General features: G+C 34.3%; 1 protein-coding gene and 1 long non-coding RNA gene across 3 annotated transcripts; both read left to right on the top strand.

Annotated features, from left to right (window-relative positions):
- The first annotated feature begins 40,437 nt into the window (after window positions 1-40,437).
- LOC109121990 (disease resistance protein RGA2-like) lies at window positions 40,438-42,209 on the top strand. Its single transcript, XM_019217961.2, has 2 exons — window positions 40,438-41,923; window positions 42,011-42,209. The coding sequence occupies exon 1, from the start codon at window positions 40,440-40,442 to the stop codon at window positions 41,916-41,918; it is 1,479 nt and encodes a 492-aa protein (XP_019073506.2). The 5' UTR covers window positions 40,438-40,439; the 3' UTR covers window positions 41,919-41,923; window positions 42,011-42,209.
- Window positions 42,210-60,144: 17,935 nt separating this feature from the next.
- Window positions 60,145-66,315, top strand: LOC100853334 (uncharacterized). Of its 2 annotated transcripts, none has more exons than XR_009467959.1 (3): window positions 60,145-60,271; window positions 60,930-64,779; window positions 66,073-66,315. It is a non-coding gene; the product is annotated as an uncharacterized LOC100853334 (long non-coding RNA). The 2 variants fall into 2 exon arrangements; XR_784947.3 differs by having other exon boundaries at window positions 60,146-60,271; window positions 61,481-64,779.
- The last annotated feature ends 5,774 nt before the right edge of the window (window positions 66,316-72,089 follow it).

The following is a 72,089-nucleotide window of genomic DNA, read 5'->3' as shown; positions in this document are numbered from 1 at the left end:
ATCCAACGCTTCAAACCGTATATGATTTGGAGCTAAAATGAGGAAGATATGGCCTTCGGAAGACAACTGCATCATGCCAAATGATCAATTTCGCAAGGTGAATTTTACCTTGCGAAAATTTCGCAAGGAGATTTTCCTCATGGTGCGAAATTTGGCCATTTCGCACCATGAAGAAATACCTTGCAAAAATTTCGCAAGGAGGATTTAGGCACCTTGCGAAATTCCTTTGAATCCTTTGTTTCTCCACGCACGCACCACCGACTTCCCAAATATTTTTAGCTTGATATTTTCTCGTGTAAATTCCTTTTGTAACCTTGTATTCAGCCGACATAAAGCTTTATCTTGTAATTTTGCTATATATAGAGGTGCACAACACCTCCAAAACAGGGAAGGGGAATTGGGGGATCGATCCTCTGTACATTAACTTAGAAATATATAAAGCTCTGTTTTTCTTTCTTCTCTTGTTCTTCCCCATTTCTATTTTCTTAGTAGCCAAACAGCCTCTGAGGGCTTTTCCTCAGAGGATGATTGGCTAAAACTTTTAGTTTCTCAAAGTATGGATGTTATGTGATGGCTTGGATGCAATCCCATGGAAATTTCTCACCTGGAAGGTAAGGTAGTCATTTTTCATTAATGGTTTATTAATGCGAAGTTTGGTTTTTATTTCCTTTGGACAACTTCCAACGGCCAATACTTGATAAGCTTTTGGATTTCTATCCATTAGTTATCTCCTACGAGCTATTGGAAGGTGAGGTTTTCAATTCCAAGTTTTGCATTAATCCGTTAGAACCAATTTCAATGGCCATTGAAAGGTGAGTTTATCACCTGGAATGACTTTGAGTTGCCAATATTTGGTAAGCTTTTGGCTTTAGACCATTAGTTATCTCTTACGAGCCATTCAAAGGAAGTCTAAGGTGAATAACCATTGATGAAATTCACTACCATCTGTTTTGCCATTTTAAAGGATTAAAACTTGATTTGCTAAATCCATACCGGTTCGGGAAGCAAGCATCACCATAGTTGCAACCCCAACGCGAGGAGCCTATCCTGAGATTTCCAATTTGCATAAGAGCCAGAGCATAGCTATCCTATCTTTGAGAAACTTGTTTTTACACCCTTTCATTTTAGTCTTTAATGTTAGCTTAGATTAGTTTAAATCTTTCTTAAACATTTACATCTTCTTTTAAAGCTAACATCCATAAGAAAATCACCTATTTTCCTAATTTGAATATCACTAGTGTTTGCGAAAACCCTTCCCAGTGAACGATCCTAGAACCACTATGCTATAGTAGCTTGGCTACTTTAGTAATAGTATTTAAGGTATAAATTTTGTTGATACGCCTTTAAAGCTAAGCTACCATGAGTCGCATCAGACACAAATCAGCTGAGACACCAATTGGGCATGAATCACAAGGTGTAGGGACCCCTCCCCCTGATGACACGGAGCGCGCAAGGCTATCTGAATCAACTCCATCCGGATTCCCCAAGAGGACATGTGGCGCTCCCCTATCCGGACTCCCTCAGGGAGAAGCACACGGCACTCGTGAACATCACACCCGGACGATAGCATATCCTATCCGGATATGTTGTCTGGATCATTGACTTAAAGTGAGCAAGTCTTGCTACGTCATTCCGCCGCCCTTCGATGGTGTGTCCGGACATCTTTTGCTCCTTGCATTCCGAATTTGCTTATGGCAAAGGACTTCAAAGCTTCGGTTCTTCATGTTTCTGAGCTTTCCATTGCTTTGCCATGGATTCCAAAGAACTCTCCTCAATCACGGATTGCTTTGGTGATCAAAAAGCTATCAAAACACCAAAACTTAACACAATTTGATTAGAATTGATTGCAAGGGTCCTTAATATGTTAATTGGGTTAAAAGGTGATAACTACTACTCAAAAGTGTTTAAAAGAGTTAATTACAAGCTATGAAATAGCACTTTTTGAGTAGTAATCAATTAGTTCTTTGAATCTTGGTTGAAAACCTTCATCCTTTCGGCAAGGCTGAAGTGATCCACTAGAACAATCGAGGGTTGTTGCATTGAAATATGAATAAAGTTGTAGGTACTAGAGAGTAAGTCTTTAGTGTAAAGTGGCCAAGTAAATTTGTGTAACTTGATTTTGTATAATGGATTTAGATTAGTAAGTCTTAGACCTCATGTGTTTTTTTTTTCCACAGTTAGTGTGGGTTTTTGACATAAAAATCTTGTCTCATTGTTTATATCTTTTATGTTTGATATTCTATTTGAATTACCTAAGATTGATAGAAGAGATCATCCCTAACATCTTGTAGGGTAAAAGAATTGGCTATAACTTATAAATATTTATTGAAAATTTTTAAATCACCCATTCACCCCTCTTGGGTTCCCTATTAGACTTTATGTTTTTTCATGATATATGGAAGCTAACTAATCTATCAGTTCAAAAGAAGCCTATAGGTGTTAAATGGGTTTATAGGACAAAATATAAACTTGATGGTAAAGTTGATCAGTGTAAGGCAAGATTGGTTGCAAAAGGCTATAAATAGAAGTCAGGTATTGATTATTTTGAAGTTTTTGCACCAATTGCTAGACTAGACACCATTCGCATGATAATTGCACTTACAACTCAAAAAAAGGTGGAAAATTCACAAAATGGACGTGAAGTTAGCTTTTCTTAATGGTGTACTTGAAGAAAAGGTTTTTGTTGAACAACCACTAGGGTATATTAAGGAAGGACAAGAGAAACAAGTTTATAAACTCAATAAGGCATTATATGGGTTAAAGTAGGCACCACATGCTTGGTACATGCAGATTGATACCTATTTATTTCGACATGAATTTCAAGAGAGTCTTTTAAGCATACACTTTATATCAAATCAAATTCTAATGGTGATGTAATTGTTATATGCCTCTATGTAGATGATTTAATTTTTACAAGAAACTATTAACAGATGTTTAAAGATTTTAGGGAGGCAATGAAACAACAGTTTGAGATGATAGATTTGGGATTAATGTCCTATTTTCTTGGAATTGAAATCTAACAAATAGATAATGGTATCTTTATCTCACAAAAGTATGCTATAGGCATTCTAAAGCAATTTAAGATGGAATCATCATCAACAATCCATACTCATACTATAAAGCTACTAGAAATGAAAAATGAAAGTACTAGAGAATGAGTAAATCTCACATATTTCAAGGGCATGGTAGGAAGTCTTTGTTATTTAACTTCTACTAAATCAGATATTGTTTATGGAGTGGGAATTATCAATCCATTTATGGAAAAACCATATCAGTCACACTTGCAAGTGACAAAGAGATTTTTGAGGTATGTAAGTGGCACTCGTGATGATGGAATTTTCTACTCCTATTAAAAAAACTTCAGTTTAGTGAGCTACATAGATAGCGACTAGGGAATTGATATAGATACTAGAAAGAGTACCGTTAGGTATTTTTTAAATCTTGGAACAAGAGCATTCTCTTGGTCATCAAAGAATAAACAAGTTGTAGCATTATCAACTATAGAAGTTGAATACATGGCCATTACTTCCGCAACATGTCAAGCAATTTGGCTTTACAAAGGGGTCCTACAAAGATTTTGTGTAATAATAAGTCTGCTATTGCATTGATAAAGAATATGATGTTTTATGGTAGAAGCAAATACATAAGCATCAAATTTCATTATATTAGGGAACTTGTGAAAAATCAAAGAGATCGAACTTAGGTTTTATAGATCAAAGATCAATTTGCAAATATTTTTACAAAGCCACTAAAGACGGATGTGTTCAAGAAGTTGAAGATGATGCTTGATGTGATTGACTTTACAACTAATATTAAGGGAGGTTGTTGAAATTATAATCCAATCTAAAGTCAAATTAGAAGAATTTTAGGAATTATTATTTATTTAAGTTTCTTATGTTAATTTGGACTTTTGATTTAATAGGAATTGGAGTCCTAGTACAAATATAATTAGTTTATTATAAATAGGTTTGTTATTATGTTGAAAAGAATAATGCAATAAAGTATTATTTTAGCAAAAAAATTATCAATACCCAACAATTTTTTTGTTGTTCATGTCTCTACCAACTTTGTTATTTTGTTTCTAGGGTTTCTTATTTTTATTTTTGTTTTGATATGGTTAATTAATTATATACCATTTTTAAAAACTATGATAAAAAATATTATTTGTGCTTTTTGTACAAGATCAAAACTACTCCTTTCGCCTTGAATTTTAAGATGTGATTTGGTATTTGTTATAGGGAGAATCATGTAATGATGCATTATCTAAAATAAATAAATAACATTTATGAGAAGTTTGATTTTTGAGTTTCAAAGTGCATACAATTTGGGGAAAATAATCCTCAAAACACGCACTCTAATAGTTAAAATCATCAACATGCCAAAACTTTCCTCTAACCCTCCTCTCACCCTCTTGTCAACTACCACAAATTTTTCTTTTTGATTTCTTTGTTTTACTTTGACATGACAAGTCAACAGCTCATCATGGTTAATTTTTGTTTTTTTTTTAAACAAAAAAAATTTGACATGTGGCAACCAACCATGCCACATGATTTTTCTTTTTTCTTTTCTTTTTTCTCCTCCATAATACCTTCACCTTTTTGCTTTTTTGAATGTGTTGACTTCATGAATTTTTTTTAGTTTCAATTTTTTTCACAATTTCACCTTTTCATATTTATTGATTTTAATTATGTATGAACATTTTAAACATAAAATAATAATATATAATAATTAATTAATGAGAACAAATTTAATATACAAATAAATATATAATGAACAAGTTTAGAGATTTACGACATAAGATTTTCTATATTCCTATTAAAGAAATATTTATTTACTTTATAAATCTTATTACATTGTCATATTATTTTATTGTTTGTATTTTAAAAAAATTTAAATTTTTGTGTGAAAATCAGAGTTGATGATTATGGTTTTAGTTTTACTTATGGATCTAACTTAACTACAATTTTAACTTTTTTCTTGGTTAAAATATTTAAAATTTTTAATTAAAGAAGATAAAAACTTAGTTCTAGTTAAAACATTTTGCGCTAAAATTTTTAATTTTTTATCTACATAAAATAAAAAATGAAATATATTTTTCATAAAAAATGTATTTAATCATTTATGTTAACTTTTTCTTAATTTTATTAAAAAATATATTTTTGCATATTGAAGTTACGCATTGATCAACTAAAACCCTTAAAAAAAGGTACCATTCTTTTATGAAAAAGTAACACCGAAGTGTGTTGAAAATACCACTAGGGTGGGAAGGATGTACGACTAATAATGAAGTTATGTACTGATCAACACAACCCTAAAAAAAAAGGGTACCACTCTTTTATGAAAAAAGTATGAGTGATATATCCTTCCTACCACAGTGATACTTTTAACATATTTCAATGTTACTTTTTTCATAAATGAACGTTACTTATTTTTCAAGTGTTCTGTCGATTAATAACTTTAGTATGCAATTTTTTTTAAACAAAATTTAGAGAAAATTAATGTAAAAATTAAATAATTTTTTTTATGAAAAAAGTATTTTTTATTTTTTATTTTATATAAATAAGAAATTTAAAAATTTTAACAAAGCAAAATATTATAATCACAACCAAGGTTTTATCTTCTTTAATTAAAATTATTAAATATTTTAATTAAGAAAAAAGTTAACACCACAATAAAGTTATATTCATAAATAAAAAGCTAAATTTGTTTATTGTGCATTTATTTTTATATTAATTTTTTGCTCATTAATTATTATTAATCAAGTTAAAATCATACCCAAATAAATACAAGAGAGGCAATTTGTAAGCCTATTGACTAATTATATGACATAATTAAGTTGGAAATGCTTTGAAGTGTTGCTTTCCTGATTTTCACACACTTGATGTTGGTTCCAATCTACCATCCCTATAAGAATCATTGAGACAAAGGAATAAGGCTTGTTCAAAGAGGCTTGTATACAAAAACATCTTGAAAAAATATGTAGAGTAGGAGATTCAATTCGCTAAAATTAAGAAATCCAAATCTCTCAAGCATCAAAGGCAACCACTGGTTTTGGTTCCATTGGACCTATTTCAAAGGCAAGTAGTGTATTTAGGTGTTTTTTAGCTTTAGAGGTCCCATTGGAGAACCTCGAGGGATTGAAATCTTTGCCATATTCTCTCTAGTATTAATTTCTCCATCCAATATTTCACCATTGGAATCGATATGCATGTACCTTTTGGGATTATCAAATTCAGTCTTTTTGCTTGTTTGAAGGCAATTATTTGTAAGCCTATTGACTAATTATATGACAGAATTAAGTTGGAAATGCTTTGAAGTGTTGCTTTCCTGATTTTCACACACTTGATGTTGGTTCTCTTTTATGTGATATAAGTGAAAAATATCAAGGTGGGATTACGGCATTGAAATTTTCGTGGTCTCTCATTGGGATAGACTAAAAGTTGAATCAATCATTATGTTTATGAATTGTCGCCATTCATTCTTTTCCGTTTTCTGCTATTTTATTTGTTGCCATGCATTGCTCTTTGTTTACAAAAGCTGGTTTCATTCTTTTTCATTTTCGATTTTTGTTTTTACTCATATGCAAATACATTTTCTGGATAGACACAATGTCTCTTCAGTTCTTTATTTTCCTTTTTTTGGTCACGTCTTAGTTCTCATTTAATTTGTTCCTTTTTACCTTTCCTTTTTCATGCTTGGTTTATGCACAGAGAACCTAAAAACAAACACTAAGTACTCTATCTTTGTGAGGTTATATTGCAGATTATGCAACCATATTTTGGTGTTTCTTCCTTAAACCAAGTTTGCTTTTATTTTGTGCAAAAATTTTAGACACAGACACTATAAGAGACATAGGATATTTGGGGACATAGTTTTAGCAAAATCTACAACTAAAGACAATATATCGATCACATATAAAGGTGGAATATTTTTGCTTAAAAGTTCTGTGGGTATGACTCCAATAATCTTAAGATGCTATCTTCGAAAATTTTTATGCATGGGAACAATTACTAAATCTTTTCGCTAAGTTGTAGCTCCATTACAATAATAAAAATCTCATTTTATTATTTACTTGTCATTACTTTGTCAAGACCACAAATACCTGGAATACAATTGTCTACCTGAAATGTGCATAAAATGCCATCTATCTAGAATGCCAACAAAACAATCCTTTTAGCAACAAAGAAAGTGTCTATAGAACAATTTTCAGTGATAAAAAAACTAGTGGGTAGGAGATTTTTGTGGGTGTGGTTTCAAAGTGTGGATAGTGAGATGTTAAGAGATGAAAGTCGTGATCTAATAATTATTTTTTAACAAAAAAAAAAAAAAACTATTTTTATCCCTGCTTGAACTTTCTAGTCTTTTCTTTTTGTTGAAAGAAAATAAAAATCCATTACATGTAAATATAATAATGGTTAACTATTATAAATGAAGTAATGAATGCCACCACATTTATTGTATTAAATATTAATTAATATTATTTATAACTTCTATTAATATTGAATATTAATGGAAGCCATTTAGAATGCCTATAAAATGACTTCTCATCCCCTGTAATATGCATCCTGAGCAAAAGAAAGAAATTCTCTCCCTTATTCTCTCTTCCTTTCATTCTCTCAGTTCTCTCAATTTTCTTCTTTTATTCCTTCCTCCCCATTATATATTATTATCAAAATAATATAATTGTTTTTATTTTTATTTGCATTGCATTTATCCTCGTTTTACAACATTAACAATATTTTATTTAAAATGAAATTAAAACTAAGCAAAGTTTATTTTTAAAAATATAAAAGTATGGTGTTTTCACTACACATACACATTTAGTACTTAATTAGGTACCAACAAAGTATGTTGGATCAATTTTGATTAAATTTGCTATTGATTATATTAATATTTCTAATTGTAAATTATTCTTAAGAAGTTATAAATTTATTAAAAAAAAATCTAAAGCATTAAATGTCACATGATTTGGTCTATATTTACCTAGTCATAAAATTAGGAAAAATATAATTATTTACAAAAGAGAAATAGTAAAATTATGATTTATTGTAAACTAATTTTGATCATTGTTTTTTAGTATTAATTAATCTATTTTGAATTCCAAATTATTTTCAAAATTTACTGGACTTGTTAACAAATCCAACACATTAAGTTCTCTTAATTTGGAGTTTGCTTGCAAAGCAAGAAAATTCACAAAATTGTAGTTATTTATATAGAAGAAACAATTCTAAACAAATTTCAGTCCATGAATTCTTTTTAGTAATTTGGTTATTATTTTTTTTTTTTAGTTTTAGGCTATTTTTTTAAATTTATAAACTTGTTAATAATTAAATTCAACTCACTAAGTCTTGCTCGATTTCGAGACTCTTTGTCTAGTAAGAAAATTCAGAAAAATTTACTTCTATGCAAAAGATAAACAACAAATAAACTCTAAACCAATTTTTATCTATAACTAAAAAATTATCACATATTAATGAATCTAAGTGATTCTAAATCAATTTTTATCCATGACTTTTTAGAATCATATTAATGAATAATGCATGAAGCTTACTTAATTTGGACTTGTTTAATGAAAAAAAAAAATTATAGTTATGTTTAAAAAAGAAACTAGCTAGCAAAGTCATTCAAGATGAGTTTTGACCCATTAATTTTTAATATTAATGTGATCAGTTTTGAATTCTTTGACTTTTTAATATTACATTAGGTTTTGAGTTTTAAATTACTTTTAAAAATAATGAATCTTATGTATCAAGTGTCTCTTGCTTTCAAATCTATTTAACATAATGATAATGAAAAAAGTAAGAGAATTTAAAGGAAAATCAAGAAAATATGTGTGATTCAAAAAGAGATTATATTTGAGGATTTTAAGTAGGTAGTAGAGAGAAAACAAAAGAAGAAAAAGATCATGTTCTACTTTATTTGCTTTTGATGATTTTCTAATTATTTATTTTTTTTCATGTTTTTATTTACTTTTTTAAATATATGCAAACAACTTTGAAAGTAAATAGATCTTGTTATAAACCTACATAGAGGGAGAAGAATAGGTAGTTATTTTCTTTTAGCTTAACTTTTCATTTTTTAAAAATTAGAGAAGAAGAAGAGCATAATCAAACAAGGAGATATCAATTTACATGAAAAACAACCAATAAAATCTCTTAGAAACTTTGCGATATGGGATCCAAAGATTGCAAAGCATTAATCTACTATTGAAAGAAAAGTGTATAAATTTACCTAGTGAATGTTGTCCCCCAAGTCTTACTCCTCAATACCTATACTAGTTTTCATATCTATGATACAATACCACACAGTGCACTTAGTGGAAACCTCAACACCTTGAGAAGATATGGATCTTTCTTATGAACCCAAAAGAGGAAAAAAAAAAAAAGACTTGTCAAGAGTGTTGAGATACGAGAAAGGCTAAAAACTCTTTTGACAAAAAATTCAAGAATATTATTTATAAGGATGAAAACCTAGTAGGCAAAAAACTAAAATTTCCAAATACTGATTTTTTGAAAATGGAAAGAAATTAAAGAATCTTGATGTAAAATTTTAGAAAATCTGCATTGAATACTTGTAAGTGTTTGTTAAGAGCACTTCCAATGCTTAAGTTATTTTTGTAAGTGCTTGAGTGTAGCACTCGAGCACTTAAGTTTAGAGCTTAAGTGCCAGGTTCAACTCTTAAGTGCTTGATCCAATTTTATTTTATTTTTATTTTAAAAATAAAACTTAATTAAAATATCCTAAAGTCTTTATACTCAATTAAAATACTGTAAATTCCACATTGTGTCACAAATTAGAATTATCAATCATGCACAAACCTTTTTATACTTATCTATGCTATTCTTGGTTGATTATGCAACAATCTTGAGTCTTTAGTGTAGAGTAAGACATAGTAAATCAGAAAAGGCCTAAGAATGGATAGTACAAAATTGACAACTTAAACTAAGCAACCTAATGCATTAACAATCTCCCCATTTGGCAATTTCATGACCAGATACAAATTAAAAAAATCCCTTAATACTTTCCAACTAAATTTACAAATATTTTAATACCACTCATCTAAACCAAACATCCAAAAATTGATGTTCAATAACCACAATGCATCCAACAAATAAACTTTGTGATATGCACATATGAACTAAAAACAAATACTTGGTTAAATTAGTGTGTAGGAAAAATAATATAAGAGTATAAGCAATGGATCACAATACAACTAAGATGCATATTGAATATAGATATCCAAAAGATATATTTCCTAATCTTTGTCACAAAAATGGGAAAGCAATAAATAACTCAATGAACACAAGAGGAGCAAAAGAAGGCATGGATAGATATATAGATAAAACTCGATTTTGGATACCAGTAATGAAAATACAAGTACTTCTTAACTAAAAAACATTAAAAAAAAACAAAGAAAAGAACTACATGAACAACAATCTAACTATCACTATGTTGGCAATAATGGTGCACAGTGTGAGCTCAAGCTTGGCTTAAAGAAAATGCACACAAAGATAGATGCAAGGTGACCATCCATATGTTGGGACTAATCATACAGCTTAGTAATGCATGCATCAAAGTGAGTTTGAAGGTGATCAATTTTGCATCCACCTAATCTAGGCAAGCATCAACCCTAAGAGGTAGTTGATCAATAAAGGATAGGATTCACTTAAGTGCTAAGTGCTTGGAACTTCAAATTACTTTGTTCCCTAATCCTGGATCATATAGGGTGCATGCTATCTATCTTCGGCTTTTTTAGACTAATGTTGTGGAAATATGGTATCAAGACCAAAAATAAAACCTAGATCTAGAGATATAATGAACATACCTGCAATTTAGATGTTCCTAGATCAATTCTAAGCTGGTGAATATGTCGAAAATGTCATAAAACTCATCTACCTATTGTCCTTCCACACAAACTCTCCTCATAATGGTTTAGACACAAGAAAAGTGTAGGCTTTTTCTTTTTCCTTGGGTAGCAAGGGTTTCTTTATGGAGGCTCTCTAAAAGATGAAAAATAAAAGTTTAAAACCTTAACCTTAACCGTATATTTATAGGGCTCCTTGTAGGCTTAAGTGACTTGAGCTTAAATTGGGCTTAGGTCACCTAATCCAACCCACCTGGGTCCTAATTGATTAATTAACCTAATAAATCTCCAATTAATTAATTAGCCCCATCCAAAAAGTTAATTCATAAGATCTAGTGCAACCTTACATTTTATCAAAACACTCGTATGCACACTTATAAACTAAAAGCCCAAATCCCACACATAAAATGTGTCTCCATGAATTAGGAGCTTAAACGGGGACCAGTGGGACCAATTGGAAAATATTGGCTCCCTCTGAATCTGATTTTATAGTTGATTTAGTATTCCATTAAAGGTATAATTAACTGCACTCCAATATCCTATTAAATTACAACGAGTTGAAGCTTAGGCTCGTGACATACTATCCACTACATGTAAATCCCTCATGAACTCGTATCTGTAATCCAACAAGGTAGCACTATCAACCTATTAATATTACCTCTTGCAAGGAACTGATTCGTGCCCAATTGGTGTCTCAGCTGATTTGTGTCTAGCTGGTGCTCCTTGATTGAGGGAGTAATCAACAAAATTTATAACCTACTACACCATATACTAGGGTAGCAAAGAAAAAGCTACTATAGTATAGCGGCTCTAGGATCGTTCACTGGGAAGGGTTTCCAAATTACAAATGATACCAATTCAAAGTGAATTGGTACTTTTTCATTTCAAGTTTAGCTCAAGAAATAAAACAAAAACTTTGATTGGTAAAGATTTAGATTTAAAGTAACTACAAAACAAGTGATGGAAATTACTTAGGAAGAAAAACATTCCTTGGAGGGTCAGGTTCACTGGGGAGGTTCCTCATGCAAAAGACATAGCTCAGGTCAGTTGGTTCATTTCCTCGCGTGAGAGAATCAACATATAGTCAATTCTCTGACCGATGTTGTACAGATACATCCTTTAATTAGATTTCAGCTTTAATTCTCTCACTGATGCAACTTGCAACGGTTCGAGCCTCTCACTAAGCCTTAACCATTCAAGGTGATCTTTAACCTTGGACTTCCCTTCTCAAGCTCGCAAGAGATAACTAATGGATGTCTCCTTGGAGTCCAAAAGCTTACCAAGTGTTGGCAATTCCAGAAAATCCTACCTTAAAGTCACCTCCCAGAGGCTCGCAAGGGGTAAACTAGTGCATCTCCATGGTTGGAGATCACTTGCCTTACCAAGTGTTGGCCCAGGTGACTCTAAGGTGTTTTAAGTTAACTAAAAACATATAAATCACTAAAGGATTTCACTTCCTCTTCATTCATGGCTGAAACCACAAAGCTCTGCATTCTTGCACTTGGAACCTTTCCCGGCAACCTTAGCTCCAAGGAACTAAAAGTTTAGTTACTCATTCTCTGGGGAAACTTCCTCAGAGAGTGCATAACTTAGAAAAAAATGAAAAATACAAAGTGAGAAGGTAAAGCAAAACAGAGGTCCTGAACTTTACTTGCTTTCAAACTTTTACAAAAAGGGTTCCTCCCTGAGAACAGGCTCTCGAGGGGTATTTATATGAACATAATACAAAACTAATTATTACATGGATATTTACTCTTTTTCCTAACTTAAAAGCTAAGGAATCTTGTAATTGGTGGCTTACAAGGAGAATTTTGGGATTTAGACAACAAAAATCTGATAAAAAATATCTCCCAATGTCGGTAGCAAATATCGGGACGCACTAAGGATCATTTCGCAAGAGAAAATGATGTCTGCGAGATTTCGCAGACACTCAAAAAGGGTTGCGAAATCACTTCGCAGCAAAAGGCTAATCTCGCAGCGCTGCGAAGTTGGCTTTTAGTTTGCGGCTCTCAGCTTCCAACTTGTCGCATATATCAGGCAACTTCAGGAGGAAATCCTCAACACTATACAAAAAGGCTGCGAAATCATTTCGCAACAAAAGGGTGATTTCGCAACACTTTGCGAAATGCTTCTTTCAGCTTAGAGTGATTGACTTGTAATGGCTGTAACTTCTTCGTTTCAACTCCGAATTGTGCACCGTTTGAAGCATTGGATTGTTGACTTCCTGATCTTTAAAATGATATATAGCATGTAGAAAATGGACTTCGGAAAGTGCTCCAAAAGTGGCTGATATGACTGTCATCAAGAATATGCTTTATGGCAGATTCTCTTTGCTTCTTCTCCTTGCATTCCAGATTTACTTATGGAAAAGGACTTCCAAGCTTTGGTTCTTCATGTTTCTGAGCTTCCAATTGCTTTGCCCAAGATTCCTCATAACTCTCCTCAATCTCGGATTGCTTTGGTGATCAAAAAGGCTATCAAAATACCAAAACTTAACACATATTGATTAGAAGTGCTTGCAAAGGTCCTTAATATGTTAATTGGGTTAAAAGGCAATAACTACTACTCAAAAGTGTTTAAAAGAGTTAATTACAAGCTATGAAATAGCACATTTTAAGTAGTAATCAAACTCATGACTTGAATCCTCTATATAACTCCTAATGCACTAAAGTAATGTACAATGCAAGTGATATGAGCTTGTATACTCATATAACCAATTCAATGGTGACCCTCATCCAAATTCCACTAAATTCTAGACTTGTTCTCCTTATATTTTCAAGAAAAGCTTCATATGAGCCTTACAATGTGAATGATGGGAAAAACCCAGATCTTTCCTTTTCCCAAGCCCGAATCAGGTAAGAAACATGCATAATCCTATGCCTTTTCTAAATCCTATGCACAATAGAACATAACATTTTTAAACTTTAAAGAGATACTAACGAAAACCATACCTCAGATTTGGATGTTCTCGAAACAAATCCACGTGGTGAAGATGAAGAACGAAATCGCAGAAGTCTCATAAACCCGAAGTCTTCCGCCTCATGACTTGAACCTTGATCTTGACGCACTTTCGATGGGGATGGAAGGGAGGGTGGAGGTAATGACTCTTTTTCTCTTTGGATGATGGAAGAAAAAAGTTATGGAAACCCTAACCCCTAGGGGGTATTTATAGGGTTCCTAAGTAGGTTTAAGTGACTTGAGCCCATATGGGCTTAGGTCACTTAATGTAGCCCAAAATGGGTCTTAATTGATTAATTAACCCAATAAGACATACTAATTAATCAATTAGCCCAATCTAAAAACCTTGTTCACTTACCCTTATGTAACCTTACATAATTACCAAAATGTCCTTATGCACAAAAGTGAACCTAGAGCCAATCCAACCCTCATAATTTATGCCAATAAGGTATATGAGCTTAGAGCAACGACTATTGGGACCTGTAGGAGTACTAGCTTTCTCATAATCTAATTCTGAAGTTGATTCAATATCCGACTATAAAAAATCAACTAACTCCCATATCCTATGTAAATAACAATGAAACACCAATTGCTTGGGTTTGTGACCTGCTATCTATTATGTTCAATCTCCCCATGAACTGATGTCTGTAGTCTAACAAGGCGAAAGCTATCAGCTTTTCAAGACTACCTCTACCATCCTTGAATTACAGAGCCTCCTATTGTGTATTCAACTAATATGTCTTAGCTCTCAAAGAGCCTATGTCAAGTTCCACTTAAGGAACTACTATGGCCATAGTTTCCATGAACACATCTCCTTAGGATCACCCAAGGGGACACACTATCTCAATCCCATGAGATATCATGGCGCCTCTATTGAGAATACATATTTCTACTGGGTTCCATCAATAGTGACCCGATCCATAGGGAATATATAATTAGCTTATGATCTCACCCGTAGGTCAAAGCCACTACTAACTTTAGCACAAACTCAATATTCTCTCAAGGTTGAGAAACAACATAATGAAGCACCTTGGTGAGGTTATGACTACTTGATAGCCTTAAGTCATGACTCATCATAGGTCTTGTCCATTGTGTAACCACACACACTAATGCACTCACCATGGGAAACTTATCTCAATAGCCAAGACCAGTCATCCCTTTAATTAGGAGGTGGTGCACTACAACCTCTAAGGGGTTGCCTAAACCCATGAACCAGTTGTGAACAAGTCATCTATTTTCAGGGAACCCATGACTTAGATCTTCGGTGTAATGATTACTACTCAAAAAGTGCTATTTGATAGCCTATAATTAATCCTTTTAAACACTTTTGAGTAGTAGTTTTGGCCTTTTAACTCAATTGGCATGTTAAGGATCCTTTAAAGCAATTTTAATCACTTTGTGTAAGTTTTGGTGTTTTTGTTAGTATTTTGATCACCAAAGTAAGTCAAGACTGAGGAGAGCTATGAGGAATCTTGGGCAAAGCTTAGAAGTCATTTGCCAAGAGTGAATCCGGATTGCAAGGAGAAAAAGCAAAGAGAATCTGCCATAAAGCATATTCTTGATGACAGTCGTAGCAGCCACTTTTGGAGCACTTTCTGAAGTCCAAATGATGCATGCTATATACCATTTCAAAGCTCAGGAAGTCAACAATCCAATGCTTCAAACGGTGTGCAATTCGGAGTTGAAACGAAGAAGTTGTAGCCATTACAAGCCAATCACTCCGAGCTGAAGGAAGCATTTTGCAAAGTGTTGCGAAATCACTCTTTTGTTGCGAAGTGATTTCGCAGCATTTTTGTACAGTAAGGTGTTTCTCCTTCTGACGATGCACGATTTATGCCGCGAGAAGGAAGCTTGGAACCTCAAGGTGGAAGCCAACTTTGCAGCCCTGTGAAGATAGCTTGGTGTTGCGAAAATATTTCGCAGCCCTCTTGAGTGGCTGCGAAATCTCGCAGACACCATTTTTCCCCTGCGAAATGGTTCCTGAAGCCTCCCGATATTTGCTACCGACATTGGGAGATATTTTCCATTAGATTTTTGTTGTCTAAATCCCAAAATACTCCTTGTAAACCACCAATTACATGATTCCTTAGTTTTTAAGTTAGTAAAAAGACTAAATATCTATGTAATAATTAGTTTTATATTATGTTCATATATATACCTCTCGGGAGCCTGTTCTTAGGAGGAGTTCCTTCTGTAAAACGTTTGGGTAAGCAAGTAAAGTCTATTTTCTTTCTACTGCCTGACCTTCTCACTTTGTATTTTCATTTTATTTCTAAGTTATGAATTCTTTGAGGAGTTTTCCCCAGAGAATGAGTAACTAAACCTCTAATTCCTTGGAGCTAAGGTTGCCGGGGAAGGTTCCAAGTGCAAGAATGCAAAGCTTTGTGGTTTTAGCTAGTAATGAAGAGGAAGTGAAATCCTTCAATGATTTCTATGTTTTTAGTTAACTTAAAACACCTTAGAGTCACCTAGGCCAACACTTGGTAAGGCAAGTGATTTCCAACCATGGAAATGCACTAGTTTACCCCTTGCGAGCCTCTGGGAGGTGACTTCAAGGTAGGATTTTCTAGAATAGCCAACACTTGATAAGCTTTTGGACTCCTAGGAGACATCCCTTAGTTATCTCTTGCGAGCTTTTGACGGGTAATCCAAGGTTAAAGATCACCTTGAATGGTTAAGGCTAAGTGAGAGGCTTAAACCATTGCAAGTTGCATCAGTGAGAGAATTAAAGTGAAATCTAATTGAAGGAGTCTCTGTACATCACCGGTTAGAGAATTGACTATATGTTGAATCTCTAACGCGAGGAAATGAACCATCTGACCAAGGCCGTGTCTTTTGCATGAGGAACCACCCCAGTGAACCTAAACCTCCAAGGAATGCTTTTCTTCCTAAATTATTCCAAACTTCTGTTATGTTAGTTAGTTTAAGTCTAAATCTTTACCAATCAAAGTTTGTGTTTTACTTCTTAAGCTAACCTTGAAATGAAACAAGACCAATTCACTTGGAATTGGTATCATTGATTGCTTGTTAATCATTTCCAGTGAACGACCCTAAAGCTACTATACTATAGTAGCTTTTTCTTTGCTACCCTAGTGTATGGTGTTATAGGTAATAAATTTTGTTGATCACTCCCTTAATCAAGGAGCACCGGCTAGACACAAATCAGCTGAGACACCAATTGGGCATGAATCATGTAACTCCTAATGCTCCTAAGTCACGTACAATACAAAAGATGCAAGCAAGAATGCTCATAAAGTATAATACATGAAATAATGATAGATAAAAGCGAAACTGGAGCATCATTAAATAAATAATGAATTCCATGTCTATTATATGATGTCATGCTTTTATGGGCTCTATCTTAACATTTTCCCATTAACCCTTAAAGCATCATGCCTATAAAGCATACTAGATACTCATCTAAAAGCTATGCTATCCCTGTGACCAACAAAGACTCTCCATGTCAATGTCTTAGTGATGGGATCCACTAAGTTCTCCATAAAAGGTATCTTGTCAACCATCATGTCACCCTCTAAGCTATCTCAATACTTTGGAGCATAAGCACATAATCTCTCATTCTCCTAAGACACTTGAGTGTATGCTTGAAAATTGTCCAATGTTCTGGACCTGGATTAGACTGATATCTACTCACTATACCCACTACAAAGCAAATATTTGTCCTAGTACATAGCATCGCATACATAAGGCTATCTACTACAGAGGCATAGGGTACTAACTGCATGCACTCTTTCTTCTCAAGTGTTTTCAGACACTGATCCTGAGAAAAGGGAATTCCATGCCTAAAAGGTAACAAACCTTTCTTGAAATCCTGCATCACATACTTGACCAAAAGTTTATCTATGTAGGTAGCTTGAGGTAGTGCTGGCTTCCAATTCTTGCAGTCCTAAGGACCTTAATCCCAAGAATTTTGTAGACCCTCAATTTTGTTCTCCTATCACATGTCCTATTAGATACTTATTCGATACTTTACAGTAGTTCCTTGATGGCCCATAGCTACACACACTACTTACCTTTCTTGAGCCACCTCGAAGACTCTGGTTAAGGGATTGCCTAACCCCTTATTGTGACCCTTGACGGTTTTGATTTAGACTTAGGCTTTTCCTTTCTTTTTAGGATAGTTTTTAGGTGCACTTTTAGGATAGCACACTTAGGCATTGTCTTAAACACCCTAGGCTCACTTAGGCAGTTTTCTAGACCCACTTTGGTTCGCTAGGTTTGCTTAAGCATCCTGGCCCACCTATGTTACCTTTTAGGTAATTCCCACATGACTTACATAATTTGCATGATTTGCACTTTTAATGCTTGTGTGTACTTGATTTCTTATTTATTTATTTATCTATTTATTTTATTTATTTATTTACTTATTTATTTATTATTATTTGGTTAGTTATTTGTTTTTATTTATTTATTTTATAGAATATTGCATGAGATTGATGATTAATTATGTAAACTGATGTCTTAATTATTTTTGTGTACCTATGATAGACATAATGTTTTTAATTGCATAATTTTAAATTAGTTTTAATTTTCAATTTCATGACTTTTACTAATTTTGATTCTTATTTTATTTTGGCATGAGATTCGAATGCACACATTGGAGAAGATCCTTGATGTACACGGCTGCATATATGTGGGGATATTCTATGCAACATGGAAAGGAGATTTATATCCTTAAAGAAAGGAAAGCAGATCACGACTGAATGGAGGATGGAAACGAGATTTAAAGTATTAAAGAAAGGAAAGCAGATCATGGCTGAATGAAGGATGGAAAGAAGATTTTTTTATTTTTCTAAAAAACGGGCTGCCATCTATTTGGAAGGAAGATCACCAAAATTTTGGAGAAAGGAAAGTGACAGCTGCATTATTTTATAAAGTTACCTCCATATAAGGAAGACACGGCCACAAGGAAGAGGAAGAAGTTGCTGCCCATAGAAGAATATATGGAAACTTCCATACAAAAAGAAATTTTTGGAGAGACGCAATCTCCATGAATGGACAGATACATGGGAAGAAAGGCGAGATTTTATGATTTTCTAATTAGAGACACGAATAGCAAGGGGATTCGATACTGAGATCAGGCACTAAAAGGAAGGCATGCATTGCATAAAAAGAGAAAAAGCATCTCCACGTCTAGAGAGGGGGGGATTTTCTCAGGGGGAACTCTCTCGGTCGTTTTTGAGAATTTTAGAGAAATAGAAAAATGAGGTTTTTCAAGAGGGAGTGGCAGATTTGATTCCAAGAAAAAAAAAGGTGGCAATCGCAGGATGGGCATGACAGATAGACATGGCCGACATCTAAAAGAAGAGGGAGTTTTGATTCATTAAGGCTCACCATCACACAGCCATAGAAGTGGGGATGATAAGGGTGAGAGCAGGAGACTTTTGGAGAGGGAAACGGGTGCACAGTTTGGGGTATGAGAATGAGGTGATCATGTTTATGGAGAGAGAATCAGTGCATGGTTCAAGGGAGAAGAAGGCAAAAGGGAAGAAATAAGAGAACCAGGGGAGCACCTTGAGGAATAGCTATTGTAGATATCGTATTCATATTCGTCATCACCTCGTTCTTCGTTCATTGCTTGCGGTTTCTGGTATGTTATTTATTGCTTATGCATTAAGTGTTATTCGTTGCTTACGTACGGATATCATAAGACGTTTGGTGATTGTTGAATCTGGAGATTTCATCTGTGGTAATCCTTGATCTATCCACCTCATTCGTTTGAGTATTTAAGATGCACCCCTTTGTTCTCTGCTTTGTTTTTTTTTTTATTTCTTGAAGCTCACTAATAGAAACATGATTTGGAGCTTTGCAAAACCTACCGAAATTAGGCTATTCTTTTCTAGTGCTTTCATGCACTTTCTTATGTTTCTTCCTCGGTTGTTCTTGCTGAATTTTCATCTGTGATTTATGCCTTCCTTGTATGTATTTTTACCCTCATCATGCTTTCAAACTCCATAATGGATATACACGGTTTTCCACATGCAAATCAAGGACCCATAACCAGTGCACAACTCTCCTTAGAAGAATCTGGAACGAGAAAATCCAGAAAGACAAGCATCTATAGCTTCTTCTCAATGACAACTGCAAACCCATTGATTAGATATGGGATTTGAAGCCAATCTGAGAATTTTTCAGCATCATCTTAGGAATACTTGAATCTCTATTGCGAATTGGAACTGTTCTGTCTTCAAGAATGTGGTTTCTTTCATGCTTGGGTTGACTGCAGTCTAGTTTGCCTTGGGGTTTGCGTAGATCCATCTGATTTGCTCCATCATTGATCAAGAATGGGTGGCTTCTATATTAACGGGTGTGCCACCAAAAAAACACTTTGGTGATTCCTCAGAATCATCATTCCTGACTCTGTTGCTTTTGGAGACATGGGTTTGGCATGCACTGAGGGGAGTTTCACATCTAATAGAAATAATCACCTACAAGAACGTTGACTTTTCTATACAAGCAAGTATGTCTAAAAGCGGCTTTACCGGTGTTGGATTGATTTCTTCTCAAAGAATTACACTACACCACCACTCATCCCCCGTGTACGTGGAAGTTTGTCACACACGGCTACCTTCCTAGGCCTAAGAAGAGTAGAGACTCAAGTACCACCAGTTTGTCCCACATCAACATGCTCACCCAACCACTCTTCACGTCCCCATTTGCATGCACGACAGGTACCTTCTTAGATGTGCAGTACTACGCATGGCACCCCTTTTTTTGAAGACACAGTTGACATAGCACCTTACATGTCACACTATAGCGGCATAGCCTATTCTCATCTTGTGAAAATAATAGAGTTCTGTTGCCAAACGTGCACTCAAGTGTTTGGCTCATGCAAGAGAACTACGTGATTCCGGTTGAAGATCACCCGAGGAGCATGGGTGAATCTACCTTCTGCACTTGATGTTAGCAACTACTTAATGTCTGAAAGATGCAGTCACATGGAACGAGAAAATGAGAAAATGTCAAATCAAGCTGTCATTTGTCACCGAGGGAATCACCAGCTCATTCTTGATGCGTAAATTAGAATCACACGTAAATCTTGTTCTCTTGTCCAGCCAAGAGACCAATTACTTCAGAATTCTGAAACTGTTATGGGATCCGTAGAGCTTTTGATGGGAAAATGGACCCTCTTCCCAATTCTTTTACTAAGGAAGCTCACCTTCATCAGTTCATGGACATGAAAATGGCATCTAAAGACCTTGATGTGCCTCTTTTTGCACCCAATTAACAGTTCAGGTAAGATTTGGTGGGACTTCAAGGAATAACAAGCATGAAAGAAGGGTTTTAGACTTGGAATTCTGGGCAAATAAAGAAATCATTGACGAACAAGCTATCCGTGTTCACCTACAGAAGTTCAGGTTGACAGTTGACATTTAATATCATAGATCCTAACTAGACAAATCAAGGAGACATCAGCTTTTGGCCACATCACCAGTTCCTTTCACAACTCGAACTCTCCAAGCATTGGACTTGGATCATGTTGACTCACCAAAAGGTGTCACAGGGCTTATAAGGTGTTGGAGGTGGTAACCAAAGAATATGTCCATTCTGCTTGTTCTAATGCAGCTGATCATGTTGAATCTCTTAATACCACTCAAACCTATGGTGGGTTTGAGGCTATTACTGATGATATGGAACAAGACCTGTAGCCACCGAATCTCTGCAAGGAACAGATGCATCAAGTATGCATTCTTGATCTGTTGAAAAGCAGTTTAAACACAATGGGGCAACTGTGCAGGATGTTGAAGCAGTCCAATAAGTGAACTCCTCTTTACCTTGTGCTCTACCCTGAGGCAGATTGGGTAAGGAAAACCGATGATAGATTTTTGCATAGAAACGGAAAATCGGTCTTCATTGATGCTAGTCAATTCGTCTCTGCTGCCAGCAGTTATTGATGTTCAGAATTACTTTCTGTAGGCGTAAGGATCTTGGAAAATCTTGAGGCCTTACATCAGTTCTATATCAGGAATTCCTTTCCTGTGTTTTGCCAAAGCGTTCCTCTCATTTTATATATTTGATGCGACCAATTTTCTTATGAAGATAGGATCACCGCACTGCTGACATCCTCATGCCAAGGCACTCCGAATGTTTCTTGAAAAATCAAATGAGCATTTCTTTGGCTACATATTCCCCCTTGATTGGCAAAAAATCATCTACTGAGGCTATGGTTTCTCTCAGAGAAAATTAACTTGCTGGGAATTTACTTAGAGAAATTATTCTTAAAAACACCAGCCGGATCGATGATGAATACTCATAATTTGAATTCAGTTAGCTTGCAGTTGATATCCAAAACCAACTCCACTTTGATATCCAATCAGTCGAATTTGCACAATGCACAACAAGCTGCACATATGAAGCAGCAGTCGATCAGTCGATCGGAACAGGAGCCATCAAGTCAGCAGCACCAGATTTTGATGAAGATTGCTGCCTTTGGTCAGTTTCAGCTGACATCTGATCTAAGCAGTCAAGTAAAGGCCCAGCTTGGAGGGGAACGCCATAACGAAACTCTGAATTCACAAGTTTCTGATCAGTTTCAACTTTCTAAGTCGTAGAATCAAATCCAGCAGAATTCTTCCGAAGACCATTCTGGAGGTTCTCAGCTGCACTCTCTACCATCTGGAACGCAGGACATGTATTCATCAGCGGCCTCATCGACACCATGTTTAGACCAAAGATGCTGTCTAAGAGTAAAGTCTTCAGATGCTGGCTGATCAAGTCAGTGACAGTAAAGATTGCTTTTTACAAGAACCTGGAAGGAAGGAATTTATGTTAAAAGCATAGAACGTTCTGGTTGTGTTTGGGATGTTAAATTCTTGGGAACTAGCGATGATGTGACTTTAGGTTCTGGTGGAACATTTTCTCCCGGATATGGTGACTCTGAAGTTGATCCAACTGAAGTTAGCTAAGCTGAACAAACACGGATTCCTCCACCTTTTTTTATTCTGAACGTATTCCCAGGGGGCAAGCAGAATTGAACTGTTTGTCAAAGTCTGATGATTCCTTTGGTTCTCAGTTTCTGATGAGTCACACACGATCTGATGTTTCACAACAGGTTGCAGAATCAATTGATAAACTGTATGGTGGGAATGCAACTTCCGAGAGCGAGCAGGCCGCCTCATCTATAACAGCACTGTATGCAAATCCTAAAACCGTTGAGGAAGGGACTCCTATAGATTATAGTTTTCCTCCTTTGAAGAGCCATGGAGTTGCTTTGCATGCCGTGTGGATTCTTCGGTGAAGACTTAGTTTTCAATAAAAGAATGGAGTTCCTGGCAACTACCCATGCACTGAACACTGAAACAATATCTGCTCTTCCTTTCTTATGTTCAGAATTAAAATTCTGTGCTAAAGCAAAATTGAAGACTTGCCTCTCGTGAGCTGACTTGCTATCCAGATCGTGAAGGTTTAGAATTCTGGTTTTTTCCAGCCAAAGCTAAGAGACAGTCCAGTTTACGTTACGGTAAAGGCATGGAAGCTGAGTTTGAAAGGACATATGTTTTGCACGGTATCTTCAGGGAAGACCCATCTAGAAACACTGATATTTCGACAGTTTCCATTGTTCAAAGCCAAGAGAATCATGGGACCCTGAACAATCCAAGGATCCTTAGATATATCATTTCGGTAATCAGTTCTGATCAAGAAAACAGTCTAGAAACTACACTTAGAGAGAAATCCTGAAGCATTTGGCCTTCAAAGGTTGAAACAGGTGGAAAAGTCCAAACTTGATTTGCAGGAAGGAATTCAAAGGGTCAAAGAAGAAAACCAGAGCTTGAATGAATTGAACTTATCATCCACCAGTTCAATGAGGAATCTTCAAAATGAAATATTCAGCTTGAGAGAATTTGAAGAATTAGATAAAGTCTTGAATGTTCAAGTTGAGATCCTTGTCTTGCATAAATTTATACAAGACATGGAAGAAAAGAACTACTCTCTATTGATTGAGTGTCAGAAACACACTGAGGCATCCAGATTGTCAGAGAAACTGATTTCAGAGTTGGAGACTGAAAATCCTGAACAACGGGTGGAAGCAGAATTCCTGTTAGATAAAATTGAAAAGCTAAGAAAAGGGATCTATCAACCGTTCAAGACACTTCAGATTAATTTAGATAATGTGCAAGAAGAGAGGATTGAACAAGAGCAAATACTTTTGCGGCACATTATAGGGAATATAGTGCACACTATCCTCCTCTTTTTGTACATTTCTTGTTCACCTTGTGATTTTATATGCTTTAAATTGTGCTTTCAAAATCGTTTTCCTCCAAACAATCCTTACTTTAAAGAATCATCTTCAGACCTTCTTTAAGTAGTGAGACCCAGGTTCTTACAAACTCTTTGCTGCCAATTTTCCATTCGGTATGCATTTTCATTGTTTTCAAATGATTTTCTTGATTTTCTGATTTTCTTGTTTTAAAACAAGCATGAATAAACTTCATAATTCCAAACAATGGGATTCATAGAATCAATTCAAGCAAAATCAATTAGGGCTTTGGTGGAGGGCCGACATCCATGATATTTTCTTCAATACTTTTTGTTTGATATTTAATTAATTGTGCTTCCTCTTTGTGGTATATATGAGATTATTTTGAATCCATTATTTATCTAACCTTGTTTTCCATAAAAGCGTTTAACTTGCTACCCAAGTACACTCTCTCTCTCACTCACTTTAAAAAATTCTATGGACATGTATGCTATTGAAGATCATATCCATGTTCAATACAATCCTTGGGTGCTTTAATATATACGCTTCATTGTGAAATTATCTGTGATAAAATGCATGTTGGGTGATATATTATCTAAACTAATCATTGATGTTTTATGATAGCGCTTAAGAAGTGGTTCAGGTATGCACCCTAACTCTCCTTTATTGTGATTTGATCTTGTTTGGCATGTTATTTTTTGTAATCACCTTAGTCAACCTAGGTATCCTTAGTTAATCAATTAATTGCCACATCTCCCTCAACTTAGTCAATAGAGACCTTTGTAGGGCTTAGAGGGGTGCTACCTCTTTGAGGTACCTTCCCAATAGGTAACCTGATCCCTGGACCTAAACTCGGGTTTTTCAAAGACATGCTTTTCCAAAAATTATGGAGTCACTTCTTTAGGGTTTTTCTTTCTTGCTTTATTTTCCCTTTAAAATAAAAATAAAATAACTGCCGACTCCAACTTTTCTTTCCAAAAATTAATTTTTCACAAATAAAAGTGAGTCTCGCCGATCGAATGGGGGCACACATGAAAAATGCGGATCCACAAATATACTATGCTTCTCCTGGATATCCTTCATCAAGTACTAAGTAGACAACCAGATCTTAACTAATAACAATAGCCCTACATCATTACCAATGAGTTGAATGTCATCATCAACATACAAGATTATAAAGACCACCATGCTTCCTTGCACCTTCTTGTACACACAAGGCCTTTGCTATAAAAATATCCGATTACATCATATAGATGCTAATATCAAGATAATTGTTGAAGAACACTATCTTGACATCCTATTACAAAATCTCATAAATAAGATACACTTCAATGGGTAGGAGTACTCTGATGGATATGAATATGGCTATAGGTGAAAAGGTTTCCTATATTCAAAACAATGTTTCAAACTATAACCTTTAGCTACAACCTACCCACATAAACCTCAACTTTTCCATCTACTCCTTTGTTCTTCTTGTAGAACAACTTACTCCTATGGGTTTTATCCCTTTAGGTGCTTCTACAGGAACCTAGACTACATTAGAATCTCAATGATTTTAACTCTGCCTCTATAGCTTTTTGTTAAAGATGTGCATCCACATCGCCCATTGTTTCATCCTAATCTATGGGATCAATCTCATGTTCTTTTAGAATGGTCTTGAAAAACTCTCCCAAATACATGAATCGGTCTGGTTGTTTAACAACCCTTCTACTACAACGAGGCATCAGTGTACTAGAAATGGGAATGGTTGGTATTGAATCCATAGCATCTTATGTATAGTGTGACTATCTTCTAAATTCTCCAATCTATATCATTGTTTGCCTTATTACATATCATATAGTCTATATAAGAATTTGGTATTTGTAGAAACAAACACCTTCTGATAATCCTGACTATAAAGTAATAATCCTGAAATCCTCTTGGATGTCCTATAAACTGATACACCTCTTTAGAAAAAGAAGAGGTAATACACAGTCTTTAAGATATATCACCAAAGAATATGAGAAGTCATGAGAAACTAGTCACCGATCTTACTTTGTCTATCAAAGTTCAATATCTTCTTTCCATTACTCCATTTTGCAATGAAGTCCTTGGTGCACACAAATGGGATATGATCTCATGCTCCATTTAAAAAGAATCAAACCTACTAGACTAACCACCTCAACCTAATCGAAGTGCCTTGATATGTTTACCCAATAGGTTATCCGATTCTGCCTTGAATTCAATGAGTTTATCCAAGGCATCAAATTTCCTATCTACATATCCAAAACTAAAGTATTTATCAATAAAATGATCAAATACCCATACTTTCCATATATAAACACAAAAAGGTTCATAGACATGAGTATGCACTAACTCTAAACATTCCTTGGTTTCAAGTCCTTTAAAAATAAAAGGGCCCCTTGTTCATTTTACCATCTATATAGGATTCATAGACTGAAAAATCTTCTAGATTAAGAAGGTCCAAACTTAATTAGTCTTTGAATCCTATTTAGATTAATATGACCTAAGCATTAGAAGCCAAATGTTTGATTAGTGCTAGGTTCTTTCTTTTAATGAGATCTGACTATTCTCATTACTTGGCAAAGTGATAATAGAGTCTAACATAAAAAATGAAAAAAAAGTAATACCTTCCACGAACTTGCACAACTAATCTTGCAACTGGAGATATGGTAAGTATAATCCCATCATGTGACCTTCTCATTTATTAAAAACCTTGTAAAGAACCATAGATAGTGGACCTGGAATCTATCCACCACAATTAGTGAAATCCACCACTATGTATTCAACAACAAGAACATTGATGTGTACTTGACTATCCTTAGACACTCCAAGCATTCCTTTTCTAAGTGTCCTAAAAGTTTACAAAGGAATCATTGCCCATGAGTTTGTTTTCTCATTCATTTTCTTCAACTTTGTTTATTTGGTGTTGTTGTTCCTCTTCTTAGTAAAAGCGCCTGAAGAACCTTGACTTCCATATGAAAACCCTTCCACTCTTTAAGAATCTTTTTACCCATATCAAATGAATCTGGTAAGATCTCTAAGATAACATGAATCCTAGTGTTCATAATAGTCTTAAGGGCAACTTGTTTAATTAACTTGCCCTTATCACCAAATAACCCTTGCAACTTTAAAGAGAATATCATAGACAATGACAATAGACATGTGTTACTTTTGCAACACATTATCTAAAGACCAAGTATGAGAGACTTAGTCTTCTAATCCGTCTTATGCCACCTTTGATATGCTTCTCTTATTTTATGATAGGTTTGTTCAAAGGAGATAACAAACTCTACCAAAATAAGCTTCTATGCAATTAATACTGTATCCAGATTATTTTTAGTCTATAATTAGGTCCAATTTAAATAAGAGATAATAGGTGACAAGTTAAAGACATGATATCTATAGCAAATATAATAATTTCATGCATTAATAAAAAAAACTGAGTATTCAAGGCAAGTTGGTAATTAATTTAGCAAAAATATAGTGCTCTCAAACTACATGTCCTTTTGCAAGGTATCCTAGTATCATAAGAATCAAGCCTACTTGAGGCAGGTCATGACTCCTATTGCTAGGGTAGAGGCCCTTTCTAATTGATTAACCTGCCTTAAACCTCTAAAGGTTATCCTAAGGCATTAATCAACATACTTATATGTTTAGCCCTTAACCTATGTAAATGGGACCACTTTAGGTGCTTCTACCACTTCATGTCTAAGTTAAGTGTGTAACCAAGATCCTTGACATCAATGTTACCAAATGAAGAGTTCCCATATTTAGGATTGGCCACTCCTACTACAAACATATATAGTCTTGTCCATAAAGGATAGTCCATATCCCTTGACTCCTTGGGTCACCCCATCTTTAAGATGGTGATGGGCCCAAAGTCAAGATGGGCTTCATCTTATAGGCTACGAGCATGCCTATGGCCCGTTCCCACTTAATATTTTGGAAGAGAGACTTTAAGATATTTTTGGTAACTATCTTAAAATAAATTATTCATCATGAGAATTTTCAAAAAGTTTTATTTATTACTTGAACTAGGACTCCTGTGCCAAATAGGATATCTTTCATATTCCTTATCCTTAAACTTTCCTTTTGAAACTAAACGGTTTCCTCATTCTCTTGGGAGGGGGTGATTTCTACCCAAAAAGTGCTATTTTACACCTTTAATTCATTATGTTTTAAGCACTTTTGTGTAGTAGTTCTCCATCTTTATCCCAATTGGCATGTTAAGGACCTAGCAATGAATTCTAATCATATTTGTGGCTAGTTTTAGTGTTTTGACAGCTTTTTGGATCATTAAGACAAGACAAGCAAAGGAGAGAAGCAAAGAAGAGAAGCAAAGAGAGAGTGAAGAAAACAAAGGACAGCAGCTGCAGTCTTCCTTCGCACTTTTGGAGCACTTTCCGAAGTCTATTTTCTGCATGCTATATACCATTTCAAAGCTCAGGAAGTCAAGAATCTAACGCTTCAAACCATGTACGATTTGGAGCTGAAATGAGGAAGATATGGCCTTCGGAAGACAACTGCATCAAGCCATGGAAACACCATTTCGCAAGGAGATTTTCTTCATGGTGCGAAATTTGACCATTTCGCAAGGTGAATTTCCCCTTGCAAAAATTTCGCACGGAGATTTTCTTCATAGTGCGAAATTTGGCCACTTCGCACCATGAAGAAGCACCTTGAGAAATTTCGCAAGGTGGCTTTTCACCTTGCGAAATTTGGACCCTTCATCTTTCCATTCCACTGCCGGTTCTCCAAGATATTTTGCTTGATTTTTAGCTTTGTAAATACCTATTTTACCCTTGTAATCAACCAATGAATAGGTTGCTTTTGTAATAGCTCTTGTAATTTAGCTTGTTATTGTCTTTAAATAGAGGTGAAGAGCCTCAAACAAAAATATCTTGTAACCTGTAACTTTATAAGTTATAAGAGCACTTTTGTTCATACGTTTTTTTTCTCTTTTCTTTCTCATTTTCTTAGTAGCCAAACATCCTTGGGGGATGAAATCCCCAAGGATGAGAGGCTAAAACCTTTTAGTTTCTTGAAGTAATGGATGCCATGTGAAGCTCCCGTGTCAGGATGGAGATTTCCAAGCCATAAATGTAAGTAGCTGAGCGTCATAAATGTTTTCATTCAAAGTAAAGCTTTTAATCCCTCTGACTTGCTTTGAATGGCCAATACTTGATAACCTTTTGGTCTCAGTGGATTCTTATTGTTAGATCCACTGACGTTCATTAGTTATCTCCTACGAGCCATTGTATTGCAAGTCGAGGAGATGACCTATATCAATAAAAGAGCATTTATGAGGTTCAACTACCCTTTTTGTAAGTTTTCAAGGACTAAAACTCAGTTGTTAAACTCATACCGGTTCGGGAAGTAAGCATCACCTTAGTTGCTTCCCCAACTCGAGGTGAAAAGTCCCAAAATCTCCATTTTTACACAGTAAGTTAAGCATGGCTATCCAAAGCTTTGAGAAACTTCTTTTTCCATCTTTTAACCTATTTTCATGTTAGTTTAGTTTACAACACCTTCATCTTTTTATGTTTTCATCTTAACCTAATTTTTATTAAGAAAAGTTCACTCCATCCTCCGAACTTTACCAGTTAAAGTAAAAACCCTTCCCAGTGTTCGATCCTAGAGCCACTATGCTATAGTAGCTTTGCTACTTTAGTGTAAGGACCTTAGGTATAAATTTTGTTGATACCCTTACATGCCAAGCTACCAAGAGCCAGGTTTATTAAATGGCGTCGTTGCCGGGGAAGGTGCTACTTCACTATGAATATATCAGTCGGAGGTAACTTGTGAGACTTCTCTTGAGTAAGGTGAATTCTATCTCATTTTTCATTTACTAACTTTTTATTTTAGTTTTAGAACATTTTTAACTTAGTTTAGATAAGTTTCTTTTAGCTTTTAACTTTCATTTTTAGTTTATTTTTCATACTCTGTTTTTCCTTCCGCATGCTCTGTTTTTTTTTTCTTTTTCTTTGTTTTGTTCCAGTTGAATCCGTGCATGCCCTATTGGATTAGAGACCAAGAGGGAAGGTTAGTGCGGATAGAGACTCCACGAGCTACTGAATTAGAGATTATTTTGGAAGTCATGAAGAATCAGCCAGAGGATCAACATTCACAACACGGGCAGGGGAATGATCCGAACTTGTATAGGTCCATGAGGGACAGGATGCACCCTCCGAGGATGAGTGCACCATCTTGCATCATTCCTCCTACAGAGCAATTGATTATCATGCCACACATCGTGCCTCTGCTTCCTACTTTCCATGGGATGGAAAGTGAAAATCCATATGCGCACATAAAGGAATTCGAAGATGTGTGCAATACTTTTCAAGAAGGGGGAACAGCTATTGAGCTTATGAGGTTGAAGCTCTTTCCATTCACATTAAAGGACAAAGCCAAGATATGGCTCAATTCCTTGAGGCCAAGAAGCATAAGAACATGGACAGAACTTCAAGCTGATTTTTTAAAGAAGTTTTTCCCTACTCACAAAACAAATGGATTGAAGAGACAAATCTCCAACTTCTCAGCACGTGAGAATGAAAAATTTTATGAATGCTGGGAGAGGTATATGGAGTCCATCAATGCATGTCCTTACCACGGCTTTGATACATGGCTTTTGGTGAGCTATTTTTATGATGGCATGTCATCTTCAATGAAGCAGATATTAGAGACAATGTGTGGGGGCGATTTCATGAGCAAGAACCCTGAGGAGGCTATGGATTTCCTAAGTTATGTCTCAGAGGTTTCCCGTGGATGGGATGAGCCCAACAACAAAGAAATGGGGAAGAGGCCAGTTCAGTAAATGTCAAGAGGGGGGATGTACAATCTGAGTGAAGACATGGAGATGAAAGCCAAGGTAGCTGCCATGGCTAGAAAAATAGAGGAAATGGAGTTGAGAAAAGTTCACGAAGTCCAAGCTATTTCAGAACCTCAACAACAAGCCAATCCTTGCTCCATCTGTCAGTCATTTGAACATATGGTGGAAGAATGTCCCACCATTCCGGCAGCAAGAGAAATGTTCGGGGAACAAGCTAACCTGATTGGCCAATGGAAGCCAAACTCAAATGCTCCCTATGGCAACACGTACAACTCTAGCTGGAGGAACCACCCAAACTTTGCATGGAAGCCAAGGCCAAACCCATATCAGTCACCAGCCCAATCAAGCCAACAGAGTCAAGGTCAATCCTCAGTTGAGCAAGCACTCATAAGCCTTAGCAAGGTTATGGGTGACTTTGTGAGCGAGCAAAAATCCATCAACTCTCAACTAAATCAGAAGATTGACAACGTAGAGAGTACATTGAACAAGAAGATAGATGGGATGCATAATGAGTTTTCTCAGAAAATTGACAACATCCAATATTCCATCTCAAGGCTCACAAATTTGAACACTGTCAATGAGAAAGGGAAGTTTCCCTCTCAGCCTCACCAAAATTCCAAGGGCATCCATGAAGTGGAGGCTCAAGAGGGAGAATCTTCAATGGTGAAGGAAGTTGAAACAGTTATCACTTTGAGGAGTGATAAAGAGGTTGATCTGCCCACATGCAAGCTAGAGCACAAGGTAGAGAGTGAAACAGAGAAAGAAAAGAGGGAGGAAATCAAAGGAAAGAGAAAGGGGAAAAGTATAGAGGAAGATGGCTATGATGTTAATGTACAAGGAGCACCACAAAGGATAGTCATCAAGGAAGAAATGATGAAGAATCACATCCCTCCACCTTTCCCCCAAGCTTTGTATGGCAAGATCATACAGAGCAAGTCTCAAGTGAGGGATGCAAACTTCATATGGGATCTGGGCAAGCTAAACCAAGGATCAATTTTTTTGATGGACTTAGTCTTTTTAAACTTGGCATGTTTCTATTTTCTCTACTCACTTTTTTTTTAAACATGTGGTTCCTCCTATACGACTCAGACTCCATGTCACTCAGGAAGTACCACTTCCTCCCTATTTTTTAATCGCTTTGTCACATTGAGGACAATGTTCAGCTTGGTTGGGGGGAGAGTTGAGAAAGTAAGTTTTGTTATTAATGCTAAGTTATTTTGGTAATTTAGTTGCTTTTTGCTTAATTTTAAAATTTTTCTAAGTTTTTTATTCTACTCTCCATGGTTATTAAGGAAAAATTTTCAAAATGAAATGGGAGAAATTGAATTTTTATCTTTTTACTTGACTTAGAGTTTGTATTATGCTTACTAAAATTGATGAATTGTTGAAACTTCTATTGAATTCAACCTCAGTTCTTCCACTTTAAGCTATTCACACACTGTGCACAATAGGTTCCGATTATAAGATGAAAAACTATTTCCCTCTTGACTTAGGAAAATTTTAAACTTGGTACCTTTGACCTCATTTTAATAGTGTTGGGACACCTTGTAAAAGGCCAATGAGTCTTTGGAAAAAGAAAGAAAAAGAAAAATGTTTTACTTGCCTTGAAACCCGAGCAAGGTCTGAGGGGTATATGGTGAAAATCTTTAAAACCTGGTGCCCTAAGCCTTCAATGGTTTGGGAGTCACCGACCTCAATGCTCGTTACATGGGTGAATAGGTGAAGTTTAACATATTGTAGGTGCTTGGGTATTAAAAATTCATTCTCAAAAGTCCGGAGTAAAATCCGAGGAGTTAGTGGTTGAAAAATCCTTAAAGCTTGATGCCCTAAACCTTGATTGGTTGGGAGTCATCGATGGACCCCCGTTACATGGACAATTTAGAAAAGAATGCCTTTAAGCTTTGCACTCCTAAAAAAAAAAAAAAAAATTGTGAAAGAAAAGAGGTGCGTTCTTAGCCTATTGGAGGTTGATTAGTTTGCTAAGCTTTGAAAAGAACTAGGTTGAGGGGAGAGATTAGTTTGACATACTATATCTGGAAACTAATAAATAACACATAGATTTTTGTGGAAGATTAAGAGTCGGTCCTTTGGAAGTGGAAATTATTTTGATACTCAAATTTGCATAATGCCTACTCTTTATGAATTGTGACTAGGAAAATTATTTGATAGCTCCTATTGAAGTTTGAGTTTTATTTTCTTTCATGTTCCATGTGAGAGTTTGATCCAATCATGGCACTTGATTATTTTTTGGAGTGATCAGCATGATTTTATAAAATATTATATTATCTATTTTTCTTTATTTTTCTCTCCTTCATTGCTCAGGGACTAGCAATGTGTCAGTTGGGGAGAGTGATTACTACCCAAAAAGTGCTATTTTACACCTTTAATTCATTATGTTTTAAGCACTTTTGTGTAGTAGTTCTCCATATTTATCCCAATTGGCATGTTAAGGACCTAGCAATGACTTCTAATCATATTTGTGGCTAGTTTTAGTGTTTTGACAGCTTTTTGGATCATTAAGACAAGCCAAGCAAAGGAGAGAAGCAAAGAGAGAGTGAAGAAAATAAAGGACAGCAGCTGCAGTCTTCCTTCGCACTTTTGGAGTACTTCCCGAAGTCCATTTTCTGCATGCTATATACCATTTCAAATATCAGGAAGTCAAGAATCCAACACTTCAAACCATGTACGATTTGGAGCTGAAATGAGGAAGATATGGCCTTCGGAAGATAGCTGCATCAAGCCATGGGAACACCATTTCGCAAGGTGAATTTCACCTTGCGAAAATTTCGCAAGGAGATTTTCTTCATGGTGCGAAATTTGACCATTTCGCAAGGTGAATTTCCCCTTGCGAAAATTTCGTAAGGAGATTTTCTTCATGGTGCGAAATTTGGCCACTTCGCACCATGAAGAAGCACCTTGCGAAATTTCGCAAGGTGGCTTTTCACCTTGCGAAATTTGGACCCTTCATCTTTCCATTCCACTGCCGGTTCTCCAAGATATTTTGCTTGATTTTTAGCTTTGTAAATACCTATTTTACCCTTGTAATCAACCAATGAATAGGTTGTTTTTGTAATAGCTCTTGTAATTTAGCTTGTTATTGTCTTTAAATAGAGGTGAAGAGCCTCAAACATAAATATCTTGTAACCTGTAACTTTATAAGTTATAAAAGCACTTTTGTTCATACGCTTTTTTTCTCTTTTCTTTCTCATTTTCTTAGTAGCCAAACATCCTTGGGGGATGAAATCCCCAAGGATGAGAGGCTAAAACCTTTTAGTTTCTTGAAGTAATGGATGCCATGTGAAGCTCCCGTGTCAGGATGGAGATTTCCAAGCTATAAATGTAAGTAGCTGAGCGTCATAAATGTTTTCATTCACAGTAAAGCTTTTAATCCCTCTGACTTGCTTTGAATGGCCAATACTTGATAACCTTTTGGTCTCAGTGGATTCTTATTGTAGATCCACTGACGTTCATTAGTTATCTCCTACGAGCCATTGTATTGCAAGTCGAGGAGATGACCTATATCAATAAAAGAGCATTTATGAGGTTCAGCTACCCTTTTTGTAAGTTTTCAAGGACTAAAACTCAGTTGTTAAACTCATACCGGTTCGGGAAGTAAGCATCACCTTAGTTGCTTCCCCAACTCGAGGTGAAAAGTCCCAAAATCTCCATTTTTACACAGTAAGTTAAGCATGGCTATCCAAAGCTTTGAGAAACTTCTTTTTCCATCTTTTAACCTATTTTCATGTTAGTTTAGTTTACAACACCTTCATCTTTTTATGTTTTCATCTTAACCTAATTTTTATTAAGAAAAGTTCACTCCATCCTCCGAACTTCACCAGTTAAAGTAAAAACCCTTCCCAGTGTTCGATCCTAGAGCCACTATGCTATAGTAGCTTTGCTACTTTAGTGTAAGGACCTTAGGTATAAATTTTGTTGATACCCTTACATGCCAAGCTACCAAGAGTCGGCTAATCAGGGGGAAAGCCCGAATGACCAATTTAGGTGTCACTCTCCTCTTTGGGGGGGAGAGCCTAGAGAACCACCTAACCCAAATAAAGGAAAGTCCCAAAAGGAATTTGAAATTCCAAATGACAACAAACAATTCCTAAAATAACTAATAATGGAAATAAAACTCATGAAAATTTATTCTTTTAAGAAAATCTAAAATTACCACTTTAATTTATTTTATTTGAAATAATATCTTTGTAAGCTATCTTAATCATGAATTATCTATCATATATTTTTTTCAAAAATAAGTTGTTTCTTTAAATTAGAATCTTGTGCTAAATAAGAAAGATTTTATTTCATAGAGACTTGGAAAAATAAAACTTCTTCTTTAAAATAAAAAAATTCTTAGAGATCTAAAATCTAAAAAGAATTATTTAAAAAATAAATAAAAATCTCTAAGAGTTTAGTTTTGAAAAGGAAGTAGGTTCCTTATTTCTTTCCAACTTGTCTTTTCCTAAAATTAAAATTTCCTAATACTTAGTACATTCTAATTTAATAAATTATCTAAAACAAAGGAAAAATATGAAAATTCATTTACTTAAGAATACCAAAATATATTCTATGCCAAAAATAAAAAGGCATAAAAGACATAAAAGGAAATTATATGTGCTTTTCTCTAAAAATCTCATGGGAAGTCATCCCGATTTTAAGTTAAAGATGACAAAATTGTGTTGTCAAGGATCTCAAATCAAGACTTTCTAAGAATCTTTATTTTCCCTTAAATAATCATAGGAACTTATGAAAGAAACTTTAAGAAGTCTTATTTTCTCTTTTTTGGCTACAGAATGTGCGCGAACACTTTGTGATGCTTCAAATTGCTTCCATACTCTCCATAGATTACAAAGAAAGATAAAAATAAATAAATAAATAAATCAAATAAAAAATTATAATAAAATCCTATACTCCAAAGATTTGAAGTTTACATATCATTCTAAGATAAAAATAGGATTATTACAAAAGAACAAAAATCTTATGCCCAATCCAAAGACCTTGTTCACTTACCCCTATGTAATATTGTGTAATTATCAATTCACCCTTATGCACAAAAGTGAACCTAGAGTCAATCCGACTTCATAATCTATGCCAACAAGGTATATGAGCTCAAAGCGGGGACCATTGGGACCCATAGGAGTATTAGATTCCTCATAATCCAATTTTGAAGTTGATTCAACATCCCACTACAGAGAATCAAGTGAACTTCGGTATCCTATGTAAATAACAACGAGACACCAAGTGCTCGGTTCTAAGACTTCTTATCCATTGTGTTTAGTCTCCCCATGAATTGATGTCCATAGTTTAACAAGGTGAAAGCTATCAACCTTTCAAAACTACCTCTACCATCCTTAAGTTACAGATCCTCCTATTGTATATTCAACTAACATGTCTTAACTCTCAAAGAGCCTATGTTAAGTTCCACTTAAGGAACTACTATGGCCATCGTTTCCATGAACACATATCCTTAAGATCACCCAAGGGGACACATTGTCTCAACCCCATGAGATATCATGGTGCCTCTATTGAGAATACCTATTGCTACTGGCTTCCATCAACAACAATCCAATCCATAGGGAATATATAATCAATTTACAATCTCTCCCATAGGTCAAAGCCACTACTAACTTTAACACAAACTCAATATTCTCTCAAAGTTGAGATACAACACAATGAAGCAGCTTGGTGAGGTCATGACTACTTGATAGTCTTAAGTCATGTTTCACCATAGGTCGTGTCGAACATGTTAACATACACACTAGTGCACTCACCATGGGAAACTCATCCTGATAGCCAATACCAGCCATCGTCCAATTAGGAGGTGGTGCACTACAACCTCTAATGGGTTGCCTAGACCCATGAATTAGTTGTGAACAAGTCATCTATTTGCAAGAAACCAATGATTTAGATCTTATGTGCAACTCCTAATGCACATAAGTCACGTACTATACAAAAGATGCAAGCAAGAATGCTCATAAAGTATAATACATGGAATTAGAATAAATAAAAGTGAAACTTGAACATCATTAAATAAATAATGAATTCCAAATTTATTACATCATGTCATGCTTTTGAGGATTATATCCTAACAGTGAAGAATTGTTATCATCAAAATAAAATGAAATGTTAATTGAAGATCCAACCCTCTATTGTTGCATTACTTTAATCTAACATGATAGAAAAAAAAATGATTTTTTCAATTTTTCTTGCTTCCATATTAATTAAAAGTTAATAGATATTGTTATGAACCTACCTAGAGTAGGGTGAATAGGTAGTTCTTTCATTTTGATCCAAATTTTTATTTTTAAAATTTCTCTTTTAGAATTAGAGAAGAATAAGAGAAACATAATTGCATAAAGAGATGACAATTTACATGGACAACTACTCATAAAGTCTCATAGAGACTTAACAGATGCAAAAACCATGTGGTCAAAAGATCATAGAGTACAAATCCACTATTGAAAGAAAAGTATACAAATTTACCTAATGAATGTTATCCTTAAGTCTTACTCCTTGGTGCCTATACTAGTCTTCACATCTATGATGTAGCACTACACACGTATCAAATGGATACCTTAACATCTTAAGAGGACAAATATCTTTCTCACAAAACTAAGAAAAAGAAAAATGAACTTGTTGAGAGCGTTAAGATATGAGAAAGGCTATCAATTACTCTTTTTTTTCAAAAAATTTTGCATCGAAAGGAAAAGGATTTTTAGGCATAGTATTTATAGGAACGAGACCCTAGTGGACAAAGACCTAAAATTTCCAAAAACCTTTTTTTTTTTTTTTAAATGGAAAGAATTTTTAAAATTGCCATAAAAATTTTGGAAAGTTTTCATCAAACGCTCAAGAGTTTGTTATGAACACTTGATTATTTCCAACACTTGAGTTGTTCTTGCAAGCACTCGAGTGTAATGCTTGAGGCACTTGTAGTGCTTGCTAGATTTGAGCACTTGATCAATTTTTTTATTTTAAAATTTAAAACTTTATGATAAATTAAAATAGCTTAAAGTCCACATTATGCTACATGTTAGAATTATTAGTCTTTTTCGAATCTTTCTATACTTGTATGACCCTTGGTTAATCATGTAGTAATTTTGAGTTTTTAATGGAGAGTGATAAAAAAAAAAGTCATAAATTAGGATAAATTGACTAAAATTGTAAACTTAAGCTAAGCAGCCTAATGCAATAACAAACTCTACTTGAAACTTGTCCTTATTTGACTTTGTTTTTTAAAAATTATTTTTAGAGAACAATTGTCAAATTGAGTGTAATAATTTTTTAAAAAACAAAAAAAAAACTTTTTTGTTTTAAATAGACAACAGTTTTTTTTTTTTTTCAATATTGATTATTATTATTATTATTTTTAAATTTTAAGCAAAAACAAGAAAAGGTACAAATATAGAAGTTCTTAATGTTCACATTTCTTCACACCAATTTTAAAATAGTAAATTATGAGTCCTAATTCACCCATATCTGATTTTTCTTTACCAAATAAACAGCTTTGGCAATTCACCTGTTACTATTGAAATTTAAAAAAAAAAAAAAAACCATTAAGAATCATGAGAAAAAAAAATTCTAAGAAATTTAAAAAACATATTAGAACTATTGTGCTTAATTTGGATAAACTTTGTATTTTGAAAAGTAGATAAATATTAATAATTGTTAATTATGGTTTTAATTTTTTAAAATATTAGATATGTTCAGATAAATTTAATTTTTTTAAGAAAATAAAAAACAAAAACATATTTTATAGTTGTATAAAAACAAGAGGACCAATTTTTTTTCATAATTTTTTTGCTCATTCATTAGTGAGTTTCAATGTTTTTATATCCATGTATGAGGCATCTATATTGTTAGTTTTCCATAAATAAATATATGTGAATCAATAGTGTTAAATTCTTAAAATATATATGTTTATTTTAAGATGTAAATGTAGATAACATCTAGCTTGGGATAGTATTAAAAAAATGTAATTTATTTTACAAATTTGTTTTTATATTATCTTTATCACTATCATTCCTAAATAACATCATTTTATTGTAAGAGTTAAGAGACCAAACAAAAATTAGAAATATTTTTTACAAGACAGACATTGGTAATGTCATTTACTCTACAAATTTGTTTTTATACCATTTTTTTAATGACGGTCATTCCTATGTGACATATTTGGAGGTCAAACTAGAATTAGAAATGTTTTTTTATGTATGTGAACATAGATAATATCATGTTTAAGATAACATTAAAAAGTTGTATATTATTTTATCTCTTCTCATAAAAATGTATTAATTTAATAAAAAAGTTTATAATTTTATATTACATGTATATTGTTATTCTTTTAGGACGTAAGTGAAAAAATAATAAGGGAGAAATAATTTATTTTTCAATCATAATTATTTGAATTAAAGATTGAATATTAGGAACAATTTAATTTGAGGAATATGGTAAAAATGGAACTATGCTTGAAATTATATTACGCGTCCTTTTCTTTTGATATTTCCAACATCAAACACAAGGTGCCTAATGGTATACATTCAATACCAATTGCAAAACAATGGTTGACTTCTCATTTCATTTGTCATCGCAGAATCATTTCCATGGCTGAATCGTTTTTGTTTAGCATTGCTGATAATGTTGTGGGGAAGATTGGCTCTCTTACTCTCCATGAAATTGGCTTGGCATGGGGCGTCAAGACTGAACTGACAAAGCTGGAAGCCACCTTAACCACTATCAAATCCGTCCTCCTGGATGCTGAGGAGAAGCAGTGGAAGGATCGACAGCTACGTGATTGGTTGGGAAAGCTCAAGCATGTGTGCTATGATGTGGAAGATGTGCTCGATGAATTTCAGTACCAAGCTTTGCAGCGCCAAGTGGTGAGTCATGGCAGCCTTAAAACAAAGGTACTTGGCTTCTTTTCATCTTCAAATCCGCTTCGATTTAGCTTTAAAATGGGCCATAGAATCAAGGAGGTGAGGGAGAGGTTGGATGGCATTTCAGCAGATAGGGCTCAATTCAATCTACAGACTTGTATGGAGAGGGCTCCTCTGGTGTACAGGGAGACCACCCACTCATTTGTGCTTGCTTCCGATGTTTTCGGAAGAGGTAAGGATAAAGAAAAAGTTTTAGAGCTTTTGATGAATTCAAGTGATGATGATGAGAGTATTTCAGTCATTCCCATAGTTGGTCTTGGAGGTCTTGGAAAGACTACTCTTGCTAAACTAGTGTATAATGATCCGTGGGTAGTTGGGCATTTTAAGAAAAGAATATGGGTTTGTGTCTCCGATGACTTTGATATGAAAAAGGTGATTATAGATATTATTAAATCAATCAAAACTACTGTGGAAGGGGGGAGTGGTCTTGGTTTGCCAAACCACAATGATTTGAATATGGAGCAAGCACAAACTCTTCTTCGTAGGACTTTAGGAAATGAAAATTTTTTTCTTGTCTTGGATGATATGTGGAATGAGGACCGCCAAAAATGGATTGAACTCAGAACCTTTTTAATGAATGGTGCAAAGGGCAATAAAATTGTTGTAACAACGCGGGTCCATCCGGTGGCTTCGATCATGGGCACTGTTCAAGCGTATATTTTAGAGGGTCTTCCTCATGTCGATTGTTTGTCTGTGTTTCTAAAATGGGCATTTAATGAAGGGCAAGAGAAACAACATCCAAACCTTGTAAAAATTGGGGACGACATTGTAAAGAAGTGTAATGGAGTTCCTTTGGCGGCAAGGACTTTGGGGAGCCTACTTTTCTCAAAATTTGAGCAAAGGGATTGGTTATATGTGAGAGATAATGACATATGGAAATTAGAACAAAAGGAAGGTGATATTTTACCTGCTTTAAGGTTGAGTTATGAACAATTGCCCTCTTACTTAAAATGTTGCTTTGCATACTGCTCAATTTTTCCCAAGGGTCGTGTGCTTTATAATGAAGACTTGGTTTACATGTGGAGCGCACAAGGGCTCATTGAACCATCCAAAAAGAAGCAAGAGTTGGACAACATCGGAGACATCGGAAACAGATATATTAAAGAATTGTTATCGAGATCCTTCTTTCAAGACTTTGAAGATTATCATTTTTATTTTACATTTAAAATGCATGATCTGATGCATGATCTTGCATCACTCATATCACAACCTGAGTGCACTGTCATAGATCGTGTAAACCCTACCGTCTCTGAAGTGGTTCGCCATGTGTCATTTAGTTATGATTTGAATGAGAAAGAAATCTTAAGAGTTGTTGATGAGCTTAACAACATTCGTACAATTTATTTCCCCTTTGTGTTGGAGACATCACGTGGTGAACCATTTCTTAAAGCTTGCATCTCAAAGTTCAAATGCATTAAGATGCTAGATTTAGGGGGTTCGAACTTTGACACATTGCCAAATTCTATCAGTAATCTAAAGCATCTCAGATTTCTCAACCTCGGTAACAATAAGAGGATAAAGAAACTTCCAAATTCAGTATGCAAGTTATTTCATCTGCAATCGTTGTGGCTTTCCAGATGTGAGGGATTCAAGAATCTGCCCAAGGAGTTTGGGAACCTCATCAGTTTGAGGCATTTAATCATCACCACGAAACAGAGGGCTTTGACAGGGATAGGACGCTTGGAATCTCTTCGTATTTTAAGGATTTTCAAATGTGAAAATCTAGAATTTCTGCTTCAAGGGACGCAAAGTCTCACTGCCCTTCGGTCATTGTGTATTGCAAGTTGTAGGAGTTTGGAGACTTTGGCACCTAGCATGAAACAACTGCCCTTGTTAGAGCATCTCGTGATTTTCGATTGCGAAAGGCTCAATTCACTGGATGGAAATGGGGAAGACCACGTTCCAGGGCTCGGGAATCTACGGTATTTGCTGCTTTTAAATTTACCAAAGTTGGAGGCATTGCCAGTGTGCAGCCTCACATCCCTTGACAGACTTGAGATTGAAGAATGCCCTCAATTGACTGAAAGATGCAAGAAAACAACAGGGGAGGATTGGCATAAAATCTCTCATGTCTCAAAGATATATATTGATGGCGTCAAAACACCAGAAAATTAAGCAAGGTATAAAAATCTCTCATGCACAACCTTTAACTAATCAATATATCTTAATTCTTTAGTGTCCTGACAATTCCCTAATTCCTGTTTCAGGAGATCCACTCAGAGTGATGATGAAGCCTAAGATGGATTTGAGCAAGACACATTCTTTTTTCCTTTTTTTCTTTTTGCCTTTCAAGTAAAAGCAGTTTATTCATTTATGTAATTTCATCAATTGGGGGAGTGTTATTGAACAGAAGTCTGGACTCTATTTATTTTCCGTAAATATAAAGGTTAAGCCACTTCTCTTCAATATTTTACTTGGTATCAGTTTGTTTTGAATTGATGGAAGTGGACTTGTTCAGCCCAAAGAAATGAGGTGATTGATTTTTTATTTTCTTTTCTACTTAAGGTGGTTTTGAAAGCCCAAGACTTGGCTTCATTGTTCCACAGTCATAACCTCAAAAGGCATAAATAAAAGCTTTATGTGTCTAATTTCGATAATTATTAAAACAAAAAAAAAAAAAACTAAGCAAATTTAAAGCCTTAGACTTTGGAAATTGTTACACGCATGCTTTCATTTTCCTTGAGCAATCAGTTATTTTTATTATTTATTAGTTTTTGGGTCATGACTTGCAACCCCTGACTTATTAGATGCATACGTTTCTCCTCTTATGCATCTCATTTAGTACTTTCAAAAATCAAAAGTGAAAAATAAAAAATAAAAATCATCAGAGTTTAAAAAAAAAAAAAAATCTTCTTTCTTTATATTACATAATTATGCAATATCTTTGTTTTTTTATTTACAAGAGAAAAAATTAATATTTATAAAAAAATAAAATATTATGTAAAAAATTATTTATGTTTTCTATTTTTATAAATACTAAAACAAAATTTGTATCCAAATGATATCTCAATTATTTATTTTTTTTATATTTTTAACCTATACTAAATTCATTAAAATTTGATTAATTATTTATGTATAATTTTAATATAATTATTTAATTATAGTTTTCACAAGTCCATGTGCAGAGTCAGCAAGAATGGAAGATCAATTGTGACAGTTTGTGCAATAGTGGGTTCAAAAGAATCCCCCAAACTGCATTTCGTGCCTGTTTTTAAGCCCATTTTCAAAATTAAAAAAAAAAAGAAACAAATTTTAGTCTACAGGGTAATTTGACAAAACATTAAATGTGGAGGGTTGGTAGTTGGTAAGGAAGGCAAATTGGCACGTGATTGAAGAAGGGAAAATTGTATTTTGGGCCTAACTTGGGCCAAAAATTAACATTTGATCCTTATAAATTTCATAATTGATGGAAATGATATAAGATGTTAAAAGACCAATATATTCTTCAAATTTCTATATATTATCTTTTAAGGATATAAAATAGTGATGGACTAAAATATCCAATGACCTTTCACATAAGCTTTTTTTGTTTTTATTGCACCACTATTTATGCAACCATAATAATTCTATTTTAACAATTTGGATTTTTCATTGTTTTTAATTTTTTTTTAAATAATTGAAAATCAACATTATTTTTTATTTTAAATTATAAATAAAGAAAAATTATGTTCAAAAACTATTTTAAAAAATACTTTCTAAAAAAATGGTAATATGATTTATATTTTTTATGTTTTATTTTTGAAAAAACATTTAATTAAAAAATAAAAACTATTTTTAAAAATAAAAATTGAAAACCTTGTTTAGTACTATTTTTTATATGAAAATAATAAAAAGAATTAAATTCATTTATTATCCATTTTTATTTTTTTCCATTAGTTATTTTAATAATAAAATAAAATAAAATAAAAATATAGTATGTTTATAATTAAACAAACAAATTGATCAATTATATGTTTTTTGTGGGACTATCTTTTACATGAAAAATAATTAAATAACTAAATTATATATATTTATTACTCTTTTTAATTTTATTTTCTTTATTTATTTTTTGTCTAATAGAAAATTTTAATATATATCCATAATTAACAAAGTAATAAATGAATTGTGCACATTTTAATATATTAAAATAAATTACTTTCTAATTTAAATAAATAAAATGAAATAAGTAAATAAATTTGGGGTTATTTTTATTTTTTAACATATCTTATATCAATATTTTTTATGGTTAAATAAATATTTTATTTTTTATTTCTTTAATTCCAAAAATAAAATGAAATAAATAAATAAATTTAGTATTTTCTAACTGATCTTATATTCATATTTCTTATGGTTAAATAAATTTTTTATTCTTTTTTCTTTATTTCCAAAAATAAAAGGAAATAAATAAATAAACCTTGCTTAAATAATAGTTTTTAAGTAATTTCTTTGTCTTTTTTTTAATTACATTTTGCATTGAAAATAAAATAAACAACGTTTTATTTGAGTCACTGTACAAGGTATTTACACTAAGTGTACATGACAAATATACTAACTGTATAAGGGTGTACAAGACTATTATTTGTGAAGGATTTTAAGTGATTCTGAAAAACTTGTTTGTTTATTTTCTCTAACCTATGATAAATGACATTCTTTACACACATTGGTTAAGCATACATTAATTTCAATGCAAACATGGTTAACCGACCTATTGTCAGATATTCATGAGATGATATATGAAATTTGAGTTATTGTACAAATGTATTACACTAACTGTACAAGACAAATTTATTAATTGTACAAGGGTGTACAAGACTACTTTTTGTTAAGGATTTTAAGTGATTTTGAAAAACTTTCCCATTTTTTTTCCACTCAAAGATTTTTTTCCCCACTCAAATTCTCTCACTCAAGAATTGTTTCGAATTTTATTTTTAAATTTCATCATCAAAATTTTGTAATTGCATATTTTATTTTTTTTTAGTTTTAGCAATGCTCTTTCTTTCCACTATTTTTTTTTTTTTTTTTTGTGAAATTTTATCCAAATGAATCTATATTTAAAATTATAATCATATTTATCAAAAAATTTACAAGGATTATCTTTAATTCTTTTAATATATTTATACTCATTTATTTAAAAAATGATAAACTAACTTTTTTTTTTTGGTAAACATATTCTATTACCTTTCAAGTAAAAAATTAGATAAGTTTAAAAGTCAATAAAAAAAATTAAATACCACTTTCAATAATTTTTAGATAAAATTTTATATAATATATGTCATTTGAAATTTAATTTCTAAAGTTTCACTAAAAATATTTGTTGATAATTTTCTTGTTGTGAATTAAAATACTTTGCATTAATCTATCTAGATAAGAAAAATTGTTAATATAATATTAGAACTTCATATCTTAGTTATTTTTTTCAATAAATTTATCTTTTTAAAACTTAAAAAAAAAAAAACATTAAAAATTAAAAATCTAAAAGGATATATATATATATATATATAATAAAGTGAAGTGATAGTCAATTTTTAAAATTTTTAAAATATGGTCAATGTAGAAAATATAAAAAAATAATTAAAAATAAGAGAAAAATATAAATGAAAGGATAATATAAATTTAAAATAAAAAATGAAAATTAAACTATAAGATAAATACAAAAAGATAAAAATTATTTGGATGAAAAATCCTAATTTTTTTATCATTGCTTATAATAGAGCAAAAAGATTCAATATCTTTAAAAATGAAAAACAAAAAAACATTATTGCTTTTTATTTGACATAAAATAGAAATATAGATTGGAAGAAAAAAAAAGTTAGAAATGAGTAATACTTAATAGGGAATAGAAAAGAAAAAAAACACAAAAAAATTGAAATTCACACAAACTTGTGCTATGTAAGGGTTAAGGGTATTTTAGGGATTACTGAAGGACAATATCCTTCATCTTAATTTTCATATTTTGTTTGGGTTTTGGGCTTAAATATGCATATTTTTTTTATAATATTGTCTATTTTTACAAGACTTTATGAAATTTGTATGTGCAGTGGATTCAAAAGAATCCTTAGATTTCATTTTGTGCCAATGTTTATAAGTCCATTTTTAACATTAAAAAAATTAAAATTTTAGTTTACAATTGTAATTTTAAAAGAAAATTTTAAAATATTAAATTAAGATAGTAGAGTAGCAGTTGATTGAGGGTTTTTTTCTAAGGTATTTTGTTTTATTAAAAGGCATACTTTTTCACCAAATATTAAAGTTATATTTGATTCACAAAATATTAAAGAAAGAAAAAAATATTAAAAAAATAGTTTTTATATTTAATTTCATTATAAAAATATATAAAAAATAAAATATAATTAAAATCAATTAAAAATTTATTTATATTCAAATTATTTAATCTCTATATAATATAAAAAATAATTTATTAACTTCAAACTTTTTTTTTTTCATTTTCTTCATCCTATTTTTTTTTCTCCATTTCCTTTCACTTATATTTTTCCTCAAAATTTAATTTCCCACGACCAAACCTAGCCTGAGGGTGGGCAGCATGTAAGCAGACAAAATGAGAAGTGAGTGAAAATGAGAGGTTGCAACCTTTTATTATCAAACTACTACCATTCGTTTGTGGTTTATTGTCAAAACCTTTTATTGTCTGTGTATGCCGACAACGTCTACACAAATTTAAAGTCTCGAGCTAATGGAAAAATTGATATACTGATTGCTTTCATTTTCATTAAGCAATCAGTTATTACTCACCTACTCTACCTGTTAGCTTTTATTTTCTTTAAGCAATCAGTTATTACTCACCAACTCTGCTATGTATTTTTAATTATGGTATTTTTTTCAAAACTCCCTGCTATGTATCATATTTATAACTATCAAAAGTTAAAAAAGAAAAGCACTCATTAGCCATTACCTCGTGGTAATTCAGTCTAAATTCTAAAATTGAGTTTAGAAATTGGAAATTTGAAGAATCATTTGGAGAAAGAATTTTAAATAAATGAATAAGTGAATAAACAAATAAACGGAATGATAGTAATAATGGAAATAATAATGATTAGATAAGTAATTGCGAAAATTGGAATTTTGGAAATTGGAAATTAAATTTGGAGATCAGAATTTTGTGGAATTGTTGAAAAATGGAATTTTATTTTTTTATTTTTTTAAAAAAGGAATGAATAAATAAATAAATAAAATAATAATAATAATAATAATGAAAATAATAATAATTAAATAGACAAACGTGAAAAATAGGATTTTGCTGACCTAAAATTCTAAGGAGGGATAAGCGTATGAAGAATGAAGATTATTGGAAGAACTAAAAATTGGAAAACTATTTGCAAAAATGGATTAGGGGATTATTTTTAAAATCGAAAGATGGAATTTGGAGAGTGACACGTGGCCCAAAGGTGGCCATGCAAAAGGTGGCCATGCTAAATGATGTCAAAGATAGAGAGAATGAAACCCAAAGATAGAAGGATGCTGGCAGGAACGAGAGCTTTATCCCATCTCCTTTGCTCGTGCCATATGAGAATCCAAACTTCCTTGAAATCACAAGACCCACACCCTCCATCCTTCCTGCTGGTAAACATAGGCAAGATCGCACTTGCTACAATAGTGTCTATCAAAGTGGCTGGCCATGAAGGTACCCACGCAGCACTCAGAATCAAGGCAATCCCTTCTCAACCTCTATATAGGACCTCAGGCGCTACCAACTCGCCTAAAAGCAATTGCTGTTAGGAAAGGCACATACCCTAGCCTTACAGTGCATTCACCCAAGCGCCCACGGCGAACACAAGGGAAGTTGATGGACATGACCAACCCTTCGATCTGCCAACAAGTTGATGGACATGGCTAACCCTCTGATTTGCCAACAATCTCTCTCTCTCTCTCCCCCCCCTCCCCAGCGACACCCCTGGGGTTCGAACCTGTGACCTTGGCTCTGATACCACTTGGAGGACCTCAGGCGCTACCAACTCTCCTAAAAGCAATTGTTGTTAGGAAAGACGCATACCCTAGCCTTATAGTGCATTCACCCAAGCGCCCACGACAAACACAAGGGGAGTTGATGGACATGGCCAACCCTCCGATCTGCCAACAACATGGGGTTGATTACACAGAGGTTTTTGCGTCGGTGGCAAGGATGGATACAGATCGAATGATTATTGCTCTTGCAGCTCAAAGGAATTGGACAATTTACCAACTAGATGTGAAATTAGCCTTTCTTCATGGAGAGCTAAGTGAAGAGGTGTTTGTTGAGCAACCAAGAGGCTATGAGCAAAAGGACAATCCGCACAAGGTGTACAAACTGAAGAAAGCCTTATACGGACTCAAACAAGCTCCACGAGCTTGGTTTAGTCGTATAGAAGCACACTTTGTGAATGAAGGATTTGAGAGGTGCCACAATGAGCATACCTTATTCGTCAAAACAATCAAAGGAGGTAAAATTTTAATTTTGAGTTTGTATGTTGATGACCTCATTTTTACTGGAAATGATGAATCAATGTTTTATGAGTTCAAGAGCTCTATGATGCGTGAGTTCGATATGACTGATTTGGGAAAGATAAGGTATTTTCTTGGATTTGAAGTGTTGCAGAAGACTGATGGCATTTACATCAGTAAAAAGAAATATGCCTTAGATGTGTTGAAAAGATTTGGGATGGAGGAGAGCAATTCTATCCATAGTCCGATTGTTACAAGTTTTAAAGTCTTCAAAGACGAAAATGGAGTCAAGGTTGATGCAACATTCTTCAAGCAAATGGTAGGGAGTCTCATGTATCTAACAGTAACTCGACCTGACTTAATGTTAGTAGATACATGGGGCAACCAACTGAGCTTCACTTACAGACTGCAAAGAGGGTGTTTGGATATTTGAGAGGCACAACAAATCTTGGGATCTTCTACAAGAAGGGAGGGAATGATAAATTGGTTGTCTTTACTAATAGTGACTATGTCGGTGATTTGGAGGATAGGAAAAGCACATCAGGGTATGTATTCATGTTGAGTTCCGGAGCTGTGTCTTGGTCCTCTAAAAAGCAGCCTGTTGTTTCACTCTCCATAATTGAAGCTGAATTCATAGCCGCAACATCCTGTGCATGTCAACCTGTTTGGATGAGAAGAATCTTGGAGAAGCTCGGTCATACACAAGGTAATTGTACTATTGTGTTTTGTGACTGATTACTACCAAAAAGTGCTATTTTGTAGACCTAATTATAATGGTTTTAAGTACCTTTGTGTAGTAATCATATTCATTTAACCCAATTAATTCATTAAGGTCCTTAGTAATTGGTTTTAACCATTTTGTGGCAAGTTTACATGTTTATATCAGCTTATGAATCAATTCAAGCATGCCAAATGATGGAGGAACTACTTGGACAAGTTAAATCAAGCTTTTAGCTACACCAAAGCAAGCCAACAAAAGGAGAAAAGCAAAGAGAAGCAAAGAGAAGCTAAAAGAAGCAAAGAGGAAAACAGAGGACAGCAGCTGCAGTCTTCTTTGGCACTTTTGGAGCACTTCCCGAAGTCCATTTTCTACATGCTATATACCATTTCAAAGCTCAGGAAGTCAAGAATCCAACGCTTCAAACCGTGTACGATTTGGAGTTGAAATGAGGAAGATATGGCCTTCGGAAGACAACTGCATCAAGCTGAGGGATAATTTCGCACGATGGAAATCAAGGTGCGAATTCCTCAGTCCAAAGTGTGGGAATTTCGCACACCTCAAACCAAAGTGCGAAATTGGAACTCCAACGTGCGAATTTTCCCCTGTTTCTGCCGACTCCACACGAGATCTTTTCTTTTAGATATTTTTGTATAAATTTCCATTCTTCTCCTTGTAATCCACCAATCATAAGATTTCTTAGCTAGGAAGGTTGGAAAAACTTCTCTATTTATATCCCCTTGCATCCGTTGTAAAAAATTATTGATATATTGATATATTGATATATAGATATAGAATATTTACAGAGCTCTCCTGTTTCTATTTTCTTAGTAGCCAAGCAGCCTCTGAGGGTTTTTTCTCAAAGGATGATTGGCTAAAACTTTTAGTTTCTCAAAGTATGGATGTTATGTGATGGCTTGGATGCAATCCCATGGAAATTTCTCGCACCCGGAAAGTAAGGTAGTCGTTTTTTCATTAATGGTTCATTAATGCAAAGTTTGGTTTTTATTTCCTTTTGACAACTTCCAACGGCCAATACTTGATAAGCTTTTGGATTTCTATCCATTAGTTATCTCCTACGAGCTATTGGAAGGTGAGGTTTTCAATTCCAAGTTTTGCATTAATCCATTAGAACCAATTTCAATGGCCATTGAAAGGTGAGTTTATCACCTGGAATGACTTTGAGTTGCCAATATTTGGTAAGCTTTTAGCTTTAGACTACTAGTTATCTCTTACGAGCCATTCAAAGGAAGTCTAAGGTGAATAACCATTGATGAAATTCACTACCATTTGTTTTGCCATTTTAAAGGATTAAAACTTGATTTGCTAAATCCATACCGGTTCGGGAAGCAAGCATCACCATAGTTGCAACCCCAACGCGAGGAGCCTATCCTGAGATTTCCAATTTGCATAAGAACCAGAGCATAGCTATCCTATCTTTGAGAAAATTGTTTTTACACCCTTTCATTTTAGTCTTTAATGTTAGTTTAGATTAGTTTAAATCTTTCTAAAACATTTGCATCTTCTTTTAAAGCTAACATCCATAAGAAAATCACCTATTTTCCTAATTTGAATATCACTTGTGTTTGCGAAAACCCTTCCCAGTGAACGATCCTAGAACCACTATGCTATAGTAGCTTGGCTACTTTAGTAATAGTATTCAAGGTATAAATTTTGTTGATACGCCTTTAAAGCTAAGCTACCATGAGTCGAATCAAATGGCGCCGTTGCCGGGGAAGGTGCCACAAGCACAGTGAAGCAACCATTAAGGGTAACTTGTGATCTTCATCACAAGTTTGGTGATTTTTCTTTTCTTTTACTAACTCTTTTTAATTGTTCTTTTTCTTTATTTATGTTTTAGTTTACCTTTCAGCTAGTTTTAGTTAGTCTTAATTTTTTTAGAATTGTTTTTCTTTTGTTTTCTCTGTTTTTTCACAAATTGCTAGTTGTGCATGCCATATTGAATACGAGATAATAGAGGAAGCCATGAACTTCATGAGTTATGAGCACTTGGTGGAAGAGTGTCCTATCATTCCAGTGGTGAGGGAAATGTTTGGTGATTGCAACACCTACAATTCCAATTGGAGGGACCATCCAAATTTCTCTTGGAAACCACAACCACCTCAGTACAAGCAACATGTTCAAGCAACTCAGCAAGCCTCGAACCTTGAGCAAGCTATGGTGAATCTTAGCAAGGTCGTGGGAGACTTTGTTGGAGCTCAAAAATCCATCAATGCTCATCTCAGTCAAAGAATTGACAGTGTAGAGAGTTCATTGAACAAAAGGATGGATGAAGTGCAAAATGATCTATCTCAGAAGATAGATAATCTCCAAGATTCAATCTCAAGGTTTGCCAACCTCAACACAGTGCAAGAAAAAGGAAACTTTCCTTCTCAACCTTAACAAAATTCCAAGGGCATCCATGAAGTGGAGGCTAAAAAGGGAGAATCTTCAATGGTGAAGGAAGTTAAAATGGTTATCACTTTGAGTGGTAAAGAGGTTGATTTGGCCACATCCAAACAATCGCATGAAACAGAGAATGAAACAGAGAAAAAGAAGTCGGAGGAAATTAAAGGAAAGAGAAAGGGAATTGTTTCCATTGCCATCATACAATGCAAATCTCTAATGAAGGATGCTAACTTCATATGGGATCCGGGCAAGCTGAAACAGGACAACATTTTTTTTTATGGACTTAGTCTTTCTAAAGACTAGCTAGTCCATATTTTTTTGCTTTATTACTTGTTTTAATTTTGTTTTCACTGCTTTAATTTTAATTATTTTTGATTTAACATAAGTTTTTTGGATGATCATTGTAGGAGGGACTGCAAAAAAATTGGGTGTACCGTCAAATGATGAAAGAAAAGGAAGAGAAGAGAGAATTCTGGCCATTGGTTCTATTGCCACTTTGGGACATATTTTGGAGCACTTCCTCAAGTCCATTTTATACATACTATATACCGTTTCGAAGCTCAGGAAGTCAGGAGTCCAAAGCTTCAAACGATGTCCAAATCGGAGTTGAAATGAAAAAGTTATGGTCATTGCAAGAAAATTGGATCGAGCTGAGCGGGAATTTCGCACACCTCAATCCAAGGTGCGAAAATTTTCGCACCGTGCGAAACCACCTCCTGGCACACGAGTGGTATTTCGCACACCTCAAGCCAAATTTCGCACGGTGCGAATCAAGGTGCGAAAATTTCGCACACCACTATTCAAGGTGCGAAATTCATTCCAAGGTGCGAAATTCATTCCAAGGTGCGAAATTCTCAGTCCAAGGTGCGAATTCTCCAAACATCAGTTTCGCACACCACTATTCAAGGTGCGAAAATTTTCGCACCGTGCGAAACACTTCCTGGAACACGAGTGGCATTTTGTACACCTCAAGCCCATTTTCGCACGGTGTGAAACAAGGTGCGAAAATTTCGCACAGTGCGAAATTGAGTGCGAAACTCGATTCAAGGTGCGAAATTCTCATTTTAAGGTGCGAAAATTTCGCTACTGTTGGACACACTTTTGGAGCACTTCCTGAAGTCCATTTTCTACATGATATATACCATTTCAAAGCTCGGGAAGTCAGGAATCTAGAGCTTCAAACGGTACATGATTTGGATTTGAAACGAAGAAGTTATGGCCGTTTGAAGACGACTATGCAAAGCTGAAATGGAAATGTTGCAGCCGCACCAAATTTTGCTACAGTTAGACACGTTTTTGAAGCACTTCCTGAGGCTCAAATTATGCATTCCACATATCATTTTAAATATTGGGAAGTCAGGAATCCAATGCTTCAAACGGTACGTGATTTGGATTTGAAACGAAGAAGTTATGGTCATTTGAAGACAGACTGCACAAAGGTGCGAAAATTTCGCACCTTGAAATCCAAAGTGCGAAAAATCCTTTCCAAGGTGCGAAATTTTTTTTAAAAGTGCGAAAATGACCAACTATCTTTTAAACCCATTTTTAAACACCCAAGACTCTGTTTTTCATTCCTAAAAGTCATTTTGACTTCCAAAAAGAGTTTTTAAACGTGTGACCATCCAAATTCCGCCCCTCCCTCTCTATTTGAAGCCTCAAGAACATGCATTAGAGGAGAGAACACCCCCATGCACCCTGGGATCACACACCAAGCCTCTCATTCCATTTCTTACCTCCTAAAACCATCAAAGCTCATATAGCTCCAACTGAGAGCTCCAGTAGAGGAGACTATGCCACCTAAGGAGACTACCAGAGCAGAGGTCAATGTCCTGACCCAACCCATTTAGAAGGCCACCATATCTCCACAGGACCCTTCTACTACTTGCTCATCTCTTTAATTTTTGTATTTACTTATTATATTAGTATAGATAATTCCATGTTTTGATGTTTTATATTCTGGGATTGGATGCATTGCATGATCATATATTATATTCTATTTTCTCAGATTAATATATAGACATCAATTTTGTATTAAACTTGGCATTTTTCTATTTCCTCTACTCACTGAATCTTTTTTTTTTTTTTTTTTTTTTTTTGAAACATGTGGTTTCTCCTATATGACTCAGACTCCATGTCACTCAGGAGGTACCACTTCCTCCCTATTTTTCAATCGCTTTTGTCACATTGAAGACAATGTTCAGCTTGGTTGGGGGGAGAGTTGAGGAAGGAAGTTTTTGTTATTAATGCTAAGTTATTTTGGTAATTTAGTTGTTTTTTGCTTAATTTTAAAATTTTTTAAGTTTTTATTCTACTCTCCATGGTTATTAAGGAAAAAATTTCAAAATGAAATGGGAGAAATTGAATTTTTATCTTTTTACTTGACTTAGATTTTGTATTATGCTTACTAAAGTTGATGAATTGTTGAAACTTCTATTGAATTCAACCTTAGTTCTTCCACTTTAAGCTTATCACACACCGTGCACAATAGGTTCCGATTATAAGATGAAAAACTTTTTCCCCCTTGACTTAGGAAAATTTAGACTTGGTACCTTTGACCTCATTTAATAGTGTTGAGACACCTTATAAAAGGTCAATGAGCCTTTGGAAAAAGAAAGAAAAAGAAAAATGTTTTACTTGCCTTGAAACCCGAGCAAGGTCTGAGGGGTATATGGTGAAAATCTTTAAAACCTGGTGCCCTAAGCCTTCAATGGTTGGGAGTTACCGACCTCAATGCTCGTTACATGGGTGAATAGGTGGAGTTTAACATATTGTAGGTGCTTAGGTATTAAAAATTCATTTTCAAAAGTCCGGGGTGAAATCCAAAGAGTTAGTGGTTGAAAAATCCTTAAAGCTTGATGCCCTAAACCTTGATTGGTTGGGAGTCATCGATGGACCCCCGTTACATGGACAATTTAGAAAAGAATGCCTTTAAGCTTTGCACTCCTACATGAAAAAAAAATTGTGAAAGAAAAGAGGTGCGTTCTTAGCCTATTGGAGGTTGATTAGTTTGCTAAGCTTTGAAAAGAACTAGGTTGAGGGGAGAGATTAGTTTGACATGCTATATCCGGAAACTAATATATAACACATAGATTTTTGTGGAAGAGTAAGGATTGGACCTTTGGGAGTGGAAATTATTTTGAAGCTTAAATTTGCATAATGCCTACTCTTTATGAATTGTGACTAGACAAAATTATTTGATAGCTCCTATTGAAGTTTGAGTTTTATTTCTTACATGTGCCATGTGAGAGTTTGATCCATGGATGTCCATCATGCCACTCATATCATTTTTTGGAGTGATTTGCATGATCCCTTTTATGTATATTATTATAGTTTACTTAGTTTTTATCTCCTCCATTGCTAAGGGACTAGCAATGAGTCGGTTGGGGGGTGTGATTACTACCAAAAAGTGCTATTTTGTATACCTAATTATAATGGTTTTAAGTACCTTTGTGTAGTAATCATATTCATTTAACCCAATTAATTCATTAAGGTCCTTAGTAATTGGTTTTAACCATTTTGTGGCAAGTTTACATGTTTATATCAGCTTATGAATCAATTCAAGCATGCCAAATGATGGAGGAACTACTTGGACAAGTTAAAGCAAGCTTTTAGCTACACCAAAGCAAGCCAACAAAAGGAGAAAAGCAAAGAGAAGCAAAGAGAAGCTAAAAGAAGCAAAGAGGAAAACAGAGGACAGCAGCTGCAGTCTTCTTTGGCACTTTTGGAGCACTTCCCGAAGTCCATTTTCTACATGCTATATACCATTTCAAAGCTCAGGAAGTCAAGAATCCAACGCTTCAAACCGTGTACGATTTGGAGTTGAAATGAGGAAGATATGGCCTTCGGAAGACAACTGCATCAAGCTGAGGGATAATTTCGCACGATGGAAATCAAGGTGCGAATTCCTCAGTCCAAAGTGTGGGAATTTCGCACACCTCAAACCAAAGTGCGAAATTGGAACTCCAACGTGCGAATTTTCCCCTGTTTCTGCCGACTCCACACGAGATCTTTTCTTTTAGATATTTTTGTATAAATTTCCATTCTTCTCCTTGTAATCCACCAATCATAAGATTTCTTAGCTAGGAAGGTTGGAAAAACTTCTCTATTTATATCCCCTTGCATCCGTTGTAACAAATTATTGATATATTGAAATATTGATATATTGATATATAGATATAGAATATTTACAGAGCTCTCCCGTTTCTATTTTCTTAGTAGCCAAACAGCCTCTGAGGGTTTTTCCTCAAAGGATGATTGGCTAAAACTTTTAGTTTCTCAAAGTATGGATGTTATGTGATGGCTTGGATGCAATCCCATGGAAATTTCTCGCACCCGGAAAGTAAGGTAGTCGTTTTTTCATTAATGGTTCATTAATGCAAAGTTTGGTTTTTATTTCCTTTTGACAACTTTCAACGGCCAATACTTGATAAGCTTTTGGATTTCTATCCATTAGTTATCTCCTACGAGCTATTGGAAGGTGAGGTTTTCAATTCCAAGTTTTGCATTAATCCATTAGAACCAATTTCAATGGCCATTGAAAGGTGAGTTTATCACCTGGAATGACTTTGAGTTGCCAATATTTGGTAAGCTTTTAGCTTTAGACTACTAGTTATCTCTTACGAGCCATTCAAAGGAAGTCTAAGGTGAATAACCATTGATGAAATTCACTACCATTTGTTTTGCCATTTTAAAGGATTAAAACTTGATTTGCTAAATCCATACCGGTTCGGGAAGCAAGCATCACCATAGTTGCAACCCCAACGCGAGGAGCCTATCCTGAGATTTCCAATTTGCATAAGAACCAGAGCATAGCTATCCTATCTTTGAGAAAATTGTTTTTACACCCTTTCATTTTAGTCTTTAATGTTAGTTTAGATTAGTTTAAATCTTTCTAAAACATTTGCATCTTCTTTTAAAGCTAACATCCATAAGAAAATCACCTATTTTCCTAATTTGAATATCACTTGTGTTTGCGAAAATCCTTCCCAGTGAACGATCCTAGAACCACTATGCTATAGTAGCTTGGCTACTTTAGTAATAGTATTCAAGGTATAAATTTTGTTGATACGCCTTTAAAGCTAAGCTACCATGAGTCGAATCAGTGACAATAGTTCAACAATTAAATTATCAAAGAATCCAGTGATGCATGGACGAAGCAAACACATAGATGTTCGCTTTCATTTTCTGCGTGATCTTACTAAAGAAGAAGTAGTGGAATTAGTTCATTGTGGTACACAAGATCAGATTGCAGACGTGATGACTAAGCCTCTCAAGCTTAACATGTTTCTGAAGTTGAGAGAGTTGATGGGTGTTCGTGAAGTTCCAGATGTAAACTAATTGTTGTTAGCAGTTAGTTTAAGGGAGTGTGTCAAGATTTAAGTTTTCTGATTGTTTTTTTTTTGTTTTAATAATCCCTATTAAGCAAGGTAGTTTTATAAGTAGGTAGTTTTCAGCTTTAACTTATTCTCTACTCTTTACCACGTTATTTGTTAGTGTAAAACGTGGGTTGTTTTTCTTATCAATTAGTTATTGTAAGGCTATTTTATTAGCTAAGGTTGTTGATCAATAGATGTGGATTTTTCCCAGTTTTCTTTCATTCAGTTTTAATTCACAACATTCTGGTATTAGAGCCAGGTTCAAAGCAGCAGCTTTTGTAATTTGCAGCAGCAAGAGAGATGACAACTGAAGGGAATTTTGTGCAACCTACTATTTCTCGATTTGATGGTCATTACGATCATTGGAGCATGTGGATGGAAATTTTTTTAAGATCTAAGGAGTATTGGAGTCTTGTGGAGACTGGTTATGTTGAGCCAGAAAGCGGAGCAGTATTAACAGAGGTACAACAGAAAAAGCTTGATGAGATGAAGCTGAAAGACTTGAAGGTGAAAAATTATTTGTTTCAAGCTATCGATCGAACGATTCTAGAAACCATCTGATTTGTGCCCAGCTGGTGTATGTCCTGTTGATTGGTGTTTAATCAATTGGTGTGCCTTGATTTCGGTCCTCAGACGAGAGTAATCAACAAAATTTATAAACCTATTTCACCATGTACTAGGGTAGCATTAGCTAGCATAGCATAGTGGCTCTAGGATCGTTCATTGGGATGGGTTTTCAAATTACAACTGATATTAGTTCAAAACTGAATTGGTGTTTTTTCTTTTCAAGGTTAGCTTTAAAAAAGAACATAAAGATGTTTGGAAAGGTTGGTTTTTAAGTGAAACCAATAATAAAGTAATGGAAATTACTTACAAAGAAAAGTGTTTCTTGGAGTTTTTAGATCACTAGGCTCAGGTTCCTTATACAAAAAGAGAATTCCGATCACTTGAATTTTTTCCTCGTATTGGGGATTTAACATAGAGTTATTTCCCGAACCGGTGTGGTACAAATGCTTTCCCTTAATGGATTCAAACACTAATTCCCTGTCACTGAATCATCTTGCAATGGTTCATACCTCTCACCTTGTATTGGCCATTCAAAGTGATCCTTAACCTTGGATTACCCGTTAAAAGCTCGCAAAACATAACTAATGGATGTCTCCTTAGAGTCCAAAAGCTTACCAAGTGTTGGCTATTCTAGAAAATCCTACCTTTAAACCACCTCCCAAAGGCTTGCAAGAGATAAACTAGTGTAACTCAATGGACGGAGTTCACTTGCCTTACCAAGTGTTGGCCCAAGTGATTTTAAGGCATTTTAAGTTAACTAAAAAGATAAAAACCATTAACAGGTCACACTTTCTCTTCATTAAAAACTGAAGCAACAAAACTTCCAATTTTTGCATTCGGAACCTTATCCAGCTTCCTTTACTCCAAGAAACAAAAAGCCTAGCCACTCATCCTCTGGGAAAACATCCTCAGAGTTTGTTTGGCTAGTGAGAAAAATACAATCAAAATGAGTAGGTAAGGCAGAGCAAAGCTCTGTGTATTACTTTCTTCAAAACTATACAAAAGTTGGTCTCTGAGAAAAAACTCCTGAGATATCTTTAAAAGAAAATTACAATAGATTATATAGAAATGTTATTCACACTTCCTTCTTACTTCCTAACTAAGAAATCCTATGATTGGTGGATTACAAGGAGAAAATAGGGATTTAAACAACAAATATCTGAAGAAAAAAAATATAACAGAGTCGGTCACAAATATCTGGGATCACACAGGTGGATTTCACAAGTTGAAACATGACTTGCGAAAATTTCGCAAGTTGAAAGTGTCCATTTCGCAAGTTGGACTTTGATTTCGCAAGTTGAATTTGTGATTTCGCAACTTGCGAAATCGTCTTTTAGCTTGGTGCGGTTATCTTTCAATGGCCATAACTTCTTTATTTCAGCTCCGATTTGCACACCGTTTGAAGTGATGGACTTCTAACTTCCCGAGCTTCGAAACGATATATTGTGTGTATAAAATGGACTCTAAGAAGTGCTCTAAATTTGTCTTGAAGCTGCTCTCCTCTTTAATTTCTTCATGTTAGATTCGTCTCTCTGTTTTTCCTCCTTGCATTCTTGATTTGGCTTTGGCAAAGGACTACGCACTACAAGAAAAAAGGTCATTGTTGACATATATTATCTTGACTTAAGGTGATATGTGTTAATATTGCCTATTTAAATGAACAACTATGACATATACAATTTGTTTAAACCAATAATGACATATGTAAAATTTTGTTGAATTCTTTGATGACTTATATAATAGAATCTTGACAGATAATTTATAAGTCAATGTATAGTTAGAATGTTCATATGTCAAGGTACTTATATCATGTGGCTAGCTTGACATAAAATCAAAAGTCAAGGTATGATTTTAAACATATATGCCATTTTAATTCTAGTAAAATGATCTTAAATGACCTATGGATTATAAGTCAAGATATCATGTTATAATTACTTGTCAAAGTTCCTTGTGGTATTTACAAAGAACACTCCTTATTTTCTCAAAACCTAATATTCATTTTGAGAGCTTAGGGTTTGAAACTTTTTGCTCTAAACCAAGGATGAAAATATCGATAATTACGAATATATTGGTACTTTGATTTTACAGATATATTAGAAATATCGAAAAAATGCCGATGCATATTTTTTCACAAATATTGGTGGAGCGAAAATTATTTAAAATTTATAGGAATGCTTGGAAAAACTCCAAAAAATGATAAAATAAGTAAGAATTCATATTTTAAAGTTATTTTGTAAATATAATTGACATAAATATGATAAAAAATAAAAACATCGATAGACAGAGATATATCGATAGATTTGATATTTGAATTTTAAGAATAATAAATATGAATTTTGGAAGTGTATAAAGTTAGAATTGAATTAAGAAATATTTGATTTTATTGAATAAAAATAATTTATACATAAATATAATACATATGACATTGCAATAGTCTTATTATCAAAATGAAGATTGATGTGATTCTATTATATTTCTAGATGAAGGGAGTTCATCTTGTTGAAAACAATATTTATTCAAAAAAATTTAAAATATTTTTATTAAAACACATTTTATTACATTTTAAATGAAAAATTAAATTAATTTATATAAAATAATTTATTTGAGATTTAATTTCTAAAATTTTATTAAAATATGTGGTAACAATCTTTTCTATTAACATTAATTTATTTAAATAATTAAAATTATTAATAATTTATTTTATCAAATTAATTTTAATTCATAAAATATCGTTCATAAAAACTAAAATTTCAATCCATGATATAATCAAAATAAAGAAGTAATTAATAATTATTTATATAAAGAGAGGAAAATTGTTCACATGATTTGTTTTTTATTTTTTTAATCTCTACTAAATCTAAAAAGCAAAAGGGCCACCTGCTTCTCTCATTTGGGGCCTCGGGCATCAAGAAGCCCTTTTCTGAAGTTGCCCTCCAGACGAGAGAATCCACCCTATTTTTCTCTGTGATTCTCAATCCTCGCAGGTACTAATCTAATCATGTTATTATTGTTTTTTTTTTTTTTCAATCCTCGTTTGATTCCCAAGAAAATCCATCCCCCATTCGATTTCCGAGAAAATTCATCCTCGTTTGATTTATGAGAAAATCCATGCAAAACCCCTAAGGAAACCAAAAAAATTGCTTTTTTTTTGCTTCCTATGTTTTCTCTTTGCAAAACCCCCGTTTGATTCCTAGGAAAATCCATCCCCCATTCGATTTCCAGGAAAATTCATTCTCGTTTGATTTCCGAGAAAATCCATGCAAAACCCCCAAGGAAAACCAAATAAATTGTTTTTTTTTTCTTCTTGTGTTTTCTCTTTGAAAAACCCCCGTTTGATTCCCAAGAGAATCCATCCCCCATTCGATTTTTGGGAAAATTCATCCTTGTTTGATTTTCGAGAAAATCCATGCAAAACCCCCAAAGAAAACCAAAAAAATTGTTTTTTTTTTTGCTCCCTGTGTTTTCTGGATCTGTCCTGGGGGTCTCTTTGCTTTTGTGCCATTTGATTTAAAATTCACGAACCCTAAATCCACGATTTTTGAGCTAGGTTGTAAAACACAACCTTTGCTTGCAAATCATGATCAGATAACCAAATAGCATCTTATGTTTTTTTTTTAAAAAAAAAAAAAAAAAATTGGACAGATTTTGTATCCTGTGTGCGAGCTGGACTAGTAGGAAATATCGGGAAATTTCTCAAAAAATAGGTAAAAATACTGATAAATACATGCTTGTTAGGTTTCAAATCAAATGGGTTCTTCTTCCATAGACACTTAATTTTGTGGCTTTGAAGTCTTTGCCTCTTTCAATCGATTAAATGAAGGTGTGGAAATGGTAATATTTCATTTTTTATATTTGTTCTTGTTAGTTAAATTCTAATAATCTATTTTCCTCTTTTGGTAATGTAGAACATCATTGAATCAAAGGTCTAGGTGTAATCTGGATAGTAGTTTCTTTCCTTTTCTTGGTTTATGTTTGGGTTTTTCTTTTTCTTGGTTTATCTTTAGTTTACAAGAAACAGGAGTGAAGTAAAGTAGGTTCTTGATTTTTGTTTGGTACTTTGGTTTCTCATTTTCAAACGTACGTTTTTATCTTTCCTCTTCTGCTTTGTTTGGTTTCCAAGAAAGTGATCTAGGTTTAATATGCACTGTGTTTTCTTTCTTTTTCTCAGTGTCTGTTTGGTTTTCATGAAGTAGGAATGAAGTACAGTGTGTTCTTGATTTCTGATTGGTTTCCAAGAAAGTGAAGGAAAATGATATGGCTTGTTATCATTTTTTTTCTTCATGCCAGAATGATTAATAAAAATGATATATAGAAGGGTTTCACAACTAAGCTCCTTGTTTATTTTGGTTGGTGTCTTCTGAAAATTATCTAAAATTGTCTCCAAAACAGCTGAGGTGGAAGGCATGGTTGTGATTGCCTTCAGAAATGTCTGACTCATGAAGATTTCAGTCATATCCTTGTGCAGTATGTTGCTAAATTTCTGACTGGAGTATGCATAAAGCCCTTGCATTGATTTTGGTAAATCATAGAGATACTTGTGATATTTCTTTGTCCTTATGTTGTAGTGAATTTTTTATTCATATGGATGGCACAATACACTCTGTAAACTAATCATTCATTAGGTCAACTGTTGTATATAGTCTTTTGTCTTTGTTTTGATTTTGAGAATCATATTATGTTGATCCACAAGCAGCAGAGAAAAGTCTAGGTTGACTTCCAACCCATGCATGTTGTAGGCTTATAGAATATAGTCTATGTTTTCATGTTGGCATATTGACTTGCTCACTCGCATAACAAAGTTGTTGCCACCATATTTATTTATTAATTTACCCATCAGATCCTATGTTATGGAGAACTTTCTGGTTGTTCCAATGATGTTTTTTTCCCTTTATCATCAAGTGTGCCTGACTATGAACAAATGTAAAGTTATTCAAGACTGTTGTAGAAATTTGATCATAGAAATATGTTGGTGTAGGCTAAGAATAGCCTTCAGCTTTGATAGGTTTAGAAATCATTTACCTGGATAGCCACATAACTCATAAGCATCTTGTCAGGTCTCTCTTTGCTGAAATGAGCAGGTTGAGAGGGGAAAAAAGGTATATTATTGTCATAGTACTGATGCAGAACTTAAAATATCTTTAGTGTCCCTTACCCCCGGTTGCATCATACAACATTCAATGGTTCAAAGGCCAGATGGAAAATTTAATTGTTCTTATTGCCTACATGTTTGTCTTCACAAATCACGAATGACTTCATTAGCTAGGCATATATATGAGCTGACATGACTGTGCACATGGCATATGTTGGATAGGAAAATACATGTCCATATGTTTTCATAGTGTTAGGATAAACATATACCAAACAAACAATTTTGTAAATGAAATATCATTTTATTTATTTTAATTATTGTCTATAGATGTGATTTTAATATACTCGGTGATTCTTATTTTTCGGTCTTTTCTTTGGTGTCAAATTAAGCTGGAGATCCCCACTCCAACTTGTCTTAGCATTCAATGTAGGCATGCACTCATGTTTAAAATAGGTTCCAAGTGTCATTTTATCATTGCATTTATTTTCAAAACAAGCTTAAATGAAATATCATTGTATTTGATGTTACGGCGAAGTCTAGGCTACGAATATTAACCAACCCTATAGGGAACTGAATGTGAAATTGCATGTCTATATATGATGATATTAAATCATTGTTTTGAGGCTTTCATTCTAATTTATGTGGATGCAATCCAGGTTTAGGGGAGATGAGGCCTGAACAACTTTGGGAAACCATAATGGATCCTGATCAGGGAAGGCTGCTAAAGCAATTTGTTGTCAAGGATGCTATAAAAGGAAGTGTTGTCTTCTCATTTCTTAAGGGTGCTTAGGTAAAAGAAAAACATTTGGCTTTTTATGTTGTTCTTATCTATTCTCATATATAGTTTAAAGAAAATATCATTGTATTTTTTTTATCTAGAATTATATGATATTACTGCCAAGTCTAGGCGACCAATTAACTAACCCTGCAGGGAACTGAATGTGAAATGACTAGTCCATATTTTTGTTATCATATTATGGGAAGCAACGTTGTATGTTAATATTTCATGACTATGTTGAGCAACTATTTCAGACACGTGAACATTGCAGCTTTAGGTTGAATATTTTTGTTTTCAAATTTAAGGAAAAATAGGTTTTGTACTCCCACTAAATTAATTCCTAAAAGAAATGTCCAAATGCATGGGATCCTTGAGATACATATATAATTACCCTTTCCAAGTTGTGCAAGTGGGTTGTGATGAGAGAGAAAATATGAGGATTTCACTAGAAGGAGGGCATGAGAGTGGGCTATTAAGGAGGATTCATGTGAGCATCAGAACCTGGAGAACACCTGAGCTGATTGTGCACATGGTGGGGATTGTTGTGAGCATCGGATTTTTCTAGAATGGAGGTTGTTTGGTGCTCAGTTTGTGGAAAAAAAGAAGGTGGCAGAATGTTCTAGAGTCACATCGATTTTTCTAGAATTGTTGTGCACACGGTGGACAAAATCAAAATTTGTAAAGTGGAGAGCATCAGAACCTGGAGAACGCCTGAGCTGATTGTGCACACGGTGGGGATTGTTGTGAGCATCAGATTTTTCTAGAATGGAGGCTGTTTGGTGCTCAGTTTGTGGAAAAAATGAAGGTGGCAGATTGTTCTAGAGTCACATGGATTTAGCGCATGGTTTTGGCTTGGAGGGAATAGGATGAGAAGGTTTTAGAGAGGTGACTATTAGTGGACATATTTGAATTTTGGAGGGAATGAAAGTGATCAGAATTTTTAGAGGGAAGTCTCTAGAACTTTGGGGAAGACTGAATACAGTTGGGGAGGAAAAATGGGGAGAAGTGAATTTTTCTTCAAGGGAGAATATCACACGGCATAATTCTTTAGTGGACAAAGCGTGAAACTGAATTCGGTCTTGAAGGAAGGAGAGATGGAGCTAAGTGAAGAGAGATTATGGGAGAATTGAGGGCACAGATCAGCTTGGAAAATTATGAGAACAACCAGAAATTTGGGAAGAAAAGTTGAACACAGAATGGTTGTTAATGGTTGAGAGCATGAGATTCGTGGGGTTGCAAGCTGATTGTGTGTGACTGTTAATGGTGGAGAGGTAAGTTGATAGTGCATGGCTATGAGACAAAACTCAACAAGCACATGATCACACCATCAGATTTTGAGACCACCAGATTGCTAGCACAAGCACTCATTAGATTGCTGAATTTTGAGAATTTGCATAAGCTTGTGAAGAACAACACCACCAGCTGAATTTTGGAGAACACACACTAGCCAAACTGATGAAGAAGGCACACATAGTTGCATAGAGAATGAGACCACCAGGTTGCTTATTGAAGCAACACGCATCAGCCATTGAAATACCATCAACATGCATCAGCCATTGAAGACACCATCAGCATGCATCGGGTTTTAAAGAGATACATCACTAAACTTTGAAGAGGATTTTGAGGTAAGTTGCTGGACCTTTTTTTTTTTTTTTTTTTTATAGTTTGTGGTTTCATCTTTTTCTTCATAGTCTTTTGCATCTTTTGAATATGAGATTTTTACCATGATTAGGTGTGGATATTGGAGGCCACATAGATTGTTGAATCTGATTGAGATATGCTTCCCTTTTTAATTATGAATTCATGTTGAAAATTGGATCATGATGTGTTCTCTTTTTAGTTGTGATTTCATGTAGAAATTTGTTAGTGATTCTCCCTATCTTTGGTTGTGAATTCATTAGCATTGTTAGCAATTTAGTTTCTATTAATCTTTGTTAGAATCTCAAATCGTTTTTCTTAAAATCTTCTCATGTTCATCACCTAATTCAAGCCTTTGGAGACCACATGAATTAAGGCTTTGTGTGAAATTGATTTTTTGATTTTGTTTTCTTTGCTTTGATATCATTTTGGTTGTTTGGTTTTATGATGATCAACTTGTTCACTTGCAGCCATGATGCCACTATGAACATGCCCACATCAGCCACATTTTCTCTCTCATCACACACAACTCAACATGCTTCACTCACTTTCAGCACACACCACTTTATTGTCCTCAAATTCCAAGCTCCAAATGTGGAAAGACAAGTTCTTGAAGGTTCCTCAGATTTTATAAGGATAAGTTCTTTTTGTATAGAAAAATAATTGAAAAAAAAACCTTAAATGAGCAGTTTTAGATGAAACCAAGTATAGTTTGCATTTACATAAATTTGGAGTTGTTTTAGTTCTTGCTAAATTTGTTCATTTATTGTTCCTATCCTCATTCAATATGATGTCATTTTTATTTTTTTTCATGTACCTTTTTGTAGAGCTTGGTAAACTATAGCTGGTTGTGTTGTCATTTTTTTCTTGGTCTTTCTAAGCAACCGAATGCAACATTTGCTATCTTTGACTTGTATAGTTTGATGGAAACCTTGGACATTTCAGGGAAAGTGTTAGGTTAAAAAATCATAATAATGATCTAAATAGTTAAATATCTTGGTTGAGGTTGGATCAAAACAATAACTTCATTAGGTTAAAATGATTTTTGTTTTAGGTTTTGCTCCTAGGTTTAGCCTCCACATGTTTTTGCTATATCAATATTTTAATATTTGAGAGTTGGTTTGTTTACCTATGTTATTAAGAAATAATCTATTATTGTCTAATAAAGGTGTAGTGGCTAGCTTGCTATTAAAATTCTTCATAAAGCTTGATATTTGATTGCTCCTCATTATACATTTTTCTTTTTAATTTGTTAATATGCTCTATATTTTTTGCTACAGATTCGAAGTTTGGGTGTTGGAAATTTAAGGCTTTCCTATAAAGTAATGCTTCAAGATGGAGGCAAGAGACTTGGTTGTAGATATATACATGAGCAACTTAATTTAAGTTTATGTATATTGTCTTATAGTTTGTTTTTAATTTCGTTGTATATTATGAGTTTCTTCTATATAGAGAAATTGGGGACAACTTTAAACAAGTTCATTGATTTGTGCTTTAATTAATAATCAAATGTATATTAAATATGTTTTGATTGTATGTAAAATCATGATAATTTGATTGTCATTATCATTCTTAAATAATATCAAATTGATTATACATGGAAATAGGTACACTTTTTCATATTAAAAAATAATTTTAAAATTTTTCAAGGGGAACCTTGACAGGTGTACTTATTCCCTACATTGACATACATTATACTCAAATTTGAGATATATGGGAGCAATCATGACACATGTGGTACCTATCCTTAACATATATGGTGCCCACCAAGACATGTGATACCAAACATTGACATATATAAGTCAATTATGATATATATAAAATCTAACCTTGACATATGTATCTAAAAGCCTTGATATATGTGGGGTTAATCATGACATATATGATATGTAACCTTGACATTTGTAGGACTAATCTTAACAAAAGAGTGAGTTAACCTTGACATAAGATTAAGTAATCTTGATATAAGTTGAATCCAACCTTAACATATATGAAAGAAACATTGACATATCACATACTAACAAGATTTCATCATTTGTAAAAATGGAGAAAATCTTAACATATGTATATGTCAAGTTACCTTTAAACTTTTCTTGACACTGGCATAGATAACATATATGAACAATAACCTACCTTCACAGATATACCTTACATTGACAGTGAAAAACTGTCAACGAAGGCTTTTTTTCTTGTAGTGTACGAAGCTCTAAAGCTTGGATTCTTCATGTAAATGAACTTTTATTTGCTTTGCCATGGATTATATAGAGCTCTCCCTCAATCTTGGATTGCTTTGGTTATAAAAAAGCTATCAAAAACACCAAAACTTAACACAATTTGATTAGAAACAATTGCAAGGGTCCTTAACATGTCAATTGAGTTAAAAGGTAATAACTACTGCTCAAAAGTGTTTAAAAGAGTTAATTACAAACTATAAAATAACACTTTTTGAGTAGTAAACACTCCATCCAACCAACATATTGCTAGTCCCTTAGCAATGAATGAGAGAAAAATAAAAATAAACAGTACTATAATTTACAACATCATGCTGATCACTTCAAAAAATTTCAAGTGGCATGATGATCAAACTCTCACATGGAACATTAAAGATGTAAAACTCAAACTTCAACAAGAGTTATCAAATAACTTGTCTAATAACAATTCATGAAGAGAAGACATTATGCAAATTTAAGCTTCAAAATAATTTCCACTCCCAAAGGATCGATCCTAACTCTTCCACAAAAATATATGTGTTACTTGTTTGTTTTAGAATATAGTATGCTGAACTAATCTCTCCCCCTAACCTAGTTCTTTTTCAAATCTTAGCAAATTGACAACCTTCAATAGGCTAAGAAAACACCTCTTGGTTCACAATTTTTTTCATTGTAGGAATACAAAGCTAAAGGTATTGTTTTCTAAATTGTCCATGTAACGGGGGTCCATCGATGACTCCCAACCAATTAAGGTTAGGGCATCAAGCTTTAAGGATCTTTCAACCACTAATTCCTCGGATTTTACCCCAGACTTTTGAGAATGAATTTTAATACCCAAGCACCAACAGTATGTTAAACTCCACCTATTCACCCTTGTAACGAGCATTGAGGTCGATGACTCCCAACCAATGAAGGCTTAGGGCACCAGGTTTTAAAGATTTTTACCATATACCCCTTAGACCTTGCTCGGGTTTCAAGGCAAGTAAAATATTTTTTTCTTTCTTTCTTTTTTGCAAAGGCTCATTGCCTTTTATAAGGTGTCCTAACACTATTAAAATAAGGTCAAAAGTATTAAGTCTAAATTTTCCTTAGTCAAGGGGGTGAAATAGTTTTTCATCTTATAATCGGAACCTAGTGTGCATAGTGTGTGAATATCTTAAAGTGGAAGAAATAAGGTTGAATTCAATAGAAGTTTCAACAATTCATAAACTTTAATAAGCATAATACAAATTCTAAGTCAAGTAAAAAGACAAAAATTCAATTTCTCCCATTTCATTTTGAGAATTTTTCCTTAATAACCATGAAGAGTAGAATAAAAACTTAAAAAAATTTAAAAATTAAGCAAAAAAAAAAACTAAATTACCAAAATAACTTAGCATTAATAGCAAAACTTCCTTCCTCAACTCCCTTCCTCCCAACCAAGCTGAACATTGCCCTCAATGTGACAAGAGCAATTGAAAATAGAGGGAGGAAGTGATGTCTCCTGAGTGACATGGAGTCTGAGTCGTCTAGGAGAAACAACATGATTCAAAAACAAAAAAAAAAATATGGGTAGAGGAAATAAAATAATAGTATGCCAAGTATGCTAAAAAATGATGTATATGCATTACTTTAAGAAAGTACAATATGAACTGTGAACAAGTAATACATCCAATCCTAGTATATAAAACATAAAAAACATGGGATTACGAGTTCTACTATAATAAGTAAATACAAAAAAGTAGATAGATGACTAGGTAGTGGTGGGAGGATCGTGTAGAGATGATGGCTTGGCTGTGGTAGTTTGAGTGCTCTGGATCGGAGTCTTGATCTCTACTGTAGTAGTCTCCTCATGGGGCACAGTCTGCTCTGTTGGAAGAGCCTCCTAAGATGGATTTGTAGGCTCTGATGGACCAGGCATATCACTCTCAGGTGGTGACAAAATACCCAAATGCTGTTGTATCTACCTAAGGATGGCAGTATGCTAGGTCTGGATGGCAATAAGTCAATCCTGATGTGCACGTATGACTGCCATCTACTGGGCAAGAACGCTCTGAGTAGTAGTCAATGTCTGTAATGTATGACATAGGCTTCTGAACACTGAAGTAGATATGGTGATAGTAAACTCAGGTGGAGGAGGCGCTGATGTAGCTGGTACGACTGGTAGAGTCTCAGGAGTGGTAGGAGGAGCAGAAGATGTAGCCTCAGGCGTGAGCACTATAGAAGGTGCTGCAGGGGCAAGTGGTATGATCTCCGCAGGTATCTCAGCTTGCTGTGCCTGCTGTGGCTGCTCGTCCTGTGGTATCTCTGGATGTGCTGGCCTAGCTGGGGCTCCTAGAGGTGCAACATAAGCTGTCATATGATTTCATTTGTTGAGAGTGAATATCTCTCAAAAAATGCGTCAGAGCTCAAGCTGAGGCTCAGAAGGATAGCCCAAATGCTCTAATATCTGACAGAGCAGCCTAGAAAAAAGTAGTGGAATGGCATATGCTCTCTGTAGCTTCTTCCTATGGACCTTCTCTTCAAAATAAAGAAGAGAGGTCATAATCAAATGATGAGGGCCAAAGTAAAAACCCTCTGATATCCTAAACAAGGCCTCTAGTGTAGCTCCTCTCCTCTGCACCATATGCTGAAATGGAAATATGTTGGAGCGCAGTAGCACATCCAAAAGAAACATCCCAGGCGGAAGCTCCTTCCTAAAAAGAAATGAGCGTGTGGATGTCCCCCTGGAGAATATACGGACCATATCGCTCTGAGAAAAATGAGCCCACTCTCTGCAATCTGCTGGACTCACAGGCTCATATGGAATGTGCAGGGCCTCTGCAATGTGTCTGGCTCCTAAGATACCATGGCGTCCATCAATAGTGAAGTGGATAATAGTAGGATCCAGGACGCGATGCGTAGTCATAGACTGAAAAAAGTCTAATGCTACTCGGGGATAAAAGAAATCCCTTGGAGTCATCAGGTACTCCAAATGGTATCTCTGCAGTAGGTGGAATGAATCTCTAGGCTCCGGTTGGTGTCTGAAAGTCTCTCTATCAAAGCATAGCTCAGAGTGGAATGGCCTAGCTCGGCAATCCAAATTTCCCTCTATAAGTGGCTGTGTAACCATAGGTCGTCTAATAATCCCTTTCGGAGTCATCCCAACAGGAATCTGAGACTCTGTAGTAGGCAGTTAAGGCTATGGAGGTGTTGATGACTCTCCTAGGCCTGACACTCTGGCTTTCTTTGCAGGAGGGCGACGAATTACTTATGTTTTGAAAAAGGTTTTGTTTTAAGCTAACTAAAAAGAAAGTAATGAGAATTACTTATGAAGAAAAGCATTCCTTGGAGTTTTAGGTTCACAGGGGAGGCTCCTCATGTAAAAACAGAGCTCTGGTCACTTGGTTCATTTCCTCGCATTAGAGAATTAACATATAGTCAATTCTCTAACCGGTGTTGTATAGATGCTTCCCTTTAATGGATTTCAGCACTAATTCCCTCTCACTGATGCAACTTGCAATGGCTCGTACCTCTCACCTAGCGTTTTCCATTCAAAGTGATCATTAACTTTGGACTTCCCTTCTCAAGCTCGCAAAAGATAACTAATGGATGTCTCATTGGAGTCCAAAAGCTTACCAAGTGTTGGCAATTCTAGAAAATCCTACCTTCAAGTCACCTCCCAAAAGCTCGCAAGAGGTAAACTAGTGCATCTCCATGGACGGAGATCACTTGCCTTACCAAGTGTTGGCTCAGGTGAATTGTAGGTGTTTTAAGTTAACTAAAAACATAGAAATCATTAATGGGTCACACTTTCTCTTCATTAATGGCTAAAACAACAAAACTACCAATTCTTGCATTTAGAACCTTTCCCGGCAACCTTAGCTCCAAGGAACTAAAAGCCTAGCCACTCATTCTCTGAGGAATTATCCTCAGAGCTTGTTTGGCTAGTAAGAAAAATTAAATAAATATATACAATCAAAGTAGGTAAGGCAGAGCAAAAGCCCTGAATTTTACTTCCTTCAAAAACTATATAAAAGTTGTTAGAACAAGCTTCCGTCTCTCCACTTTAATGGAAACTTACAAGCATTAAATATGGGTTTATTTACCCTTTGTTCTTGCTTAAAGACTAAGGAATCCTATGATAGGTGGGTTACAAGGAGAGTTTGGGGATTTAGACATCAAATATCTAAAGAAAAAAAATCTCAAAATGTCGGTCGCAAATATCAGGAAGCTTTAGGAGAATTTCGCAGCCGTGCAAGAGGGCTGCGAAATTTCACAGCATGAAGGACACCATTTCGCAGCCAAAGGCTGATTTCGCAGCCCTGCGAAATTTGCCTTCAACTTGGAGTGATTGGCTTCCAATGGCTGTAACTACTTCATTTCAACTCCGAATCATGCACCATTTGAAGCATTGGATTTCTAACTTCCCGAGCTTCGAAACAACATATAGTATGCATAAATTGAGCTCTAGGAAGTGCTCTAAAAGTGACTGACAGTGACTGTCCTCTAGAATGCTTCATGGTAGATTTCTCTTTACTTCCCCTCCTTGCATTCCGGATTTGCTTATGACAAAGGACTTTTAAGCTTCAAAGCTTTGGTTCTTCATGTTTCTGAGCTTTCCATTGCTTTGCCATGGATTCCAAAGAACTCTCCTCAATCTCGGATTGCTTTGGTGATCAAATTACTAACAAAAACACCAAAACGTACACAAAGTTATTAGAAATGATTGCAAAGGTCCTTAATACGTTAATTGAGTTAAAAAGTAATAACTACTACTCAAAAGTGTTTAAAAGAGTTAATTACAAGCTATCAAATAGCACTTTTTAAGTAGTAATCACTCCTCCCAACCGACATATTGTTAGTCCCTTAGCAATAAAGGAGAGAAAAAGTACTAAAAAGTAATATACTTTACAAGATCATGCTTATCACTTCCAAAAAATTTTAAGTGGCATGATGATCAAACTCTTACATGGAACATTAAAGAAATATAAACTTAAATTTCAACATGAGTTATCAAATACTTTGCTAAATACAATTCATAAAGAGAAGGCATTATGCAAATTGAAGCTCTAAAATCATTTCTACTTCCAAAGGACCAAACCTTACTCTTCCACAAAAATCTAAGT

The sequence above is a fragment of the Vitis vinifera genome, chromosome 16, assembly GCF_030704535.1.
Source record: "Vitis vinifera cultivar Pinot Noir 40024 chromosome 16, ASM3070453v1".
NCBI lineage: Eukaryota > Viridiplantae > Streptophyta > Magnoliopsida > Vitales > Vitaceae > Vitis > Vitis vinifera.
This window is presented reverse-complemented; position numbering and strand designations above follow the sequence as displayed.

Coding starts and splice junctions, on each gene's coding strand:
- LOC109121990 (XM_019217961.2), top strand. CDS start 40,440: ATGGGCACTGTTCAAGCGTATATTTTAGAGGGTCTTCCTCATGTCGAT.